At 35.9% G+C, this 72,089-nt stretch overlaps 5 protein-coding genes across 7 annotated transcripts; 2 read left to right on the forward strand and 3 right to left on the reverse strand.

Moving 5' to 3' along the window:
- The first annotated feature begins 6,173 nt into the window (after window positions 1–6,173).
- Window positions 6,174–6,778, forward strand: LOC145098437 (uncharacterized). Its single transcript, XM_079036075.1, has 2 exons — window positions 6,174–6,609; window positions 6,714–6,778. The coding sequence occupies exons 1-2, from the start codon at window positions 6,174–6,176 to the stop codon at window positions 6,776–6,778; spliced, it is 501 nt and encodes a 166-aa protein (XP_078892201.1).
- A 21,124-nt stretch (window positions 6,779–27,902) lies between these two features.
- On the reverse strand, window positions 27,903–30,269 carry LOC145101719 (putative casein kinase II subunit beta-4). Of its 2 annotated transcripts, none has more exons than XM_079038995.1 (5): window positions 29,689–30,269; window positions 28,976–29,194; window positions 28,696–28,805; window positions 28,432–28,597; window positions 27,903–28,336 (listed from the first exon to the last, which is right to left on the reverse strand). In XM_079038995.1, the coding sequence occupies exons 1-5, from the start codon at window positions 29,972–29,974 to the stop codon at window positions 28,206–28,208; spliced, it is 912 nt and encodes a 303-aa protein (XP_078895121.1). In that variant the 5' UTR covers window positions 29,975–30,269; the 3' UTR covers window positions 27,903–28,205. The 2 variants fall into 2 exon arrangements, with proteins under 2 accessions (XP_078895121.1, XP_078895120.1); XM_079038994.1 differs by having other exon boundaries at window positions 28,696–28,808.
- Window positions 30,270–31,199: 930 nt separating this feature from the next.
- LOC145101720 (rac-like GTP-binding protein RAC2) lies at window positions 31,200–34,254 on the forward strand. The gene is made up of 7 exons (XM_079038996.1): window positions 31,200–31,453; window positions 31,581–31,668; window positions 32,910–33,019; window positions 33,262–33,325; window positions 33,537–33,601; window positions 33,773–33,838; window positions 33,986–34,254. Exons 1-7 carry the CDS (start codon window positions 31,352–31,354, stop codon window positions 34,082–34,084), a joined length of 594 nt encoding a protein of 197 aa, XP_078895122.1. The 5' UTR covers window positions 31,200–31,351; the 3' UTR covers window positions 34,085–34,254.
- Window positions 34,255–36,077: 1,823 nt separating this feature from the next.
- LOC145101721 (uncharacterized) lies at window positions 36,078–38,641 on the reverse strand. Of its 2 annotated transcripts, none has more exons than XM_079038998.1 (7): window positions 38,485–38,641; window positions 37,417–37,562; window positions 37,231–37,313; window positions 36,966–37,121; window positions 36,757–36,867; window positions 36,578–36,644; window positions 36,078–36,501 (listed from the first exon to the last, which is right to left on the reverse strand). In XM_079038998.1, the coding sequence occupies exons 2-7, from the start codon at window positions 37,535–37,537 to the stop codon at window positions 36,215–36,217; spliced, it is 825 nt and encodes a 274-aa protein (XP_078895124.1). In that variant the 5' UTR covers window positions 37,538–37,562; window positions 38,485–38,641; the 3' UTR covers window positions 36,078–36,214. The 2 variants fall into 2 exon arrangements, with proteins under 2 accessions (XP_078895124.1, XP_078895125.1); XM_079038999.1 differs by having other exon boundaries at window positions 38,489–38,626.
- Window positions 38,642–39,694: 1,053 nt separating this feature from the next.
- Window positions 39,695–49,207, reverse strand: LOC145101723 (brefeldin A-inhibited guanine nucleotide-exchange protein 5-like). Its single transcript, XM_079039000.1, has 30 exons — window positions 48,875–49,207; window positions 48,073–48,151; window positions 47,078–47,318; window positions 46,879–47,000; window positions 46,732–46,790; window positions 46,584–46,641; window positions 46,415–46,499; window positions 46,195–46,329; window positions 46,045–46,103; window positions 45,880–45,949; window positions 45,610–45,801; window positions 45,476–45,529; window positions 45,214–45,399; window positions 45,018–45,116; window positions 44,758–44,946; window positions 44,556–44,666; window positions 44,293–44,477; window positions 43,161–44,196; window positions 42,704–43,067; window positions 42,483–42,631; window positions 42,065–42,418; window positions 41,810–41,976; window positions 41,605–41,723; window positions 41,481–41,537; window positions 41,047–41,207; window positions 40,834–40,953; window positions 40,613–40,749; window positions 40,278–40,539; window positions 40,104–40,199; window positions 39,695–40,020 (listed from the first exon to the last, which is right to left on the reverse strand). The coding sequence occupies exons 1-30, from the start codon at window positions 48,984–48,986 to the stop codon at window positions 39,958–39,960; spliced, it is 5,121 nt and encodes a 1,706-aa protein (XP_078895126.1). The 5' UTR covers window positions 48,987–49,207; the 3' UTR covers window positions 39,695–39,957.
- Between the last annotated feature and the right edge of the window lie 22,882 nt (window positions 49,208–72,089).

Genomic DNA, 72,089 nt, shown 5'->3' on the forward strand with positions numbered 1-72,089 from the left:
TTGCGTTTGTTTAATGCAAAGTAATCACCCTAAGAAAGACATGTGTAACATACACGTTTTGAAATCGTGTTTTAAGTAAATAATATTATGAAATATTAAGTGAATTTGAATGTTGAGTTCTAACAGATAGTTTTTACTAGAAATGAAGTAAAACTATGTTTAGAATCACTCATAAAATGTTGGAAGTCTTATGAGATTCCAATTAAAAACCAAATAGTAAAACATAGCGAAAATATAAAATATGGAATAAGTAAAATTTTATTATTGAAAGTTGTAGATAATCTCGTTAAAAATATTTAGGCGAAAACCTCATCGAAATCCGAGTTATACCGAATAAGTTATGGCCAAACGAAGATCCGTGATAAATCCGGAAAATACTTTGTCGCGTAAAAATTTAGTTTTCGATAAACTAATTTTTAGCCTTAGTGATGTAAATGAAAGTTGTAGAACTTGTGAAAATAATCAACTTTCATATAAAGACCGTTTGAATCTGACTTTGTATGAGGAAGTTATGATTTTTTTGAAGTTTCAGCTTAGCAGTAGACAGCTAAAAACTCAAATTTTAGATCGAGTGATTTTTAGCTGACACAACCTAAACGAGAATTGAAGGTCTCGTCATTAGTAGTGCAACGGTAAAAAGTCTGACGAAAACGGACGTCGGATGAAGAAGTTATGAATTTTTAACGGATTTTCCTGTCCCGGTCTGTTAAAAATAATAATATTAAAATTAAAGTCAAAATTAGCCGACGAAGTCTAAACGAAAGTTGTAGAGCATAATTTTAGCTTCGTGTGCATATAAAGAACGTGAAAAACGAAGCTTGTATGTGAAAGTTATGGATTTTACAAGATTTGACACATTTTTCGAGAAATTTCGCATGAATAGTGATTGCCACGTTAGCCCTCGCATGCAGCCTCCACGTGTCACCTTCTGATAGGACCGAGGTTGCTATGTCACCTTCTGATTGGACCAAGTCTGAGGTCCACTTAGCGAGGGACACCTTCGCAGGAGACACCCCCTGATCACCCTTGTGCCCTCCTCCCATTGGACCGAAGCTGGGTCCAATCTGAAGCTACCATTTGCGAGCCAGCTGTTCCGAGCCTCGCACCCGAAGCCTCGCCCTGCTGCCACCTAGTCCGAGCCTCGCATACACGTGCCTTCTTCCCTTTGCTTCGGATCCGAAGCTCGGCCCTATATAAGGGGTGCGAACCCTCTCGGCTAACTTTAGAAATTTCACACCTTTTCACCCCTAAACTTATATTTTAACTATTCCGACTACCCCCGAAGCCCCGGTACTGATTCCAAAGCCCGAAACACGCCCCAAGACTCCCGAGAAGCCCGAAAAATTTATCTTTTCGGTTTCGAAGCTCTACCTTCGCAGAGCCCGGTTTTCAACGACGAAAGTCATATTTAGAGCCGAAGTACTGCCCAAATTAATATTTTAGCCCCCGGTTATTTCACGGTGAGTTTAATATATAGAAGTAATTGTATGTTATGTGTTATATGTGCTACGTGCTTTTCAGTGTTATTATTTCGGGTCATTTTCCCGGGTTACTTTTAATTGCTATTTTTAATAGCAAAGAAATACCTTTGACCATGTGATCAGTGAAAGGACTTAGATTCATGTTGGTACTGGTATGTAGCCTCTGGCCATGTGGAACATGTCTCCGTAAGAGAATGAATTCTATTCTATGGTAGTGGCAGAAGGTTAGACAGGGCTATAAGCCTGAAATATATCGAAATGTTAATCCGAAGTTGTATATCTTATGTGTCGTTTGGGCCAAAGCTTTATTGATGTATATCAAGCATGGAAATTGTTATGTCTCATTGATTGTATATCTTTAAATCAAATCAATGATTGATATGGAATGTTTGTCACATGATTCACATATGCCCTTGTTGTTCCTTGTTCCTCTTTGCTTCTGCCCTATTAAAGTATATATATATATATATATATATATATATATATATATATATATATATATATATGACATAACGTTATATTGTATCTATTATTGAACTCACTAAACGTCACCGCTTACCCTCTCGATGTTTAACAAATTGCAGGAGATAAACATCCAGTATAGTTATATACTGGTAGAAGATTTTTGAATAGTTTGAAACTATTGTATCGATAGAAGCTTATGAATAGTTTGAAACTATTGTATTTTGCACTTCCATATGTCTAAAACTATAGAATCCTAGGAAGTTATGTAATATATAACACTTTAAAATAGTCGGTTTGTATCCAGTAGTTTGTAATCTCTTTATCAATGTAAAATATTGTTTTTATGAATATGCAAGTAACATGTTTTGGAGTAACTATATTGTTGAGTATGAAAGTTTGGGTCTTTCATAAATATGAAAGTTAGGGTTTTTCAACATGTTTCTGACATAGGGACATGGTTATCTTAAAGTGCTAAGACCTAATGGTTAAGGACTTTACTTTATCACTTAAGACTAGTTGCTTGCATTTTGTTCTTCCATTTTCATACATGCAAAATCGTAACCCTCTCTTTATATGCTCTCTTGAAGTGTTTTTGCTAAGCTAAAGGAGTTCTTACTTGTTTTTATGCTCTCTTAGATCAAATACTTGGATATTTGATTCTAAGCTTAATTGTTAACAAAAGGAACTAGCATTCTTATCAAGTTGATCTGTTTTTGGTATCTCAAAGTTCACCCATCATCTTCAACATCCAAGCCTCCCCTAGAGGACCCAAAGTTCATCAAAGTTTTTTGTTACTTCTTCCTTCTATGGTTGTTTTAACTTTTTCTACTACTTGCAAGATGATCCTTGGTGGGTGATAAAATGTTTATGTTATTTATAAAACTCAAGTCATCCATTTGCCATTATTTGTAGTTTTGAAACTAGGTTTTTAAATAAAACCCAACAATTGGTATCAGAGAGCCACCTTGCAAGTTTGGTCATGTAGAGTCTCCAGATGTTAGGGGTGGTGATGTTGGTAGTTCTAACGATGTTGTATTCTGTCCCTCCTAGTCTTTGAGAAATGATTCTCGCTTTTCCCTTTTTGAATCTACTATTTGATTTGCGAAGAATGCTCTTCCTCTAGGAACCCAGTCTGAAATGGCAAACTATTCTTTAGTTGACCTTGTTGGGTCTTTTCGCTTTGCTGCAACTCAGAGTGCTAGCTTTTTTGCTAAAGATCTCAACCGTCTTGAACGGTTTCTTTCTGTTGATGGTGATCTTGCTCGTTTGGTGAAGGAAAACCATGCTCTATGCTTAGAGAATGATGTATTGTAGAAGAAATTTGTTGATTTTAATGGAGATGTTTCGCGATTGGGTGTTCTCACTTCAGAGAAAAGGTGTTGGAGGATAACAGTATTAATCTTGAGCGTGATAAGCTCGCTTTGGGAGCTGCGGTGGGTCGTCTAAAGCAACATAATGAAGGTTTGAGCATTCAGTTGGACAGTTTGGAAAGGGACATGTATGAGAAAGAAAAACTGGTGGAGTGTAGGTATGTGGCCGTGGAGGGTTTTCTGCCTTCTAGGCTACTGTTGCGCGCTATAGGTTGAAACCTTTTTGTTAATGTTTGATCTTTCTTGCTAGGCCTTGGCCTTGTGGTTTTTGTCCTTTATTGGTGATAGGTTAAAGCTGGTGGCATTAGAATTATATGTTGCTTTAAACAGGTGTAGTTAAGGCATCTGCTTCTATATCCCAAGCGATTTGAATCCGAGGATTTGGGGTTTGTTTTCCATTATATGGGTAAGTCGAGGCATTTGGCCTTCTAGCCTGAGGTACGTCAAAGTCAGGGGATTTGGAACTGTTTGCCGTTAAAAGGAGTAGGTCGAGGCATTTGGACTTCAGATATGAGGCAAGTCAAAGTAAGGGGCTTTGGAACCGTTTGTCGTTATAGGGAGTAGGTCAAGGCATTTGGCCTCCAGACCTGAGGCAGGTTAAAGCTAGGGGTTTCGAAACTGTTTGCTGTTATAGAGAATAGTTCGAGGCATTTAGCCTCTAGACCCGAGGCAGGTAAAAACCAAGGGCTTTGGAATCGTTTTTCGTTTATTTGTCACATGTGAATTTATAAGTGTACACTTTAGTATTAAGAAATTCATTAATGATTGTATATCGAGAGGAGAGGGTGATCAACCATTCCTTCTTTACATACTTTTGAAAGGAAGACATCATGATAAATGAAAGGAAAGGAAGAAAAAGAAACAAAGTGGGAGATGGAAGGGGAATTTTCTTGCCTTCATGCGTCATGTGCCCTTATGCTTGCTGCATGTTTTTCAACAGTGGAAACGTCTCAAGTTTTTGACATTCCAAGTCCTTGGAATGGGTCTTACTTCCATTGTCTCTAGGACATACAAACCTTTCCTATGTGCTTCCACAACCTTTTATATTTATAGCGACTATTTATGAGCGACATTGTTTTATAAATGTTAAACAATACTTTTCAACCATTTGTAAAGACAGGGGGCACACATGAAACACCGAAGGGCAGGACCATTTGGCATTATAGCACTTCTGAAATCCAACAACCCTATGTGGCCCTTCAAACCAGAATCTTCATACCACGAGTAGTTAAAAGATATTATAATAACACTTTGTAAATTATATTTTATAATATATATATATATATATATATATATATATATATATATATATATATATATATATATAGTTTATAAGTTCATAATAACGATATTGAACTTAAACATAAGCTATACTTAAACTAAGGTAAGCATAGCTCACATACTAGGAGGTTTGGCTAGGAACCAGGCTCTGTGGGGGCAGAACTTCCGAGCCGAAAGCTCTTCTTCTCGGAGACTTCTGGTGCTCCGGGACTTGCCTCTAACACTTAGGAAGTGCTAGGGAAAGGAATATAGGGTTTGGGGTGTTTGGGAGAGAAGGGTTGAAAGAGGTGTGAGAAATGAGGTGATTTGAGCCTCTATTTATAGCCTGGAATTTGGCCCAAATCGGCGAGGTCTGAGCCTCCAACTCGTCGAGTTGAGTGTCAAGTGTCACCATCTGGGGGCAAGGCGTGGAGAGGAAGCAATGGTCAAGATTGTGCCACGTGTCACTCACATATTACTCCAAAAACTAATTATCTTATAAAATTTGTAACTCTTGCATACAAGCTCTGTTTTCTATATTCCTTATATCCACGCGTAGGCAGCAACATGATCTACAACTTTCGTTTAGACTCTGTCGGCTAATTTTTACTTTATTTTTAAAGTTATATTTTAACAGTCCTAGAAAGATAAAGTTCATTACAAATTCATAACTTTGTCATCCTACGTCCGTTTTTGTCTGTCTTTATATCGTTGGTCTCCTATTAATGAAATCTTCATTTTTCATTTAGGTTGTATCGGCTAGAAATCGATCAATCTAAAATTTGAATTCCAGGTTGTGCACTTTTATGCTAAATCTTAGAAAAATCATAACTTCCTCATATGAAATCAGATTGGGACGTTCTTTTTATGCACGTTCTCGGTTTAACGTATACTACACCATTCATTTAGATTTCTAAGGCTAAAAAGTATTTTATCGCAAACTCGCTTTTTATGATTCCCGGTGTCGTGTCGGTTTTACCATAAAACTTCGACGAGTTATAACTTCTTCATTATAACTCGGATTTTAACATTCTTTATATGTACGAAACCCTTCTGACATATACTATAACTTGGATAAGATTATTCATTCTAAATAATATTCCATCAAAAGATCATTTTTGATACTTATTGTCTCTAAATTGAGTAGCCCGAATCTACGGGTGTTATAGATGCCACATTCTATTTATCAAATGAATGTGTTGAATCCTTTTAGTTATTGAAAGAAAACTTAACCAATACCACGATTATGATCACCCCGAATAGGAACCTCCCATTTGAGCTCATTTGCGATGCTAGTGATTTTGCAGTAGGAGCGGTCCTTGGACAAAGGGTTGATAAGCATTTTCAACCTATTTATTATGCAAGCAAGACACTAAACCCGACCCAAGAAAATTATACTACCACCACAAAAGAACCCCTGGTTGTTGTTTATGCTTTTGAAGAATTCCGCCCTTACTTAGCTTTATCCAAAACTATTGTCTTTACTAAACATTTTGCTCTTAAGTATCTATCTTCTAAGCAAGATGCTAAGCCAAGATTGATCTGATGGGTGCTATTCTTGCAAGAATTTAACATCAAGATTAGGGATAAAAAGGGTATGGAAAATGTGGTGGCCGATCACCTCTCAAGATTGGAAAACCCGAAAATGGAAAATTTGGAAGAACACAAGATTGGAGATGACATTCCTAAAGAATATATAATGGTGATATTTGGAGAGGTGCCATGGTATGCTGATATAGCCAACTATTTGGGTGATGATTATCTTTCAAAAGGATTGACTCATCAACAAAAGAAGAAATTATTTTTAGAAGTCAAGTACTACTTTTGGGATGAACCATATCTCTTCAGGAGCAGTGTGGATGGTATGATAAGAAGATGTATATTCGGGAAGGAAAGTTTGGAAAATTTGAAGCATTGTCATGACGAACCCACTGGAGGATATCACGGAGCACATTACATGGAAAAGAAAGTATTTGATTCAGGATTCTATTGGCCTACAGTTTTCAAGGATTCCACCAAATTTGTTAAAGAATGTAATTCGTGCTAACGATCGGACAACATTTCTTCTTGAAGCGAGATGCCCCAAAATAGCATCCAATTTTGTGAAGTATTTGATGTTTGGGGTATCGATTTTAAGGGATCATTTCGGTTTCTCGAGGGAATAAGTACATACTAGTGGCGGTTGACTATGTCTCAAAATAGGCGGAAGCACAAGCCTTACCAACAAATGATGCTTGTGTGGTAGTAAGATTCCTAAAAATATTGTTTTCACATTTGGGTGTACCAAAGGCTCTAATAAGCGGTTGGGGAACTCACTTTGAAAATTAACAACTAGACAAAGTGTTACAAAAATATGGTGTACACCACAGATTTTCAACACCCTACCATCCGCAAACAAGTGGGCAAACCAAAGCTACAATCAGGCATTAAAAATGATTCTTGAACGATCGATTGGTAGCAACAAGAAAGAGTGGTCGGAAAAACTAGATGAGGTGTTGTGGGCATTTCGAACCAACTTTAAAACAAGTATTCATACTACACCATATAGGTTGGTATTTGTAAAAAAAATGCCATTTGCCGGTTGAAATTGAACACAATGCATATTGGGCTTTGAAAACTTGCAATTTTGAGTTGCCCAGATTATGAACCAATCGTCTAATGCAAATGAATTCCCTAGAGGAATTGATAAATGAAGCATACAAAATCTCTTTGATATATAAAGAAAAAACAAAGAAATGGAACGATGTTAGGTTTAGAGGACTTAAGGATTTTCAGGAAGGGTAAAAGGTTCTCCTTTTCAACTCAAGAATGAGGCTTTTTCCCAAGAAATTACAGATACAATGGGACGAACTACTTATTGTGAAGCAAGAATTTCAACACGGGGCTATAGAGTTAATCGCAAGAGATGGCACTCTTTTCAAGGTTAATGGACATCAGGTAAAGTATTATGAAGAAAGAATTCCAATTGAGGAAAATGAAGGAGAAATCGTGAAATTGGCAGTAGTCGCATCGATGTAGAATGGGGAGGAGTCCGACTCACGACTCCCCAAAAAGAAGCGCTTGAAGGAGGCAACATGTGATTTAGAGTTTGCATTTTGCTTTCATTTTCTTTTATTTGCTTTATTTTGCTTTGTTTTGTTGATTTTTCACTCCTCTGAATTTCTTTGAGGCTTTTGTTGAGAGGACAAGCATTGAATGAGTGTGGGGTGGAAGTTTTTATGAAAAATTTTCCCAAAATAAATTATTTTATTTAACACAACGTGGTGGAATACATTACGGCGTGGTGACTTTACAGAACACAACAGAAAAAATTTCAAAAAAACACCATGACGTGGTGACTGTTCAATCGTAGACGATTTTTAGGGTTTTTAACCTAAAAAGGTGAACTTTTCTTTTTACATTCATCCTCACTCACGTCATGCCTGCGCTCCCATGAGTTCATCCTTCGATTTTTCTTCCAATTCTGACTTTCTCAAAGGAAAAGGTATGAATTTTAAACATTTTAACAGTTAATAATTAAGTATTACTGCATCTATGGCACATATTCACTGCTATGAACCTTTATTTAGGGTATTTTGTTAGTTAGGGTTCCGAAATTTGATTTAATTTGGGGTTGATTTTGATTGTTTTTGCCATGAAGCATGTGTGGAAACTTGTATTTAGTTGGTCTTAGTAAACCCCTGGATTTGATTTGATTTAAACTGGTCTGAATTCATTCGATTTCAATGATTTTTATTCGACCAGTCGTCGACCTCAACGACATGTCGTGGTCCTCTTCGTGTTCACTGTTATTTCGGCAGATATTGACTGTTTTTCTTCATAATTCTAAATTGGTTGTTTGGAATAGTGTTATATGTTTCTTGTGCAGATCATCCAGGGTAGGGGTCGCCGAAATCAACCACAAGGAGTTCTTCCCGATTTCCCGTGGTACTCTTTCCCAAATGTGGTAGCTCCTGAGATTATGGTTCAATGGAACGAGAAGCTAGCTTATTTTAAAGAAAGGAAAGTGTATATTCCTGTGAAAATTAACTGGCGTTGGATGGAAGAGGTTTGCTTGTCAGAGGCACTTGAACCTTATCTAACAAAATCTTTTGGCGGGGTACAAGGCCGGGTTGTTTGTATGGATTGGAGATGTCTTTTCCGAATTCAAGAACTTGTGTACAAAGAATTATGTGTGGAATTTTTGGCTATTATGTATTTCCGCAAGAAAAAAGGCGTTCATGAAAAAAAACATCACTTTTTGTTTGGGAGGAGAAAGAAGAGAATTGAGTTTAGCGGACTTTGTTATGAGGAAAGAGATCTATTTACCGTCTAAAGTACACACTAAATCATACATTGAGTTTATTGTTCAATGTCTCACTTCAAATGACGAGTTGAAGGAAGCCAACTATTGGCCCAATATCGCCAATGGGGTGTCAATCAAGAACAAACCAGGAAAGTGATATCTGGTCTCCTCTTTATCGCCTCTTGCACCAATAATTACAAACACTATCAACCAAAGGCAGGAGGGGGACAAAGTCCTGAGTTTGGATGTCTTTTATCTGTGGAGCCTCATTTCTTCGGGGGTGCTTATTGATGTTCCTTGGCATGTGGCTGATTTTCTAGCAAACCGAGTAGGAAAGGATCGTCGAGGGTCACCTTTGTATGGTGGCATGTTGATCATGATATTTGATAATTCATTTGGAGTTCTCCAAAAACGGGAAGCCTTTATGCTAATTATGGAAAATAGTAAACCTTTTAGTCCACGTCTTTACAAACAGGCCAAAATTGTAGTTGACAATGGGATTGGAAACTTTTCAATTCCGAATGACAATCTAAGAGACCGAGCAGGGAGGAGAGTGAGACAAAGGCATGGCGATGCGGAAGAAGAACCCTCCGTGATTCCTACCGAGTATGAGTTACTGATGGGTCCTTATAATGTTGCCTTGTGACGTTATCAAGACAACTTGGGAAGAGGTGTTAATTACACCAATATGCACCTAGATCTCATAATGCAACACATGAACATCCAACACTCGAGTGAGTATATGATTTCATACCTGTACATCCCAACATGGGACAAACTTCGGGCAAAACAATATGGAGGATCCGGCGGAAGTAGAGGAGGAAATGATGACGAGTGAATTATCCTTTTTATTTGTTTGAGTTAATTTAAGACAATGTTATTTGTATTTGTTTGTGTTTAGTTTGTTTTATTTTCTATTTTCTAGGATGATGGTAATTTTAGGATTTAAGTGTTTTGTTTTATTTGTTTCCTTCGTATTATCGTTTGTTGTCTCTAGATTTCCCAGAAGTTCGATTTTGATGAGAGGAATATATTTCAAGTGACTTTGATGAATTTAAATGAGGGATTAGGAATGCAGCGAGAGAGACGAATTTGAGCATATAGGGCGTTTATTTGATCACACGATTTGATGAGTCACACTTTCAGAAGTTCATATCATCATTAGTGACCATATTTTGAAGAAATTTGTTGTTGGAATTCCTTATTTTCACATTCTTACATACACCACGTCGTGGTCACAATAACCACGACGTGGTGTCGTTACATAATACACAAATTTATTTGTCACCCACATAACATGACGTATCCCCGTACCACGACTTGGTGACTGTCTAAAGTTCAATTTTCAAGTTTTTTATTCCTACACCTAACGAAGTACAAAATATCCAAGTCCTCAAGATAAGTTCCATAGAAGTCAACCACTTCCATATTTACACATATTGGCGAGCTATTATACACACACGCAACACGATCGACCTTGCAACTTCTATGCCAGGGGAGTCTATTCCTTTTTCTCCCTCTTTACTTTTAGAGGTGGCAATCGTGTCGTGTCGTGTCAGTTCGTGTCATGTCGAAACACTATACGATTTGAAAGTGCATGACCCTAACCCGACCCATTTAATTAACGTGTCATTTCGTGTCAACTTGTTTATTTTCATGCCGAGTTTTTGTCGGGTTTAGTGTTAGGGGTATACCTTGAAATATGTCGTGTCATGTGAGGTTAAAAGATTGAGAATGTTGAAAGCGTAGGAGTTAATAGGCGGAATGGAAAAACTAATACTTTAGAGGCGTAATAAATGAAGTCATATCAAGTTCAGCTGACAAATTGAAAGAGTGGGAGTTGGGGATGCAGAAGACAAGGTCACGAGGATGAGAGAGTGGTCAAATGGATTGTGTAGTTTAGGAGAGACTGGAAAAACTGAATATGAAGTCTTGATCTTGACGGCTAAGTCATTTCAACATTACAAAATGACTTAATTCAAATATTTCTTTTACTTATGGCTTTGGTTTTGTATCTTTCTAGTTTATTTAAATAATTCAAAAACTTGCATATAAATAAAGGATCATTTTCGAGTCATATTCGAGTTGAAATTCTCAACCTGACCTTACCCGTTTAACTTTCGTGTTATTTCGTGACTACCCTTTTATTTAAACGGGTTAGAATATCTTGCCCAAACCCATTTATTTCGTTTCGAGTTCGTGTCGGGTTTCATGTCATGTTAATTTTTGCCACCTCTATTTACTTTTATGTTCGTGTCGGGTTTCATGTCAAGCATTTGATTTTTGACAAAAATTGCATTATCATAAAACTGCTAGTTTTTAAAATATGCATTCATAAAAGCTTGAAATAATAAAAAAAATACAGAAAAAAATTGCTAGTATTGTGTGGGATGATCCGATGAGAGCCCAAACGTTTACCTAAGCCAACACATGTTATAGTGTATTTGTGGCTTCTCTTTCTTAGTGAAAAGTCATGAGATATGAAAGATAATCTGCTAGTTTGTATGATGTAATAAGTTTTGCAGCATGTACCTTAAATCCAACCATGAGAGCTTATGTAGTCATTGCACTTAGATTAATACCTCTAATCAATAAAGGTTGAAGTTAAGCTCCTTGTCTAAGCATGTAGGATTTGAGTGAAAAAAGGGAGTGATCAAAAAAAGGAAATTACAAAAAGTTGAAAGAAATTTGGAGATGACAAAGTATGGAAATCAAAAGATCAAAAATTCCGAAGATTCATAAAGTGAAGATACCAAAAATCACACAAGAAGGTGGTGAATTCAAAAAAATTGAAAAGCAAATATCAAAGAAGAGATGAATTCAAAGAGCTCCATTGTTGTATCAAAGTTGTAATTCTTTCTAGAATTTATGTCTGCTTGGTAGTTTAACCAAAAATACATTAAGGTTAAGAAAGATTTCTTAGGATGGATTCGGAGGGTTACAAAAATGAGTGTCGTATAAACTAAGGGGTGAAGGTTCATAAGGATTGTGAGTATTTAGTAATGGGAAGATTTTAGGAATTATAGATGTAATGACCCAAAAATCAAGGGTAAAAAAAATTCATTTTTCAATACAATCAAAACACATATATCTTTTAAATCCAAGCTTTCCAAAAACATTGCTAATTAAAAAGCATTATAAGAGTTCATCTCAAAATCAAATATTGCGGAAAATACGGGTGTGTGCGTTGCAATCAAGTCGGGCCCTTCCCTTCCAAACCGATGATACCCGCAACCATAAACAAAATTGTAAGCACGAAGCTTAATGAGTTCCCCATAGCATAACCCACATAGTCCACATAATCACATAAACCATATCAATCACATAAGCCATGCATATAAACATATAAGGAAGCCATGGAAACCCTCAAAGGTCTTACACACATAATCAAGTAAACAATATCAACTACACAAGTTCTACAGATAAACATATAGGGATGCCCTGGAAACCCTCCAGGGTCTTACTCCGGGTGTCATGGGAACCCCCACATGGTCTTAGCCCAATGCCATATAAATCATACATACAAACATATAAGGATGCCCTGGAAACCCTCCAGGGTCTAACTCCAGGTGCCATGGGAACCCCCACATGGTCTTAGCCCAATGTCATGGGAACCCCCACATGGTCTTAACTAAGGATGTCATGGAAACCCTCCAAGGTCTTACACCCTATTACCACGGTGCTTGGTCGAGTGTGTGCTCGACTTTGTGTGCGTTTCGAATTGATAAATTAGGGGTAAGTCATTGGGCTGCGGTTGTGCTAGGGCGAAAGTGTTGTAAGACTACGAGGGAGCTGTAGCATTCCCTAATGCCCAGTTAGGTTGAAAGTGTTGTAAGACTACGTGAAAACTGTAGCATTCACTAATGGCTAGTTAGGGTGAAAGTGTTGAAAGACTATGGGAGAGTCGTAGCATTCACTAATGGCCAGTTGGGGTGAAGGTGTTGTAAGACTACGGGGGAGCCATAGCATTCACTAGTAGACAGATAGTGTGGAAAGTGTTGTAAGACTGCGAGGGAGCCGTAGCATTCACTAGTAGTCAGATAGTGTGGAAAGCGTCTTAAAACTGCGGGGGAGTCGTAGCATTCACAATCGGCCAGATAGTATGGAAGATGCAGAAAGACTGCAGGGTAGTCATGGCATTCACATATTCATTCAGATGACTTAGGCCAGGGTGGGCCAGTTCACCAGGTTGTGAGTAGGTCACAACATAACTGGAATTAGGAACCGGTAGGTCGAAGGAGACTGGACATGATGTAAGACTATAGTTATTCAAGTAGCATTCCCCTTTTGCGTCAGATTCAGTGGCGATAGGTTGTCAACCTATCACGATCGGAGGGATCAAAAAGATTGAAGGATCCATGAGTGGCGGTACAGATACGGCAGTTATTGTTAGACGAGGCCTTCAGAGGTCGCGTGGGGCAAATGCAAGATTGCTTGTTCGCTCAGTAACCAGGCAGGAATCCGATATTCCAGATGTAGGCGTTCTGCATCTGGTTATGGTAATAAAATCCATTCAATTGGTAACGCTGAGATAATCAGGACTGGAGGTGTTTTTCGGTTAGTCATTCCTGGAAGAAATTGATGGTATTGTTTTAACGCGGGCGGTCTGCCAAAGAGTCAGACCAATGTGAGGTCTCAGGATCTGGGGATGCAGGAGTAGTTTCCTGTAGGAGACGAAGGATTTACCCCTCGTCGGGATTAGAGAGAGTCTAGTTATGTTGGGATCTGTTGCCTTGGGAAGGACATTGGAAGCTCAGGATGACATTGTGTCCCTCAGGATGTCGGGTGCCGGTATTCGTTGGGTTCCGAACGGGTTGTCAAGGTCGAAGTGCTCTCAAGGATCCACCTTTAAGAGCAACACCCCGATTCGGGAAGTAGGGCTGAAGGCACGGTATAGTGATTCTGTCAGGATCTGGCCCAGATGGGCAAGGTGACACATTATGTAGGTTTATGATGGAATTTCTGACTGATTCATAATGCTTACTATGTCTTAGGCACGTAAGTATTTGCACAACGATTCCGTGTGGTGCCTTGGTCGATATCCAGGATAAAGAACGCCTGAATCATGAAAGGAAGTAGTGGCAGATATCTAGCAGAAAATGAGGATCTTGAATACATAAGGTAGCAGGGTTAGTGAAGGTACAGTGGGAAACATCAATCGGAGTAGTAAGTGTATAAAGGAAGTCGGGGGCGTGACACGTGAGTAGTATCCGAAGAAGGTGATTGTAGCAGACTTTGAGGACGAAGTCTAGTTTAAGTGGGGGAGAGTTGTAACACCCGGAATGTAGTAGCTTAATTAAGGAAAGATATGTGCCAATTAAGAAGTCAACTCGTCGAGTTGGAGGGGGCAACTCGACGAGTAGGATTATGTTGGCACGCAGGGATTTGAAAACCAACTCGACGAGTTAGGGAGGACCAACTCGACGAGTTGGATTGGGTTTGGGAAACCCTAATTCTGGGATTTTGTGCCCTATTTAAGCAACTTAAACCTCAGGAGTTAGCTTCATTTCCAGCCTCCACTCTTCTAAACCCTAACCTCGAAACCCTAAGGCACTCTTGAGTGATTGTGAGCCATTTCGAGGGTGTTGTGTGTGTGTGTTTGAATCCACTTGGAAGGAAAGAAAGCTTGGGAATACAAGAAGGAGCTACTAGATCCAAAAACTCTTCACCAATGGCGGAATCTTTGTGGTATAAAGTTGTCACCTTGACTTGTAGTTTAGTAGATCTCATTTCTTGTAGTTCGGGTTTGGTTTTTGGACTTTGTCTTGTGTATCCAAAGAAGAGAAGTTTCCAGGGGTTAAGGATGTAGATCTGGCCCCTACATGACCTTTAGAGGATTACAGTTGCAAACTTTAATAGCCTCCATGTTCCATTCATGAAGTATGTCCATTATGAAGCCAAAAATGGACCTTAGAGAGTGTTAGAAGCATGCATGGATGTAAAGTTGGAAACTTTACATGATTAAAACACCTTAGGACCTCAGATATGTGTTTTGGGACGTTGTAGTGGGAATTTAAGGGCTTAATGGGTTAAGACCCTCTTTAAGGAACCTAGGGTTTGAGTTTGAAGCTTAATAAGTGATTCTTGAGGGTAAAGTTGGAAACTTTACCCTTCTGTACATCAATGTGGAAGAGATATGAGGTTTGGAGTCCTTGGATTCAAGAGAAAAACTTAATGCATTAGGTGGTTTTGGCAGACTGGAGAACTCGACGAGTTCATTAGTGAACTCAATGAGTTGGTATGTGATTATCCCGATTCTAATGAAAATAGGGCAACTCGTCGAGTAGTAGCGAAACTCGACAAGTTGGGTCAAGACATCGCGATTATGTCCTTAAGGGGAACTCGACGAGTTAAGGTACAACTCGACGATTTGGGTCAACTCAGAGCATTGACTTTGACTTTGACTTTGACCGAGTGTTGACTGGTGGTTGTCGAGGCCAACAAAATTAATAAACCTAATTATTACACACTAAAATAGTGTATAGCGGTAAAGGGATCGAATCCACGGAGATTGGTTCAATTTGATAACTCTATGAAAAATCTCTTTGTAAAAATACTTGGAATATGACAATAAAAATAAAATGGGGGGATTTGGTGTATTGAAATACTTGAAACAAACTACAATTAACTATGAATTAAATAGACAATTTCAACAAAAATAAGGATTTGATGTAAAATCAATAAGGGAGAGATGGTTGACTTAAAGTTTCCTCACTTTGACTTTTGATGAACATATCGTTAGAATCCAATGGTGCAATACTTTGATTTAAATCCTTAATTTGGCTATAGTAATCCAAGAAGCTTGAGATTACCTAGACTTTTCTTAGTTGTTAAAATGGTTAGAGAAGCTCATAATAATTTCCTTAGTCAAAGTCACAATTTCCATTAAGCATGTAATTAGTGAAAGTCAACTAGCATTAAGAACCAAAAAGTCACCAAATCCAAGAGGGGTCAAATGCTTTCACCACCATATTGGAGGAAATGTTTTTAAGATTGTGTGAAGCAAAAACAACACAAAAATCATTTGTTGCTTGCTAATTTGAGGATCCTTTACTTAATCAAGAAATTAGCCAACTAATCACCACAAACACATTTAAACTCATGAATAAAAACCTACTAATAGTGATAATATGATAAAAACACAAAACATTTCCATAAAGATTTAAGAACAAGTTCATAGATTCTTCAACATTCAACAAAAGTTCAAAGGATTCAACAAAAAGTCAACCAAGATTAGTTTAGCCAAGCATGGCTAAACTCAAAGAAACAAAGTTAGATGAGATTGTACCAAACATTTTACAATAATCAAGAGGTGAAATCAAGATGTTCTTGAGGTGTTCTTGGCCTTCAAAAGCACTCCAAACTCCAGAGAGAACAAGCCAAACTCGGGCCTTCAAGATTAGGCTAAAGAGGCACACCCACCTTTCCAATATAGAGCTCTTAGCAAAATCCCGAAATTGCCCTTGTTAGGAATCCACGCGGGTTGCGGGGAATCTTACGCGGGTCGCGGGCTCTGATGGGTATTTTGGGCGTCTTCAAGTCTTGGGCCCCCACAGCTAATCTATTGGCCCAGTTCAAGTCTAATCAGCTTCTAGCTCATTTTTTTCAATATTTCTTCAATTTGAGCCCAATTTGTCTTCCCACATCACTCAAAACTTCCGCAAACTCCTAAACATCGATCTTGCACACTCAAGAATTTTCCCGTGCCTTTTAAATTTAAAGTTCAACACTTCCACACCTTCAAGCAATTGACAAGTCCACTCCATGAACCACCTCCATAGCCATCAAGCACGAAATCCCCATTTCCCTTCAAGCCCAATCGCCTCCCAAGAGTCCCGCTCAGCTAGTCTCCAAGAAAATCTGCAATAATGCTCAAGAAACTAGAAAGTACCCGAAATGGCCATAAAAATAACAAAAGGGAAAATATGCATGGAAATTAACTAAAATGCGAATGGAATGTGCTAAAAAAACTATAAAAAGAAGTAAATAAAATGAAGCTATCATTGACTCGGGTTGATCATTCAGTACTTCAGGCCTTTTTAAATATTGGGCCTTCTTAGGTTGGGTATATGATGGATTGTGCCTTATTGGGCTTTGTGGGCTATTTCGGGTTTGGGATGTTATTTGGAGGGCTTTGTGGGCTAGTCAAGACCTCGGGGGGTCCCCAAGGCATTGGGCTAAGACCATGCGGGGGTACATATGGCACCCAGTGTAAGACCCTGGAGGGTTTCTAGGGCATCCTTATATGTTTGTATACATGATTTATATGACAGTGGGCTAAGACCCTGGAGGGTTTCCAAAGCACCCGGAGTAAAGACCCTGGAGGGTTTCCAGGGCATCCCTATTTATTTATATGCAAGACTTGTATAGTTGATACGGATTAGGTGATTATGTGTGTAAGACCTTGAAGGGTTTCTATGGCATCCTTATATGTAGCTTATATGGCTTATGTTATTGATATGGTTTATGCGGTTTATGTGGATTATGTGGGGTATGCTCTGGGGAACTCACTAAGCTTCGTTCTTACAGTTTTGTTTATGGTTTCAGGTATCATCGATTTGGAAAGAAAGGGCCCGGCTTGATCACAACGCACACACCCATGTTTTCCGCAATATATGTTTTTGGGAAGAACTCTGATAAATGTTTTTAATTAGAAATGTTTTAGGAAGCTTAGATTTAAAAGATATATGTGTTTTGACTGTATTGAAAAATGAAATTTTTACCCTTGATTTTTGGTTCGTTACAATTAGGGTTTCACTAAATCGGGCACCACCCACTGCCACCTCGGGCGGTGGTGGTCGACGGCGGCTCACGACGGCAGCCACCACCTCGTGGTGGTGGTGGTGGTTATGATTCTAAATCAAAACACATCAAAACAACCCAAAATGCAATCCAATCACCCACAAGAGCACACGGCCACCCAAGGTGGCGGTTGGGTGGCGGCGTGAGGTGGAAGCCACCACCTCATGGTGGAAGTGACGGGTTTTTCCGGCCCAACGACATACATAAAACATAATACCACCAGCACACACCTAAATACACAGTAAAACACGCACACAGACACCTTCCACGCCGCTGGTGGTGACGGGAGATGGCAGCAGGCGGCGGCCACCATGGCTAGCGGCCATGGTGGTTCTTTTCCTCGGTTTTCGGCCAGTAACACTCGTACAACACATCTCGGGTTCAATAGCAACATATAACCATACACAACACGATACTACAGCTCCCAACCACCAACTAGGCGGCTGTGACGCTGGAACAAGCTGAAATGGCGACCGAAAGCCATTTCTGGAGGCAACGACGGGCCTGACGTCTAACTCATAGGGAAGAATGAAGGAGTGAGGTGATGCTGGCATACCGAGAGCCTTCTGATCACTCACGGCCCGCGCGGCGACATCCTCAGCTTCAATCTTTGGTGTTCGGCAGCTCCTCCGGCTGCACACAACGTCACCGACATCAGGGGTTGTTGGGGTGGCGTCCGACGGTGAGGTTGCAGGTGGAGGAATAGTTGTCGGACTCGACACTGCGGCGGCAACTGGGATTGCTTCTCATGGTGGCGACTGAAGAAGAGATTAGGTTTAGGGTTTTAAGTGATGCCACTAGAGGGAAGGATGGCATCGGGTTTAATTAATTTCGTTTCCATTCAAACTTTTGCACATTTTACAAGTTTGGCCCCTCCCCATTAGGATCTTTTTTCAAATTAAGCCTGCAATTTACAAAGGAGCCCCCAACATCCAAGATTCATAACAATTCAAGTCCAATGTTTCAATATAGCTCCCCAAAACTCCAAAAATTATTTCATTTAACTTCTCGTGGCTAGCACTAATGAAATATCATGGATTTAGGACTATTATTCAATTATTAATTTTTATCTATTTGTTTATTTTAAACGGAATGTTACAATAGACACAAATACATGCATTGGGCTCTTGGGATAATGGTTGGGTTTTAAATAGATTATTTTATGCAATACTGGTAAGTTAAAAATCAGTTTGCTTGGGGGCAAGCAAAGATTAAGTGTTAGATATTTTTATATGTGGATATTATATATATATATATATATATATATATATATATATATATATATATATTACATCATATCTTAATGTTTTTAGCCATTTTTATGCTCATTATTGAACAAAAGATACTTAATCTATTGTATGTTGTGTTGTAGTAGTAAAAGGCATCCACAGAGAAGATGGAAGCTGGAAGCTGGAAGTTGGAAACTAGGAACTTGGATCAATTCTAGAATGAAGAAAATCCTCGTTCCTACGTCTTGGTGACATTCCCACGTCATGGTGTTTTGAATTTTTCCCGTCGATCCTGGAAGACTTGCGGATTACGTGATAAATCTGAAGATCATCTCCTGGGGGACTTGCCACGACATGGTGGACTGACTTTGAGAAAAATATAAATATATGGCACATTCCTCTAAAACCTAGACTTTTGCTGGAGCTTTTGTTGACTTTTGACGGCCAAGAAAGTACCTTGAAGCTTGGAGTTGCAGAAGATCGATTAGAAGCTTGGATTTGAGATATTTGAGGCAAAACATCTTACTAATACTTTTTCTTCTTGTGCTTAATCATGAATAACAAGTTGAACTTCATTTTATGAGTTTACTTGCTAAAGTCATGGGCTAAAAACCCCTGACTTTCATTTAGATTAGGCTACTTATCTTTTTATGGTTTGATTTATGGATTGGATTATGTTTAGTTGGTTATTTGTTACTTTAGCTTATTAAAAAACCTTTTATACTTATGAGAACTACTTTTCTATTTATTGTTGAGTTTAATTTAGTTTGCATGACCATCATTCCTGATTAAACTTGAATCTTATTCCTGATTAAACATGAATCTTATGATCTTTGTGAATTGCAAAATAATAGGACTAGTGTTTTGACCAAAACCTAGGGTTAAATAGAAAAGTGGGTAAGTAATTATGGGAGCTAATATATGACAATCAATCATATATTGAATTGATTTAATGAACAAAATTGATCAATCCATTATAAGTCTAATTTAACTCGAACCAAACACTAATAAATTTGTTAGTTTATCCGTTTGATCACCGTATGAATGAACTTATTTACTAAAGGATTAGGTTAGTAAACATCAAACTTTTTGACTAGCATGTAGCTTTTCAGGTAATACGTCAAGTCGTCAACAATCAACATAACCTTAAATATTGATTATGGTTTACGAAATTCCTTTCCTTTTATCCCGTTGGATGGCAAAATGATTGGTTATGTTTGACAAAATAGTTGAATAGTTAGCTGATAAGCTAGTATATAAACAATAATGTTTGGTAAAAGTAGCTAATAAACTAGGTGAAATATGCAAAATGAGATTAAAAAAAGCATGTATAAGCAGTGGGGAACGCAGAACATTTTCGTAGGGGTGACACTAAAAAAAATTCCAAATAAATCTATATTAGTAGTGTCACTCGTGTTTTAAGTCGGTACACCCAATAGACTGACTAAACATTAAAAAAAAAAAAATTAAACTACGTGCCGGCGTCGGAGCCGTGGCCCGGGACCTCTGGGGCACCACTAAGGTCTGCCACTTTGTATAAGTTTGAGTTTTTATAATTAATAAACGATATATTTGGAAAAATTATAAAAACCTCAATAAATTTAATAAGACGTTAGTCTGAGTAGCTTTTTAACAAACGAGTTTATAAGCTACTTTTTGATTTGTCAAACATGGTAACCGAAAAAAATCAAAAAATAAGCACGTGATAACCTAAATCATTTAAATGTTTGCATTTTCTATACAGTTTGATTGATATTATTTAGTTTTATTTTTTTTGAATGGAAAATCGAATCTAATTATCAGGACCAATCCTAAGGAATTAAATTTTTCAAAGGCCTGGGACAAACTAGAAAAAATAGCTCTTATTGTTATTATAAGTTTTTATTTCTAAATAAAAATGTATAGAATATATAATAAAAAAATTGGGCCCTATGCAGCTGCGCATCCCCTCCCCCTGCTAATCATAAACTATGTTTGTATTCGTTTATGTCCCAAATAAGATTTAAACCCTCGACATGAAGGAGAAAACACAAACATCTGATACAGTTTGATGGCTAGAAGCCTTTGGTATTATCAATGTAATTTTTATATTTAATTTCTTAAGAAATAACAAATAAAACATACATTTCTTTGTGGCAGAACAACGTTAAAGACCCAAACCATTACTTAAGACAAGAAAACAATCCTAAGGTGTGATTTAAAGAGAATCTATTTAAATATAAACAGTGGATCATTTTTCCCACCAACTCAATTCCCAAAAGAGCAACTCATTTATTTCAACATTAAATTTTGTTTGACCATATATTTGGTCAAATGTTAATGAGAACTTCATACAATATAAAATTGTGGTATGTATTAAATGGTGAAATAATGAAACTGATCGAACGAAATGTTCAATCATTACGAAGCCTTTTGCCTCATTGGGGTGCACAGTGCCCTAAAACAATAATCGGTCAACAATGACTTGTTCCCTTGAATGTGTTGTCAAGGAGGGTGGTTAAAAACAATGTTAACCGAATAATGTTTAAGTTCTATATTTGTTGACATGGCTCAACACGTTACTAATATGGATATAATGCGTGATAAGAATTATTGTAACAATTTCATTAAATGAAAATCTAACTTTTGCTTTTATACCAACAAAGAAAAAATAAACAAACATAACTAAATTGCCCGTTTATTTATTTATTTTTCTATTTGATCGTCAGAGATATTTATAAAAAAGAAAAAGGTCTAACAAGACATTCGGAAAAAAAATACATTAAATTTGTGATGGTAGTTATGTTTTGAAGTCAACCAATTATCACGGTGTTGTTTGTTTTTAAAAGAAGAAACTGTAAGATAAAAACATACCACATCTACAGTAGAAGAGTTGTGCCAAAAGTGAACAATTTGCAAAAAAAATATTGTTTATTTTTTAAATATACAAACTACTAAAATAAATTGATTTATAACAATTCCAAATTACATACCATAGGGACTTCAAATTACATTAATATAAGTTTCAAATTACAAATTTACGTACTATACCATCAAATTACATAAATAATGACTTGCAAAATTGTTGTCATGGTTGCATTTCTTTAATAGCATGCAATGTTTATAGTTGCCTCTTCAAGAATGCGAGATCTAAAAGATCCTTAAAAAAAAATTCTTTAGGTTAAATTGTAAAAATTTTAGATTTAGATGATCGAGATCTTTCATACCATGGAAACAACAAATTTAAAAATATGTTCTTCAAACTCTTTTGAAAAGTCATCATGTGAAATCTAGAGAGATTCGGATAGAGTTTATGTCATTTGATAGTTTTCATTTCGCACCAGAGCTTTGTTTGGTCTTGTAGGAGACTATAATCAGGATAAACGAAAACAAAATAGAAATTGACGAAAGTTGAGACTTGTTTTTGACATAATTTCCTTAAAACAAATTTGAACCACACTGGGTGTTTATTTCCCAGGATACAACAACAAAAAAGGTTCTTCAAGACCGCCGAACTCAACAAGATTCGGATATTACCTTGTTAGGTGCTAGAAAACACAACCTTAAAATTGAAAAAGAGGGAAGAGTTTTTGGTTCTTTTTACCATATACAAGAATACTTAATTTATAGTGTAAATTTGTAACTATTACCGTAATTATAATTTATGGTAAACAAAACCAACAACTTAATTGCAAAATCAAATCAATATAAAACACAAAAAATGTAAGTTATTTATTTTAATTTAATTTAAATAAAATTTAACAAAATTAGAATTTTGCTTAATTTAATTGTTTAAACATTTAACCACTCAATCAACCATTCAAACACCCACTTTGGTGATAAGTTTCTCATTCATTTTTTTCAACAAATCTTGCAATTATTTTTTTTATGTACACTCTATCTTGTCCCATACTTTTAATACTAATACCTATGATGATAAAACCTTTTAATGATGAACGTAATACAAGGTACAAGAAATCATCAAATATTATAGCAACACTTTTAGATTGCGAGAACGATATCAAAAAATCATCAAGAGTCACCACCTTATCCTTAATAATTTTATCAAACACTTGTAACATTTGGTACTTAACTCATAAGAAAAAAATACACAAAACCAACAAACTTTACCAAAAAGTATGATGGATCAAACAAAACAATGCAGAAAACCAACAAACCTCGCCATAAATTTATTAATCCTTCACATAGAAAACAAGAACATCAAAATTTTACAATAATCGCAATGCACAAAGATGATTAATGGGTTGTCGTTGGTTGTTGTTGTCGATGGAAGAGTGTAAAAAAAATGTTTTTTAAATCATGTGCGCGACGCACGTAGACGCGTATATATAAACCCGCATTGTTCCTAGTAGAGGACGAGCATACCTTTTTTAGGTATGCGGTTTACTAAAAAACAAATGATCTCTAAGGTAAAATGTTTGCTCGTTGTTTACACGATGTACACAAAAGTAGTCAAGAAGCTCTTTTTGAAAAAACAAACACCACCTAAAATTATTACTACTATTGCATTACTATTAACTGACAAAAAAATGATTGTATCACTATAAAATCAAAAGTAATGGTTTTTCTTGGTTTATAAAAAAAAACAATTATTTTATTTTTTTTATTGATGCAATTGCCCATTTGTATACGACTTTGTTTCATGATGTGAACTCTGCGAAAAGTGGCTTAGGTAAATGTTCTTTGTTTTTCTATGTTCGTTTTTTTTTGTCATGTCGACCTTGGTTGAGCAACTTATCAAACCTCAAATTATTAATTGAACGACCTAAGAATTGCCGAAAATCACAACCAATTAGTTGATGATAATAACCTATTGTATTTATTGTTTCTATCTAACGAGTTTACAAGATAACCCAAGTCGTTGAACTTATAAAGGTGCTACCACATGATAGTTCCATTTAGATGAAGATATAGTGTGTGATGTTTGCAAGGAAGAGATTCAGATATTTATCTTTAACAAAAGCTTAGAGTTATATATTTCTAAACCAATATATGTGTGATCTAGAAGTAGTATCGTTTTGATTAGATAAAAGTCTTTTTAATGATAATAAAACAAGATTCAACGCATGATTATATGTGATGGTGGCGTGGTTGAACTATTTTAAATTGGTTGCACTCCCACACTCTCACATATTTGGTATTACCAAACCATGAAAAGCCCGACATATTTGTTTTACTACAGTTTCACTTGTATTTTGCAATAAATATTTTACTCATATTTGAATTTAAATCAATGCATTCCTTTTTGAATTTAAGAACTCATTTTTCGGAGCTTAAATTCAAAAAGAAATGAATGGATTAAGTTCCATAAGTTATTAATAGGAGTAGTTTGGAATGTTTCCTTGAAGCTTATATGAAAAAGTGAATTTTGGAGAAGTTCAAAAATCACTAAGTAGCCTAATTTGGAGCTTTATAACTCAAGGTCTAAAGTCGATATGTGATTGGACTGATAGTGTTCTAAATGAAAACTGTAGTCGACGTGATAAGGAATCTATAGTTAAAAGATTCTATTAAATCTGAGTTTATATGAAAAAGTTGTAGGAGTTTGAAGTTAAGAAAAAAAATCCATTAACTGTGAAAAAATAAGAAAAAATTGTCTTGGAAATTTCCTATATCAATAGAAAGCCCTTGCCACAAAGAACATAAAAAAGATGAATCGGGTTAATCTGAGTTTCTATAAAAATATATGAGGGTTCGAATTTAGAAAAAAAAATGAACATTAGACAAATACAAAATTGCAACCAATTAGCTGAAATTGTGGTCCATGAAGGTCCAACTATGATTTTGATGATTATATGGGTTATTTTTTAATTGTGTGTCTATTTCTTGGAAAGAAACTAATGAATTGAGCTAAACTTGTCTTTTTTTTTCTCAAATTATAATCTAAGTGGTAACACTTATCTAAACAAATCTTTAATTATATAAGTGGACAAATTATATATTTTATAATAACAAAAATTGGTCATTTTATAAATTATTGCCTTTTGTTATTTATTTATTTATTATTATTTGTTTTTTATTGTTTTTGGTTAGCATCGTTATGCCTTTTGTGGAACCAAAAATTGAGAAAGTGCACCTTATGATTCTAGTTAAAAGACTACTTTTCTAAGTGCAGTCCACCGTCTCCTTTTGTAACTAGATAGAGAGATACTTGAGTGATTGTATCTTCACTTTAAAAATATTGTATCTTCTATATGAGGATATGAATTCGTTTGTAAACTTATTAACATAGTTTTTATTGGTGATTTTTATACATGATTTAATTTGGAAATCTGATTGCAGCTGAATCGAATGCCTCAACTCCCATGTATTGTTATATTAAAGCTACACAGTCTAACACATATAATACAGTATATAATGTGAAATCAAGACATATACACATCCTTAACACAGTTTCGTGAACATAAAACTGGTGCTATAAATCTTGGTTAAGCTGCTTACCAAACCTCAAATGGAAAACTTAACAAGTGAACAATAAAAAATTAGTTGGTGATCGTGATGATAGCTTATTGTGTTTAGAGTTCCTATGTGGCAAGTTTAACATATAATGCAAGCTGTTAAACTAAGAACGTGCTATCACATGTTATATATAGTCTCATGTGCAGGGTCAGCTCAAGGCAAGTTCAGAAGGTGTCCATAAACAGGACTCATCCTTCACCAGGACCCAATTTTTTAGTCTAATGTAGTAGTACATTCATTGGGGCACTTCTCTCCTTCACCGAAAACCAAAACACGTTTTCTTACAAATCAAAGAGAATCAAAACTGAAAGCGGGATCATGATTAAAATCAAGTTTTCAGTCGCACTCGTGAAGATAAAGCAATTGATGGTGAGAAACGATTCAATTCTAGGTAACGATCTCATAATCCCTAGGATATCTCCGGATTTAAAATATCGCATCCTTCAAGGCTTCAGCAATACAGCAACAATATCTGCATCTTGGATCTCATAAAAAATCGTAGTCTTCAACACTCTTCCTGTTCTTGAATTGCAGCCTTTAACCATGACACACCCTTATGTTAAAAAATCATTGTTTTCAAACTTAATCTCACTTCTTCTTTTTAAACCACAAGACAACAGCATTGTTCTAAACTTATTCTCTTCTTTCTTGACATTTTATAAGTTGTAAGTAATTGAGTAATAGTATATCATTATATCTTTTATTTTTATTTTTTTTACATTTTAGAGATTTTTTTTTATTTAGATTTAACAGGTTTTTAGAGTAATGCATTTGGATTATCAAGAGTCTATGAGTTTTTTATTCCTTTATTTCTAAATAATATGGTGTATTATACGTTTTTTTATCATTCATCCTTTCTGATTTTCATTTTTAAGAGATAGATGTTGTATTTAATTGTGATTTTAACATCTCTTCTAATTTTGATTTTCACAAAATTTTAGTTTTAATAGGACAGTCATCCAGAATCTAGTTTTATATGTTTTTTAATATGTAAACTACAAATAAAATTACCAGTTTTAGATTCTATAGATTTTGATTATATCAGAGCATCACTTTTGAATTTTAAATTTTAGTCATCCCAGATTTTATTTTTCTTTCTTTCTGATTCAGATTTTCACATTTCACTTTTTGTGAATTTGATTTGATTTTTCTAAGAGCACGAAAAGAGAATTACAAATGAGGTGTTATGCTAATACATTTCCTTCCGTCCCAATATTATTGTCCACAGACAAAAAACACACACATTAAAAAAATCATTAATTGTCACTAACTTTATATAATAAAATAATAGTTTTGTCCTTACTTTGTATTTAATGTTCCATTAAATGCTTAGTTGGTTAAGTAATAATGAGAGGGTATTTTGGTAAAAATGTTGTTTATTTTTAGAAATGAACTATTATTTTGGTACAAACCAAAGAGGAAAGATGGACTATAATTTTGAGATGGAGGGAATAACAATTTATAAGTAGAAAGGAGTTTATTATTTCTTTTTTTGTGCCAATGTACCATCTGAAATGAAATTTTGTCTTTTATATATACCACAAGTTTAAATGGCAGATTAGAATTTTTATTGTTTATTTTTTTAGAATTTTCAAGATTTAAAGACTTTTTAACTAAAATTCCACAGGTCCTCTAAATTGTGGGCCGCCTTGCTCATGTGTGATGAAGGTAGCATGTGATATTACCAATAAAGAGATTTAGATCTTTCATATTTCTCTTACCTTGGTCTTCGGTTATAGCGACTGGACGTTCTTAACCTTCTTTTAGAAAAATTATAAAATTCACTAGAATCATATTGATATTTATTTAGAGGAGTTGAAATGATCCAAAAAAAAAAAAAGCAAGTCCCTATGGTTTAGGGTAATTTGCATGTTTGATCTCTAACTTATTTTTTTACTTCGGAAGGTCCCTATTGTTTGTTTTTGTTACGCACTTGGTCCGTGTCTTTACCTAAAGAACCTATTTTGCCATTGAATTTTTAATTTATTTAAATAAACACACCATCAACCTCATCCCCTCACCTTACTTTACATACTCCACCATTTTTTTCTATTTAAATAATAATAATCTTTCAGGTAAGACCAAACGCATAACAAAAACAAATAGTATGAACCAATGACGTAACAAAAACAAATAGTAAGGACTTTCCAAGTTAAAAAACAAGTTAGAGACCAAACACACATATTATCCCAAACCATAGGGACCATTCATGTAATTTACTCAAAATAAAGCTATTGTTATCGTCTCAAAGCCTTTTTTTTGTCCATGATTGGGTCTTTAGACAATTTTTTTTTAAGTTCTTATGACAGTAGGTTTACTTTTATATATTCTTATGTTCCATTTTGGTCATTAAACCTTCTGTGTACGCCTAAAAATATTTTTTGTACCATTTTATGTGCTTTTGTTACCATTAACATATCATTGGAATTTTAACATTTATTATTATTTCCTATTAAATTGTAGTATCGTAGCTAGGATGTAATCAACTCTTATGACTAAAGCAAGCTACTTAGTATGTGGAGGAAACAAAACAAGTATACAACAATCAAAATTCAAAACAAAACAAAACAAAGAGGAATACAATGAAACTACCTTGGCTTGTACAGACCAGACCAGAACATCACATTACATTAATTCTACCAACACAGAAAGATAAACCATTTTTTCCATATAACTTCTTAGACCTCATAAAATTTAATTAAAAAAAAAACACAGAACAGACTTGCAACAGCCACAATGAAACACCTACTAATTTAAATTTTTTTTTTCTTTCTTTTGATATAATAATCTTAAGACCATTTTCTGGACATACATACCCGTCCGTGTAAAGGTTAAGCATTGTACGTGAAAAAAGTCATGGTTTGTGGAGTTTGAAGCCGAATACTCTTGGGGTGTAGCTTTGTATGGCCTTTTGTGGCTTCAGGTGACCATAACTCATCAAGAACAAGTGAGGGAAAGTCGTTCCAAAATAAGCTCCATCAATATCTATTATGCAACCAAAGTCAAGGAACACAAACATACAAAAATTTAAAAAAAAAAAAAAAAAAAAAAAAAAAAAAATAGATTTTAATAAAGGATACTGCCTTGGTATTTGGATCGAGGGTAGTAGATATCTTCACATTTAGGACAGTAAATTTTCACAGTGCTGGATCGAGGTATGTCGGATTGGCCAACAGGAAGACAGGGTTGTCCACAGCAGTAAACTCTTGGGCACCTTCCAAAGTCGTAATTTTTGTACTTTTCCAACTATATATTATATAATGTTTTGAACACTACAAATCTCAATATGTATATTTTATAAAATTATATTATGAACAAACATGAAAAAGAGATTAGAGCTGTACCATTGCAGACATTCCACGGGTGGTCAATATGTATCGCACATGAATCAGGCCATACAACATCTCAGCTGCTGACTCAACCAGTTCATTCTGTTCTTCAGTGAACATATCCCCTGCTTATTTACATAACAAATCACCATCACTTTAATCAAACCAAATATATACTATATATTAAATTCTAACAAACAATACAACATATATGAACATTGTTTAAAGGGATATACCAGTTGAATATCCAAGATTGAGAAAAAGTATGAGAATAGAGGGAGAGTATAGAGCTTACCATGAGAAGATTCTGCATCTAAGATTAGATCAAGTGCATAATCAAAATAAGGAACTTGACTGCTTAACCCACAGAGGTTGAAATCATCTTGAATGTACTCATCATCAACTTCACAGAAAAATTCATTTCCACGCAAATTGCAAAACCATGAAATCCAAGATGTATCATCCTCATCTGAACCACTAACATCAGACTCCTCGCTGTCTGTTTCAGATTCATCTGCAATTACAATCAAAAATAAATGTCATTATGTATTGTAAGAGATAAAACACCAAGTTTAGGTGCATTCATCTTGTTATACATTCAAACATGCCATTAAATGGGTAATTCATCTATCCAAACCACAAGACAGAATCTGATCAAACAGGTTAATATTTGCATAAACACAATAGTAACCCAGGCATCCATTCATGCAGGATAAGCACTTAGAATATCATTTCCAATATTCTTGAAAATATGAATGTAGTGTGTGTATGATTAAATTTGACTCATAACAAAGACTCTGATTAACATATTCACAGCAATAAAAAAAAGGCAGGTAATGATACGGTGTAGATATGCATAATCCCAAGCGATATCTTTTTCACACGAATAGATGCCATAAATGATTGAATCTAACAGATTTAAGCAATGCAAAGAGCTCATCCACAATTATTCTTCTATCAGCATACCATAACGTTCGGAAAGTACAGATTTTTCAGAAGAAAACAAACCATCGGAGCCCTTGTTTTTGGGGTTGGCAAGAGTAGAGGAGGAACGGTTGTCACGATGGTGGTCCATGTGATGGGATTTTCCACCGCCACCTGCTGCAGAAGTTGACGGCATAGACAATTTTTCTTTCTCCTTGCTATTATTATTCAAAACCCTGGAGGTCGAAGATGACGTCTTTTCTAAGTGCTTGTCCAAGGCATCATTGATTCGTTTCCGATCCAACGGTCCACCACCTCCTCCTCCAACCATTTCCGACTTCGCCGAAGATCCACCTCGATCCCTGTACATAAATATTGGTATATTCGTACGTATAGGTAGATATCTCTCTAAGTTTCCGAAGAAACTATAGATCTGATTCAAGATTTCGTTTAACCTAATTGAATAAAAGAAAGAAAAATAAAGAAAAGAAGATCAAGGTTCTGAGGGACGAAAAGGGGTGCATCCACGAAGATTGAACAAAGGGAGATGGGAAAAATTAGGGTTCGTGAACATCGGAAGAGAGAGCTAAAGCTCTTATTTTCTCTCTCTCCTCTTTCTTCGTTTCCTATTCTTGATTTTTTAGTGGGAAAATAATTTTTTTATTCCGATAAATGTATTTGCTTAAACATATTTTTCTTAAATACTTGAAAGAATTTTATCGACATAATCATAAAATAATTGTCCATTAGGCTATAATTCAATAACAATTATTTTAACATTAATAAAAAAAACTAATGATCAACATGATATTTTTAATCAAACTTAATCGGTGATTCTTTATTAATAGCGAATCATCGCTAGAAACACTTCGAAAAAAATGACATAAATGCAACAATTTACTAACTTTTGACGATTTTTCCCCAAATCAGCTTTATGTCTATCAAGACCTCGGATCAATGTGTTGGTATATCTACATATGTTAGCTTTTTTCTTTTTATTCGTATATTTATTCTTGAAACCTTAAATACATTTCGTGATATTTTACCTTCATGTTTTTTGAAATGATACATGGATTATTTAACGTGTTGGGTCAATTAGACAATATATCTAAATAGCCACTCTGCTATTTTTCTATGTGTTTACAGATATAACTATTCGCAAAACCATTAACACACTTACGCAATGTCATTTTATATATATATTTTTTTTACTTATGTGGAGGTTATTTAAGATATTAGGTTAATATGGTACAATATATATTTACATAATATCCACCTCTACATTACTTCTTATCTTATCCTTGGTATGTTGCAAGTTGTAAGTTATAAATAATACTATAATAATAGTACACTCATGGAGTCAAGTCAACCAAAATCCCTCGTAACTAATGGGCTAAACCCATGTATACTAGCGACTTTCCTAGGCTCAAGAGTTAACAACTCCAAGCCCGTATTGTAGTATTTCAAATTAACTAAACTTTAGTTTCCATTTTGGGCCAGTCCTTATGATACTGGACTTTGACTTCTCACATTACAAAAAGTCAAGATTACAAATTTGACTTTTCACTTTTCCTTTTCTCTCATCTTTCCTCTTTTTAGGCACCTCACTTTTCCCCCAATAAAACCCATCATGTTCTCTTGATAAATTCTCCTCCTTCTTCTTCATAACCAAAGTCTTTCCTCAATCAACCAGGGTTTAAATTCCTACAAGTTCTTTAAGGTCAAAATCAAGTAAGTCAAAGTCAAAATGAGTACAACCACAAAGTTTATAAAATGTGTTACAGTTGGAGATGGAGCAGTTGGAAAGACTTGTCTTCTTATTTCCTACACCAGCAACACTTTCCCCACTGTAAGACTATTCTTCTGTTCTTCTACTCACTATGTGTGTGTGTGTGTGATCTTGTTGAAGGTTTGACTTTTGACTTTTCTTGGAAATTTATGTTCTTCGTCAAACATATATATTTTTGTTTTTGCAGGATTATGTTCCAACGGTTTTTGATAATTTTAGTGCAAGTGTTACTGTTGATGGCCAAGTTGTGAATTTGGGTCTGTGGGATACTGCTGGTACACTCCTTTTTTACATTTTATATGCATTTTTCATCTTTTTTTATTCATATATCATCATGAAAATGAGAAAGTTTTTTGTTTTGAATGTGTGTGTATTATAATTAAAATCAATAAGATATGTATTTTTAAATGTAAGTGTGTAGTATACTAGTATCATTAATATTTTCAAAAGTTTTCACCTTTGTTACTTACAAAATGTTCATCACTTCTATAAAATATAGTTTAATGAAAACGTACAAAAGTATATGAATTTTAATTATATTCATCAAATTAATTTACTTGCTGTAAAGCATACTTTGCAAACGGTATAATTATTACATAAGTTTGCATGGGTGTATTAGTATTACTCACATACGTACAATAATTACTAATAATCTTAAATATCTAAGAATAAAAATTTGGATTATTTTCTATATTGAATAAACGGCAAAAACAAAATCAATATATAGATAAGGACGTTAAAGCATATATATATATATATATATATATATATATATATATATATATATATATATATATATATATATATATATATATACATTGCATATGAAGGGTGGTATTCTCTATGTCATGTTATATAGTTATTATCAAGTAGTATAAATTATTGTGAAATGCCGTTCTTTGTCCTCTCGAAACATAATAAACCAAAATACTGTTTTATTTCTTTATACTTTTTACTATTTAATATTTATATAAAAAAATAACATAGTAAAATCCTTACTTTATGACACAATAAGAAAAAAAAAATTCGATGTGCAAATGGACAACATGCATTTAGTAAATCCACTATTGTACTATGTCTATGCTTCTTATTTAGTGAATGATAAAAAAAAGAAAAACACCCTCCCTTGGTTATTAACTGGAATCTATTATAATTTGTTATATAAAATCATATAGTACAAAGAGCATTATGTTATATAGTGGACCAAACGATAATGATTGGGATGAAAGCCCCAATATGAAATTGGCTCAAATTTTGCATAGGGATAAAAAGTACTTTTTGGAGGCTTGCCTTGCCTTGGTGTTATAATTATAACAAATAAGTAATCATGTGACATTGCCTCCAATGTGATATGTCATTCCCATATCATATATTTGATATTGTCGGGTGATAAATTAGTTGGGGTTTGACAATCTGTTTGTACAAGTAGAAAAACGATCCTTGATTGACGATTGTTACATACAATTAATTATGTTGAATGTATTATATTGAAAACAAAAAAAAATGTAAAAAACAGGTCAAGAAGACTACAATAGGTTAAGGCCACTGAGCTACAGAGGAGCTGATGTTTTCATCCTTGCTTTTTCATTGATAAGTAGACCTAGCTTCGAGAACATTTCCAAAAAGGTATGTATTTTCAATTATATCATATTCTTTTTCTTATCATATATAATAGAATAGACATGTATGTGTATTATCACATCAATCTTTTCTTCTCAGTTCTCATGTATGACACATGAAGTTTTGTCCTAGTTTTTTGCCATATATATATTATGAAAATATGCTACTTTATTTGTGTATGCGATTGATTGAGATGATGTGTAGCATTAACAATAGTGATTTCTTTTGTTTTGGTTGAAATAAAAAAGTGGATCCCAGAGTTGCGGCATTACGCACCCTCGGTGCCTATTGTTCTTGTGGGGACAAAGCTAGGTTGGTTTTTTTTTTCTTTTTCTCGTTATTAATATTTACGCTTAAAGATGAGAAAACGACTTTATAGACTAAATACTTACAATTTGCACCCTTAGTTATAAGCATAAGCATTATGGAAGCCACTTTCTTAAAATTTACATGATTACATATTTACATCTCCTCCTTTAGTTTGTTTCATACTTGTGTAAGTAAATCATGGTTGGATAAACAGATTTGAGAGAAGACAAGAAGTTTCTAATGGACTATCCAGGGGCTTCTACTATATCCACATCACAGGTACAACTTATTTGTGGTTTTTAAGGAGTTTGCATGACATCAGGGACTATAAATGTAAAACTGGAAAAGTAAAGGGATTCTGAGAATCACAAACTGTTGGTAATATAAGTTTTAGTCCCTCAAGAATCATAATTTGAAGATTTCCTTTTTCAATAATTAATTCGAATCCAGGGTGAAGAACTAAAGAAGCAAATAGGGGCAGTGGGCTATGTGGAATGCAGCTCCAAGACACAACAGGTTTTGTGACTTTGTTCCAACCATCATATTCATATTCATATATAATACATGTTACTAGCTATTTCATGTTTTTTATATTATGAAAATATGCATTTACAAATTACAAGTAGTAGTGCTGATGTCATGTGTGATGTGTGATGCATGCAGAGTGTGAAGACGGTATTTGACGTGGCAATCAAGGCAGTCCTTCAACCTTCAAAACCAAGCAAACAAAAGAAACGACGTCTAGGATGTCTTGTACTGTGAAAAGATTTTTATAAAACAAGTTACAAATTCTGAAAATCATCACAACTCATATTTCCTAGCTTTATGATTATCCAATTGGGAATGCTTGTGCTGTTCATAAATATAATGATGATTCCCTGAAACTAAAGTATCTTTTATGTTTTATTCATTCTTTTCCTTTTGACTTTTAAGGTGGGGTCTTGTTCTTTTTCTTTTTTCTTTTTGGTGATGCAAAAAAGTTATTTGGATGGCATGTTAATGTGAGTACGGTGATTGGTGATCATGTATCGAGTTGTGTAAAACACACTCAATGTATAAAGCAAGATTAATGAATAAATAATATTTCAACTACTAAGAAAAAAAGATAATGACTTGAAAAGGCAATGGACTTTTGATTTTGTTCATATTTAGTCACTGAACTATTGAAAAATGTTCACATTTTATCCTTATAACGGCAGCCGGTCATAAGGGTAAAAATGTGAACAGTTTCAATAGTTCAATGGCAAATAGATAATAAAAAAAAAGTTCATGGACTAAATGTGAATAAAGTTGAAAGTTCGTTTCCCTCTCAAATTATCCTAATATTATACCCCGAAAAAGGTAACGAAAAACGAAACCAATATGCTATGTTTAACTTTTATGTTATAAAAAAATGCAACATTATATGTATAAAAATTATCCTAATATTATATGTATGAATTTTATGTTATAAAATTATGGACAGATATTAAACCATATATGTTATTTATAAAATAATACATATATACATTGATACATTATATATTTTGTTATATTCCATGTATTGACATACATCATATTAATATATTTACTATTAAAAAAGATATTTAAATTTTCATATTACACACAACATACATTTAGAAGTATTTTTAATATTGTTATTATTTTTTATTTGTCTTATGTAACTTGTGTTAACATATATATATATATATATATATATATATATATATATATATATATATATATATATATATATATATATATATATAGTTGAAAACATAGATACGATCAAATATATAAATACATAAATAGTTCATATTATATCACAGTTTCAAAAGTAGTCTCGTATGTAAAAAGTTATTATAAGAATTCTCCATTGTTAGTTATAAATTTTTTATTTTAATTTTTTTCATTTTTAACGATTGTACTTTAAAAATAAAATGGCATAGTATTAATTTGTCTGTGAGTTTAAAGCATCTTATTTTCATTAAAAAAGAAAAAACAATAAATAACAATATGATATTTTTACTTTAAACATACATAAAATAGCTTTTCTTGACCAGTTTTATACAGGAAACATACAGAGTCAAATATAAACTAAAACTGACCAACAACGTGTGAGAGAGGAAAAGAAGTTGATTCTTTAATGAAACTAAACAGCAACATCAATTTTAAATCTATTATCAACAATTATTGGATTTACATTAAAATTTTATCTATTATCAATAACTATTGGATTTACATTAAGGATGTCGGCTTCATAAAGATTTCAAACTAACTTGCATTAGCTCAAACATGAAGTTGAACATCGATAGAATCAAAACACCCTATTGGTAGCCAATAATGTTAGATTAGGTGTCTGAGGTCAAAACTAAATTGATATAACTTTATGAACTAAAAACAAAATACTTTTTTATAGCCCTTAATAACTAGAAATAGTCAGGAACAACTTAAGGAGCGTGATAAAATAATTCGTTTTTTATACCTTTTTCGGGGTATAATATTAGGATAATTTGAGAAGGAAACGAACTTTCAACTTTATTCATATTTAGTCACTAAACTTTTTTTAATTATCTATATTGTCACTGAACTATTGAAACTGTTCACATTTTACCCTTACCGATCATAAGGGTAAAATGTGAACGGTTTCAATAGTTCAGTGGCAAATAAATTATGAAAAAATGTTTAGTAACTAAATATGAAGAAAGCCAAAAATGCATTACCCTTTCAAGTCATTATCCCTAAAAAAAAGAAAGCACTCACATACACATAGACATAGTCTCAAGATTCCTAATTATTCAAAATCAACCCCTGAGGTTTCCCATCATTCAAATTCAACCCCATAGTTTGACCACAAACAACATTATGTTTTTACAATGTCCATGAAAACAAAAGTAAAGAAGTGTAGGAATTTCATGCAGCCATGGCAGGAGATTGTTCTTGGTGATTTCTAGGGTTACCTTTGCGATTCCAGATGGGGGTTGTCTCAATAAGCTTATGTGGCACGAGGCGCCTCTCTCGCTTGGTGAGTTTTGTGAAATTGTGGACTTTTAGCCTGGCAATTTCGGCTTCTTCTTCAGGGGTTATTTCCCTTAGAACAACTGTTAGTCTACACTCGGGTCTCACTCTTACTCCACTTCTACCTTTCGCATGATATGACACCCTTTTCTTGAAAAATCCCTTCCCAACAAATGCTTCCGCTGTTTATACAACATTTATAAAATTATCATTGAATTGAATAAACTATTATATTGTTATTATTATTATTATTATTACCAACGATAAGGCGATCTGCATCGAATGCATGATTGTGTGTGGCATTAGCTCTGGCTGAGTGGATCACCTGCACAAATCAATCATCAAAATATATATATTAAGTGGTTGTGTTTCTTTCTATTACAATTTTTACAAAATTAACATTTTTTTTATTTGAATGTATTAGAGAGTGTTGTGACCTGGTAGACAGTTTTTGAAGCACGTTTTACTGTCAACTGTAACTGTAATAGAGCATCCTCAACACGCATCCCACGAACCAATGCAGCAACCAAGTTCACCTTCTTTGGGCTCTGAAACCATTAACAAATATTAAAATTAAATAATACGAAACTAGCATCTTTATGTTTTAGAGTAAGATTGTGATTAATAATGAATGAAAAAGATGCACCTGTTTTATGTCTTTGAGAACTGCTTGGACTTTTGAAGGTTTGGAAACAGCTTTCTCAGGTTCAGCTTTCCCACTGCCTATAGCCAATGTTGGTGTTAGAGGAGAAGGACCCGGGGTTGCTTCAGATGAAAGTAATCTTCTTGTACTAGTAAATCCCTACAATACATGGAAAAAAGAGAACTCAAAAACAAAACCTATAAATCATAGCTTCCAATTTAAACAAAGATGAGAAATAAACTGATTCAAATGAACTCCAAAGCGTTACCAACTGGTGGAAATAGTGATATAAAGGTCTTGACACGTTTATTGAAGGTGGAACTCGAAGGAGCTGCATATGAGGTGGCACACCTGAAAAAAAAAACAATAATGTTAAGATAAGGAAATCATGTTTTTCTTCACAAGTTCATATTACCAAGCTTCAAATCTAAAAGATATTGTATAATGTTTTAACCTTGAATTTGAGATAACTTCAATGGAGAAATGGAAAAGTTTGCATAGGTGTGATAGCTGCTTTCCACTCTTTTCCCAACCTTTTGGAACAAAGAATGCACATGTCGATGCCAGCCCACCATGACTTATTCTTAAAGGCAGTCTTCACTGAAAGTTCCCAGAAAAATATGATTTTATATGAGCTATTTGTAAACGAAACAAAAAGAACATATGATGATGTGGAATAGGGACAACATCTTAGGTACATGATAAACAGCACAAATATTTAATATCCAGAAATATGAAACCTTGTCATGGTATCACAGTACAACGTATAAAAAAGTTGGAATGTGAAAAGAAGCTTTGGAGGGAGATAGCTTAAAAAACATATGCATGATAATTGACAAGTTGATATCCATCCAATGCTCTACTAACAAGAACTCTTATTGACAGATTTAAAATCAAAATCAGACAGTCTCCATCTGTTTTTATCTTAAAAGAACAAACTGTGTATCCTACTTTTATAATCTTCTTTCCATAGCAAAGATAGCTTCTTGATACATAAGCATAGCAAAACTCCACCTCCTCACCTTGTATGGAACTCATACACAAATGGGTTAGAAGATTGCAACTACTAATCTACTACACCCTATGCCAAAAACAAGTCATCCGTTCATGTAGACACTTATACTTGATTGGTGTGAGGAAAATGAAATTGGAAGTTTCAGAAACAACTCAACAATCACTAACCGCGTTCTTCAGTATTTCGAAGTTTTCAGTGACCCATTTACAAAAATGTCAGAAGTCACTACACTCAGAATGGTAAACCGCAAATATCTAGGTCAGGCATTTCATCAAACACTTCATATGCACTTGCGTCGTCACAAAATTTACCTAAAACTCCCAGCCCCACCACATTTTCTGTCAGACATACTTCTACTTAAGTTTTGCTAAGCACGTACAAGGAAAGCTACTGCTATTCTGATTCAGTGATTATATCATATAATGTCTCTAAACATAAATCTAACAATCAGATTTATACACAAAAATAGGAGTTAATGGGATCAGGAAAAATACAAAGAATGCCCACCTACAAAGAAATATGCGTCACCGGAGATGAATATCGGCGGATGAAAATGGTGGCGGTGTTTCTATAAGCGGCGTGCTTCTGCTTTTGCCTGCTGTGGAGTTTCTCAGAGAAAGAACATTACATCCCTACACTTCAAATGAAGTTTGAAAAATATTAACATGAAGCCCTTTGTCTTTTGCTTTGCATAGTTTACATCACTTTAAACTTAAAATTTTCAAAAACGCCTCCAAATCAAATATGTTTACATATTTGATCCGTAGTTTAAGCTAAATACATAGTTTAATAAAAATATTTTGTTCATCATATATCTAAAATATCTCTTAGTAAATTTAAATAGCTGTTCAAATTGAAACTAAAACCAATAATACATTAAATTTGCAACTGCAACTCAAACATACATTTCGTACTATAACAATAAAAGTTTTTTTTTAAATATTCATACTATAATTGGAAAGTATCGATGGTTGGAAGTATAAATAATAAAATGGACTAGCCGGATAACTTAGTTGATGGTCAAAACTGGTATTATGTAATATGACTAAAATACATTCAGAGTCATGTTTGGTTGCTCTAATGATTTGAAAAAAACGATTCGAAAAGTTCTATAAATTAAAATCGAATAATTGATGGTTGACTAATTTTATTTTTAAGTAATATTAAGAAATCAACGAATTGAATTTTGCTAGAGATCACAAAATCAACCATTAACCAAGAATCGTCCAAGTATATTGGATATCATTATATACATCGGTGTAAACATTATTAACTTGTCATCAATATAATAAGATTTCACAACAAACAATTATCCAAAATGTTTATTTGAGATTTTAATTCTCTTAGACATAACTATCAAACTATTCTTTGTTCCAACACTATGAAAATTATGAGTTGAATTGTGTGTGGAGGGTAAACCATGACCGTGGACCTTGCTTATGGAAAAATCTTTTGAAGATAGAAACAACCAAATTAGAAATACAACTAAAAAAAATAATCAACTCGACATAACTTTAGTTTAATTAACTATTTTGTTTGAAACTAACTACAACATTATTTCATTAGATACCATTGCCACGACACGGCATAACTTTAGTTTAGTCACACACCTAGTGTAGTAGGTGCCTATCATTCGTGTCACACATTGCTATAAAACGTAAATAAATAAATAAATAAAAACATGTAATGTAGTTTATGTTTATATAGAGAATTGTGATTTGCAATGCAAGATAATATCTGAATCTTTTAAGGCATTGAATCGGCTAATGGTTAGACAAACATGTTGTACAAGAAGCAATTAAAAGAAAAATAAAGTTGATGCAATTTGATGTATCTATCTATGCAAAAATATACAACGAAACAGCAACTTGTCAGCATTCAAAAGAATAGTTTACTACTAGACAAAATACAGACACAAAAATGATGTTTCACAGGCCGTGTTCTTGCTTCTAAAGCGCTCATAATTCATTCAAACATTCCCTATTGCAAAAGTCCATTTAGTTGCATACTGAAAAGCTCCGCAAGTGCACCACGAATGTCCATCTGAACCACAGCCACACAATTTCATATTCAGATTTAAAGATAGATACAAAAATTTAAATCAAAAAAAAAAAATTAAGATTTACCTGCTCACAGCATACAAGCTTGGTAATTAAAGGGTAGAAGCTTCTCAAGTGTTTCTTGAATATCTGGTTGTCCATTACACACATCCCCTTGAGAACCTGTTTTACATCAACATTTTTACTTACAAAAATATGTTTTCAAGTATTGTTTTTATCAAATGTCTAAAACGCCCTTACCTTAACGATGATGGGGGAACGTAATCCAAGAACTTGATGAACCTCCATGTTGTTGTTTGTACCTTCTCCAATACTTGATTGGAAATCAGATGCTTCCTTCAGCACCTGCCCACAAAATGACACAAGCTTCTCTTCAGCATCACTCTTCACTGCCACGTCATCATCAACCTCTCCCTTCTCAACCCCACAGGTCGTCTTCTGTAACGCATCCAAATAAATACAAGTTCCCGCTAACTCCTGACGTAGAAGGTTCAATGGCGGCCTGACCGACCAATCACAGTTTGCCACGTGTCAGAAAACAAACATCCACAAATTAAGTGTGAAACTAAACTCACCTTTCGGAAGGAAGGTGTTGCATGCGTAGTCTGAGGTTTGTGTAAGAGTTATATGATGCAGCAAACTCTAACATGGAGAATAAGATCTCCAATATTGTCATCTTCTGATACGCCTTCAACTTGCTCCAGTATTTTTTCTGCATCCATATTCTATTATTTTTTCACCAATTCTTTTGAAAAAGGAAAATTTCCCATATTTTTAAAGAAAAGTAGCAACATACCTGGATGCTATCAAGGGCTCCCAATAGTAGCAACTGTGTTATGCATTTTCCCCTTACAGTTCCCATGAATGGACTCTCACTCAAATCTTCACTCTCATGCCCCCCCACAACATCCACAGACTTTATACCATCAAAAATCAAAAGATCAAACTTTTTTTTTACAGATTTTAATCTGTTTAATAATTAAAAAGATCAGAATCAACAACACTATACCTGGGATGGAGTAGCTTGTACCACGATATCTGAAGCTGGATTCTTGGGCTTTGAAGTGAAACTTCTCATGAAGATGTTGTCCATCAGCCGTTGACCAATCGTTTGACTTCTTTGCAAATCTGCTGCAGCTTCAGAACCATTCTGGACCTTTCCTGGTGAAACTGTTTTTTTTCAAGTGTCAGAACCTTATACAACATATATATATATATATATATATATATATATATATATATATATATATATATATATATATATATAATACAATATCAAAAATGATTCTACTCAATATGCTATCTGTACTTGTTCAATACCAAGAACCATAAAATGAAAATGAGAGTTTGAAGGGGAAAAAAGTTTGGGCCCATTTGATGATGTAATAAAATATAATTGATGGTTTTAGATGTATAGAAATAACTTGTAGGGTAGGGCATAACCTTCAGATTCATGCAGATCCATTGATGGTCTTCCTTCTTGATTCTCTTGCACTTGACCTATCACACAAAAATTAATCAATCTTTCTATGGGGCAAATCAAATACATAACAAAGTGGCTTCTTACCATTATCATTTATGTGAACCTCCAAATCTCTAGCCACAACTGACCTACTCTTAGTCATACCACTTTCAATACCCAAAGCATTCAGTAGCTCAAGGGGTTGAGTCGTGTATGAAGCATCTCTGCAAACCCACAAGTATAAACTAAGAGTAAACATACATGAATACAAAATCAAAATATAATAAGAGAGGTGAGATGGGACCCACACCTTATGCTTTTCAACAAGGTATCCCAATCACTATCACTAAACTGATGTCCTCCAACTTCTATAAGATGGACCAATGCAGCAAGGGAAATCGAGGCCACTGACTGATCTGTCTTCTTCGCACAATCTAACAGCAGATTTAACAGTGGGGGTAGCATAAAACATACCTCCTGAAACAGTAAGTAACACACATATTTTATAAATAAATAAAAAAAAAAGTATAAAGTTTTATGAAATTAAAGTAAATAAAAAACATACCTTGTAAAAAGTATTGAAAAGGTTGCATAACAACTGCAATGAATGAACACTAGTTTCACGGACCCACTCATCTCCATACAATGTAGTCTCTTTTCCAGCATGGCGCACGTGATCAAAAATAGGAAATAAAACACGATGGAAAATACTTTCCCAAAAATTAGCTGAAAATTTACTTCCTCTTTCATTCAACAAGTCAAACAACACCTCTAGTGCACAGTTACTAACTTCAGCTCTCGGATCAGATGTCAAATCAGACAAACCAGCCAACATTGGGAACCAATAATGCTCAGTTATATCACTAGTTGCATCCGCATTATCATCAATCGGTTTCAAGCTGCCACCTGGCACCAGACCCTGAACAATAATTTCAGTTAGTGGATGATTAAACTAATTCCAAAAAAAAAACAAACAAACAAACCTCTGCAAGTCTGTCTTCACATATGCGGAGAAGTGCAATGGCTTTCAAACTGATGCGATGAGAAGTTTTATTGTTGGCAAATCCAATTAGACAATTGACACAATCCATAAAACAGTCACCAACAACTTGATCAAAGTGTTCCAGTATAACTGCAAATTTGTTTGTTTTTTTCTGTTAGATATATGTGAAAACTGACTCTTTTTTTTTTTAAATCAATATACCTTGTTCTACATTCTCAAAAGCACTTTCGACAATTGGTTCCAGGTCATCATCTGCAGCAGCTGTGAAAATCATGAAAACGCTTCTCCAACCAGATTTAATGCTTCCAACTTTTGACTTTATCATCTGAACGATGCAATCCACGATTAATCTTCGGATTATTTCACTGCGGCTATTTCGCATCAAAACAACAAACGGTTTCAAGATGTCATTCTGGAATGTGAAATTAGCAAGCTCTGCACGTTCCAGATACTTCATCCCAAGTTGCCTTAGAGAATCTATAGCATACATTGCTATCTTCTCATCATGATGACTTCCAGCAGCAATAAAATGATTAGCCAAAACAGACCATATTCTCGCCCATACCTGAAAAAAAATATATACAGTAATATTTTCCAATCATTAAAAACTGAAAATAAAATCTAAAATTTGAATAGATGAAGTATGTTTACTATTTACCATACGGATACGGGCCATGTTGTAGTAACTGATCTCAACAAGCTTCTGCAAGCTATAAACACGAGCTGGATTCTGCTTCAATTCTTCAGCTGAGACATTACATAAAGCAGTAAAGAACTCCACCACTGACTCACTTGGGAGTTTAACACTGTTCACAAAAACTTGCTCAGATGGTTTTCCTGCTAATTCCCTAAGAGATTGAAGAACTGCATCTTTTGAAATCTGGTTGGATCCAAACATGACTGTAGCAGCCATGGCAGGGGTAGAAACGGTATATTCTAGACGAGAAGTACACTCCAAAACTGCATTCCAAGTGTCCTGAAGTGCATCAGGCTCTGTGCCACTTATATCCAACAATGTCCTTAGTGCTTCAACATTCTTACTTCTCATATCTTTTGGTGCATGTAGGAAAGTATATCTGATGAGTGATGTCAGAAAAGCATAACGCATGGTATCCATGCCAAGCACATGTGTAATGTGAATTCCTGCTTTGAACCCTTCCATACATAAAAACACTCTAGCTTTGTTTTCTTTCTCTTCCATACTTACTGCAAATGTAGCAAGAAGTGGCCATCCAACAGTTTCAACCATTGGTCTCACCAGCTCGATTTTATATGATGTATAAAATGTTCCCCTTTTTGCCCCTTGGTTCCTAAAAATTGCTTGTGTTTGTCTGATAATGGCTTCACTTTCAGACTGTGTGTCGCTTTGATTTTTCTGTTTTGGGAGAGCCAAATTCAGAATACCGATTATGCCCCCTCTTTCCTCAGCTTCTGGCTTTTTGCTGCTTTTCCCGAGGTTATCAGCTTTCATTTTTATTTCTTCTTGAACAATGGAATCATAAATTTCTTCCAGAAGATCTGTTGGTGCAGATTCTTCAGGGTCATTTGTGGCATTCATTCGCACAAACTCGGCTTTTGTCATTTTAGGAAACACCATTGGATTATGAGCATCAGTGTTTAACATTATAACTGCATATGCAAGAATGTAAGCAGTGTCTGCATTCTTGAAAAGACCTGGATTATCTGCACAGTAACTGCAAAGACAATAAAACATACAAAGAAATAAGAGTCAGGTTTAAGCATAAAAGTGACTATTGGTAGTTTCTTTTTGGGGCTAAATGAATGCATACCGTTCTGCAAATTTTTCCATTATACGATCTATCTTTTGTGCTTCGCCAGGAAGACGAAAACCTCTAAGAAATTCACGGATTGCAGTATGAAATTTCATTTCAGAGAAGCTCATAGAGTCAACATAAGCATGCATTACAGCTAGAGGAAACTCCTCATGTTGACCTAAGTAGTCACCGATCATTGCCTGAAAGTCCAGACACAAGATGGTGAAAAAAGGGTAATTTTGGAAAGGCATTAAACTATTGTAGATCAAATATTGTACCTTGTCTAAGCTAGGGGTATTTCTGAGAAACTGAGCAATTGAAACTGGTGTATTCTCCACCAAACTATTTGATTTCAGAAATTCAATGCCCTTTACAGGATGACGGTTGAACTGCAATTTATTGATAACTTAAATCACCTTTGAACTAGAAAAACAGTCCTTTGCCCTCAAATGTCAAACCATAAGAGAGAGTATCAAGTACCTCAGATATTGCAGCTTCCATGGTGGATTTATGAGCTTTGACTTTCTCAAAGTTATTTGCCACATCACTTCCGACTTGAGACTCTGCAGCTGAAGAATCTTCCTCAATAGATTTTTGGTCTTCACTCTGCTTTGACTCTCTTCGCAACTTCTCCCAGTCAACTAGGGATTTCAGCACACTCACAAGACACTGAAAGATGAAAGACAAAATATTATCAGTGCCCTAAAAAAAGAGAATCTTTCTACAAGGAAATACAAAACCTGAAGTGAAGACCCTTTGATCGATCCAATCTGAGTGGCATTGACTGAGTTAGGATCCACACTTTGAGTCCCTTGAGCAATTCTTGATAGGGTTGTCAACTATATGTCAAGAAAATTACCAGAATCATCAATCATGTACCTGTTTAAGAACTAAGAAAATATATGGTAAAGTCCATGGGCATAAATGACAAATTACCATTCTTTCAAACGAATTTGGAGCATCAAGATCACAATCATAGTTCACATATAGATCAACAAGCATCTGTGGATCCTTGCAAACTTTCTCCAGCATCCGGAGAACACTTAATTTGAGGTTGAGTGGGTACTCTGACCCTTCCAAAGATCTCAAAACAATCAAGGGGAAAAAGATACCAATTTCAACCTGAAAAAAAAATGAATTTCAAGTATATCACATTTACAAAAACAAATAGAAAGGCACTATAGAAACTTGTGGGTACCTTAAGGCTTTCCCTAAAACGCAACAATAGCACAGAAAAAATTCCAGTTGCATACTGCAAAATAAAGCAAAATAATGTTATAAATCATTTGCAAAAAGGAACAAAAAAAACATTAATGAAAGCATCCAACTTACTTGAAAGATAGCTGGGGATTGTGAAACTGATGCCCGTAATAACACGTATGATAGGTAAGCTTTGACTGAGTCAATGATAGTGAAGTTCTTAGTGAAGGAGTGACTGACCCCTTCCAACAACCCCTGAAGAAGTTCAAGAGACAGAATACGAGTCTTTGTAGTAACTTCATCATTATCTTCCTTCATACCCATCTGCAATTACCTAAAATTAAACCAAAAGTTCCAAACTTTTTGTAGTCAAAAGTCAAAACTGAAAAAAAAAATGTGAACCTTGCAAAGGGTGCGGAAAAGAAGCAAAGCATCACGTTGTCCAATGCTCATGTTCTCCTGATCAATCCCACTTAAAAACAATATAAAAGACAAATTATCAGGCATAAATTATACAATAAATTTCAAGCCAACTTTTTTTATGGAAGACTATATATAGTTATATACCGAGGGGTCTTCCCACCATCTTCAAGTTTCACAGCCTTGTCAAGAACTGCCTCCAGACCCTGTATAATAAAAGGTCAAACATCTTAATCTTGACTGATATATTACCATTACAAATGACAGAAGCATATAGGAAAATGAAATTGATTATACCTTAATGTCAGTCCCACCAGCAAGATTATGAAGCTCATCAAGAGATTCAATAGGAGTTGACTTTTGACCATTTTCATCACCTGAAAAACTTTCTTCAACCTTTGTGGATGAGCCACTTTTTTTATGTGAAGACGCCTGAATTGCAATGCAAGAGAGCCAAAATCAAAATTTAGAAGAGTATAAGAGCAATAATATGAATGAATAGCTGTAGATTACAAACCAGATCTGTTTCCATTCGCCTGAAGACTATGCTGATCATTTGGGTTAACATAGCCTTGGATGTAGCTTGGTTGATAGGACTCTTACTGAGCATTCAAAAGAGATTTTTGGTTGATGAATTCACTTCACGAAAAGTGAAAATAAACTAAGGAATAAAAACTAAGAGTTACCTATTAAGAGCAATGTTGTAACACACTCTGATTACCCCTAGTAATGCTTCCCCATGAACTGCATATAAGAAAGCACAATGTCAGCATTTCAATTCACACCACATAACAAGAAGAAATATCAAATATCCCTTAAAAGCATTAAGATTACCTCTAAACTTGGCGGATGCAACAGCAGTGAGTAGCACTTTCAAGACTTGAAGAGTAGTACTGCATGAATTTCCATTATCATAAAAATGACATTTTTGGAGCAAAAAAAAAAAGAAGAAAGAAAGAAAGAATATGAAAAACAATGTACCTATCTGGTGAGGAATTATCCACACAACTGCAGACCATATTCAGAATGTCTGTAAACAGAGGACCATTTTTGCCATTTTCTAGACCAGGGTCACCCTCTAAATGATCATATGCAATGAGTTTCTGCACTTACAAAGTTTTAACATGAATAATGTTATAAACATAAAGCCACTACAAACAAAGTATACTAATTGACATACATGAAGACAATCCAATGCAAGCTCAATGATTTTGGGACTCTTGGTCTCAAATGCAAGGCGTAATGGATTAAGAACAAGTTCCGACTCAGCTCCTTCCAAACTATGCCCAGCACTAGCCAAGGTTGTCTTCACACTTCCACCTGATGCCACGTTTTCTGCCACCTCAGCATCATTTGAAGCTGAAGGTGCCACATCACCCTCCGCTTCAGTTCTTGTGGTTCCATTATCGGTTTCAGGCACACTGCAACAACAATGTTAAAAATGATCCAGAGTGTAAGTATTGGTATAACCGTATGGAAAAACTGTGTTCCTAATTGAATAATCTGTAGAATTGTGGATGAAATCACAAATCACTGGTTGAGTTTGCATCCTGATCCACTTAAATTACCTTATCTTAAAATAGTCATTATATCATGTTATAAAATGAACTATTGCATATTTCTACTCTCTCGCAGCTTAGGCAGTTAAAAACTAGATATGAGATATGTTGTAAACCTTCAGAGAACATGCAAACACTGGATTCACAATATTCATAACAATACTAATGCCCTCAAGTTTTATGTTCAAGAGATCTGTCTATTTTGGGAAAGGAAGGAGTATCTCATAAATCCCAACTCATGTATACATCTTTTTCCAATTTCCAATACACTCGATTTATATTGCTAGCATCGAGTTTTGTGTAGAGGCATTTCTCTATTGTTTCTTAATCTGAAATCATATGATGCATTTATCTACATCTCTCTTTCTCTTTTACTGATACATCCACTGGTTTGATTCTGTGTTACTCTTTCCAGACACATATTCGAATTACATCTAAAGTTTGAATCTTATATACACGCACAGACAATGAAGTGAAAACTTGGTTAGCAAGAAAGAAATTAAGTAAAGAGAGAAAATGATCAGAAGAAAGCAATTGTAGCCGAATTTTGGCAACTAAAAAGTTGCAAATGATAATGGCACATGCATCCTCTTATAACAATATATATTGTAAGCACCTTGTGTCTCCTCCCTCTGAAGATGTCACTTTGCTGGCATCACTTGATTTCACCTCTTTATTGATATCTTTGGAATTTTCTGGAAATGCAAGACGAACTGGGAATTAGTGAATGCTGAAATCATCAACCATATAAAGAAACAAAGCATGGAAGAGCATCAAAATCCTTTAGTTACAAGGATTACGGAAAGAACAGTTATGTAAAAGCCTCAAATTCTGAATGGACCAAGATGAACTAAAATAACAAATACTGAACTAGCTACATATGTAATGGCAAGATAACCAAAACTATCCCTTCATTCCCAAAAAATGAATTGAACTTTACCTATAACACAATAACTGAAACTAACAAATAGAACAATGTTGATGCCAAATTAGTACACACGAAATTAGAAAAATGTTGATGTTAAATGAACAATCCTGCCACTGCTTCCGGGAAATTGCGTTTTTGCCACACTTTCATTCCCTCAGGTATTAGGATTGGTATACTTTTCCCACTCCTATAAATATAACAATTCAGGTTCGCTTATACTTTATGCATTAAAGGATGTACTGTGTTGCCTATCCCCAAAACACACACACCCCTTTGCATCAGAGAAATACTAGGGTCCATGTCAAAAATCTTGCGCAGATCCTTTTCTTGCGGAACCGATGCAGAAATTGGTGATTGAAAGAGGAAATCAATTGACTCAACAACAGGCAAAAATTATTAAGTACTTCAAAATATAGATATGTAAACACGCATTGAAATTCAAACTGAAGATCTGGGATTTGAAGGAAACCAGAGAGATCAAACATCAAACCTAGATAAGATTGGATTGCAGTCTGCAGAGAGGTATACTTCTTCCCAGAACACTCTTTGAGCATGGATTCCAATGCTCGAGTAACAAAACCTCCAGCAGCACCTCCGGCCATCTTCGATTTAAATTTCTTTTGATTCCAATTCTCAATCGATCTTCTTGTTTGATTGAGGTTAAGCCAGAGATCTCGGTGTTGAGTTGGAACAGAAGAGTAAATGAGTTGAATTTTAGTTGATTGAGTTCACGAGTGAGAGAGATCAAACTCTCGCGCTCTGAGATCTTGTTGTCGATGGTGGATCAAGTTTTACTAAAAACGAAGGCACCAGTTAACAAAAAGGTGGAAATGAAGTTATTGATTTATCTATGTTGATGGCAAATTGCATAAAGATACTATTTTTTTTTTTTATAAAACTTCAATCGACATAGTATGATGGGAAAATGAGTTAAGGGGTAATTTTTTTTTTTTTTTTTTTTTACATAATAAAGCAACTAATTTGTTTTAACTGTTTAAATTACACCAATATTATCAGCTAATACATGTTTTAACCGGTAACTCAAAGGGAAAATGACTTAGAAGGGTAACTACCTCTTATCCGTGTTCACATATTGGCAACTTCTTATTTTTTGTACATAAAAAAGCAACTAACTTGTTTTAACTGTGTAGCATCCCAAAAATCATGACCAAAAATTTCACTTTTAATTTAATACTAAAACCATAATTGTCAAACCATTAATTTAATACTCCGGCTTCGGGCCCCGCCGGGCATCAGGCCCCGTCTGGCATCGAGCCCCGCTCGGTATACAGATATGTCTCTCTTAGGCCCCGCCTGTCTCCGGGCCCGTCCGCTAAACACATACAATCATATAACATGCTAACACATAAAGAAACATACTTTATTGTATCTATGTCCTAAGAAACATACTCTGCTAATAATAAGATACGGAACATCGTTTGTACTCAGCTAGTGATGAGATACGGGACCTCGCCCACACTTACCTATTTACCAGACACATACAAGTATCACACAGACAACAAGTATAATCTAACATGCAAACATTCCTTGGGCACCCGCCCGACATCAAACCAAGGTCTGGAATAACATACTAGCATACAATGCCTAGGGCTAACCCCCGGGTCTTCCTACTCATAGACTACATGGGCTGGCATTATGGCCTTAGACCCATTCACATAGTGAGGAGACTCACCTTGCACTGCTGAAGCCCTGGCTGGAACTAGCTGAGTACGGACGAAGTTCCGTATCTCATTATTAGCAGAGTATGTTTCTTAGGACAGGGATACAATAGAATACGTTTTTTATGTGTTAGCATGTTATATGATTGTATGTGTTTAGCAGGCGGGGCCTGGAGACAAGCGGGGCCTAAGAGAGACAAATTGGTATACCGAGCGGGGCTCGATGCCAGGCAGGGCCTGATGCCGGAGTATTAAATTAATGGTTTGACAATTATGGTTTTAGTATTAAATTAAAAACGAAATTTTTGGTCATGATTTTTGGGATGTTACATAGTTAAAACAAGTTAGTTGCTTTCTTATGTACAAAAAATAAGAATTTGCCAATATGTGAACACGGATAAGAGGTAGTTACCCTCCTAAGTCATTTCCCTTTGAGTTACCGGTTAAAAAAGGTATTAGCCGGTAATATTGGTGTAATTTAATCAGTTAAAACAAGTTAGTTGCTTTATTATGTACAAAAAAGAAGAAGTTGCCAATATGTGAACACGGATAATAAATAGTTACCATCCTAAGTCATTTTCCCTACTATGATTTTCTTTTAGGCAAAACTACATAAATACCCCTTGGTTTATCGATTTTTTTGGGTTAGTTCCAAAAACGTTTAAGTTGTGGTTGGTCCTTGTTTCTAACTGTAGCTAGAGGCATGTCGTTTTCTTCCCCACGTGTCCCGCATACGAGGACATTTTCATCTTTTCATTTATGGGGGCAATGCTTATCTATTATTGTGTATATAACGATATCTAAACAATTTCACCTTCTTCCTCGTTCAACTGTCATTACATTGCTAACCCTAAATCAATGATTTCAACCCAAATCCTTTCCTGATTTGAGTTGTCAGATGGCTTGAAGAAGAAACAACGGTGCTTTCACTGTGGACGATACAACCTACAACCATGGAGTTTAATGTATTGGCTTTGTATGGTGAGTATTAATATAGCTAGCTTTGTATGGTGAGTATTACTATAGCTTTTGAAACTTAATTTTTTTTGAATTTTCAACAATATGATAACTATATTTTGTATTATTTTGTTTGGGAAAGATGATCATCCCACTTTGTTCACGATTGAACTTCACCATGGTGGGAAGTTCACACATTTTCCAAAAATAAGATATGTGCACTCGGAGGTTAGATATATTGATTTAGTTGATATAGATGAGTTTCCAGTGCATGAGTTCAATGTTATGATGCTAAAACTAGGATATATGGTCCCCCCCCCCCCCCCCCCGGAGTAATATACTATCATTTCATAATTCCCAGCCAAGACTTGCTTTTGGGCTTAGGGCTCTTAGTAATGATCAAGATGTATGTGACATGGCTAAATACATTGGATCTAATAAGGTGATCCATGTGTATATTAAGCATGGCACAACCAATTTGGTTACATACTTCATGTCACCAAATCAAAGGAATGATGTCATTATTGAGGAGCTAAATGAAGAAAATAAAGTTGGAATTGAACCAAAAAAAGGAAAACAAAAATTACTTGATGAACCTCAACATGAAAATAGCAATTCATTATTGTCAGTTGGTAGTTCATCATTACCATTTGTGGTTAATGAAGATGCATCAAAATCACTTTCACCAAAAATAAGAAGAACAAGAAATTGAAAACCAAGCTAAGGTATTGGCTCATGTTTTAAAAGGTTAAACATTGACATTAAAACATGGGATAATAAAAGAGGAAGAAGTACCAATAAGTGAAACAGGGGATAAGTAAGAGAAGAAAGTACCAGCAAGTGAAACAGGGGATAATTAAGAGAAGAAAGTACCAACAAGTGAACCATGGGATAATTAGGAGAAGGAATTACTAGAAGAACATGAGATTGATGCAGAGATAGGTATGTACCAATAGATGTTCCTAAATTGTTGAATAAACATGTAGATGAGATTAGTCTCCAAGTACCAATATATGAAGACTATGATCCATTTTATGGGTTGTATGATATTGAAAAAACACAACAATGCACTGTGATCAAGATGATGGGAGCTTATTTGATGGTCAATCAGAATAGTTAAATTTAGAAGATGGTCAAGATGATGATAGTGTGTAACGCCCGGTTTTCACGTAAAATTCTTAAATTCTAAAGTGGTTATTTATTTTGCATATTGATCTATTATGTTGGGTGTAACCAAGGTACATTGGGCGTACCTTAGCGAATCATGGACATTTGGTTTTCCCCTGGTACGCTGGGCGTACCTAGCGTACGTTGGGCATACTCGAGTCATGGGCAAACCTTTAAATTTAGGGTTTTGACCCTATTTAAGCACTTTATAACCTCAAGACATATTTTATCATCAGCCTCCTTCGTCCCAAAATAGTTCCCACGAAACCCTGATCCTTTTTTAGAGAAGATTGAGCCTTATATGTGTTTTGGTGTGTGTTTGGTGCATTTTGAAGGAAGAAGAACCCCTTTGGAGAAGCTCTTGCTGATTTGAAGCTTGTGGATCCAGATTATATTCACCTTCATCATCTTCCAGAAGGTATAAAGTCTTAACACTGGTGATTTTTTGTTTATATCTAAGCTAGTTAGGGTTTTTGGCATATTTTGGTCCTGTGGGTTGATCAATGTGAGTATCAGTTACTCTAGAAGCTTTGGATAGTAGATTTTGATGTTTTTGAGATCCCTTGTTCATAAAAATGGCATCTTGATGGATTTAACTAAACCATGCAAGAGCTGATGGTCACTCTATGAGGTTAGAGTGCTAGAAATGATGTTGGGCCTTGTTGAGCCATGCAAAGGCATCAAGTTGATGACTTTATCATTTAAGACATTTTACTTTAAGTAAGATATGTGATTTGGACATTTGGACTTAAGCTACTAAGTGCTTAATGTGAGTTTGGCCATCAGGAGAGTACAATGGGAGTATATATACGTACGCTCAGAGTAATGCATTCGGTCCCCGTTTTCCCTCGTTGTATAAGCTTCTACGCTGGGTGTAATAAGATGGTACGCTTAGTGTACTCACCAAAAGACTTTTGGACCATTTATTAGGCCGTAGGTTTTGGGCCATTTCTTGGGCCGCGAGTCTTTTGGGCCATTGTTGGGCTTTACGTCTTTTGGGATTGGACCATGGTTTGAGGGGGTCATTAAAGGAAGGGTAAAATGGTCTTTTACCCTCAGCATGCAGATGATAATCTGGGACATTTTTTATGGGTTATTACCCTAATAATTTATTAGGGTTAATATGGATATGTTCAGTGTGAAGAGTCGTGGTAACAACATCCCGAGAGTGTGATTTGTCTATCTTCAGATTGAGGTGAGTTTCCTCACTATACTTGTGGTTCGAATGCACCAATTTTGGCCCATTGGATTATGTTGTAGAATAACACTGATCTTTACTGATATGTTTGTATGTGTTTGTTGTCTTTGTAACTCTTGCTAGTATGACTGTAAGCTTAGTTGTAGGGGTGAAACATACCCGTACCGGTTGAAAGATACCGAAAGAGTTAGAAGGGACTCAGATATCTAAGCAATGAACTTGTAACACCCATAAAATTCGAGCCAATTTAAAGCTTTTAAAATCATTTAAAACCATTCAATTATTACAACTAGTTTTCAAAATAGTTTAAACATCAGAGTTCCCAGAAATCATAATCATCGATCGAGGAAGTGTACGGCCACGCCTTCGCCTTCCCGCGACCATCCGCTGAACCTGAAACAATAAAATGAAATTGTAAGCCCGAAAGCTTAGTGAGTTACACCCAAAATACCAACGCCATACATATAACCATATCATATAAACATATAAACAACAGAACAGTCATGCATCTCGAGTCTACAGGGTGATTGGTCCGCCCACACCGGGACTTCAATTCACCTGGCCCACTCTCCGAGTCTACAGTATGACTAGACCGCCCTCACTGGTCCTTCAGTCTATATGGCCCACTCTTCGAGCCTTGGCACGTCTGGACCTTCATCCTATCCGAACCGCTCGTTGGGCCTTCGGCCGGACTATGTGCCCTCCTGTGCCTACAATCTATCTGGCCCACCCTGGGTATATTGACCTACATCACGAAGCAGGACCCGCCTCAACCCAACCCCCATACCAATCAAACAATCATGTGCACATAAATATCATACGCTAGCATGTATATAACAGGTAATCATACCGATCTAATAGATCGCTAACACAACAACCATTCTATATCCAGGATACCGACCTAACCGGTCGCTAACATAACATCATCCTATATACTAGGATACCAACCTAAACCAAGTCACTAACATAGTACCATCCTAACTACCAGGATGCATATCTAGCAGATCAATAAACATATCAAGCAAATACCCAGATACAACTCCGATAAAGGGTCAGCATTGGTGCCTTAGACCCATGTTGATATAGTGAGGATAACTCACCTTGCAACTAACGAACTGAACCACGAAATCACGCTCCGGAAGCATTGCCCCAAACCCCAACACCTAACCATCAATGATCCATTTTGATAAATACCTGATTACCAATTACCCTCAAAAGTCAAAGTCAAAGTCAACGGTCAAGGTCAAGAGTCCATGTTGACCTCAACTCCTAGAGTACCCTTAGTTACTTTCCAAGTTCCTTGCATAACTCGCCAACTCGCCAAGTTAATAGAGTGACTCGTCGGGTTCCTAAGGTTTGTGATCGTAAACTCCTTGGTCGACTCGTCAAGCATCCTTTGCAAGTTGCCTAGCTCATACATGTCTAAAGGTTAGGAAAACCCTAGCCTACTCGCCGAGTTACTCATCAGACTCACCGATCCCACGACAATCTTCATCAGACTCGCCGAGTTGACCATGTGACTCATCGATTCCCTTCAGTCCTTCATCCATATAGAGGCTTTTTAAGCCATGCTAAGGCTCCAAATCGTAGATCTAGGCTCCTAGGGTGTTGTTATCATGTAAAGTTGCTAACTTTACGTGCATGCAAGGCTCTATGGAACTAAAACACTCATAACTAGCATTAGGAGAAGGTTTTGGACATGAAGGAGGGCCAAAGCTTGAGGCTTTCTGTCCACAAGGCCTAGGGGAGTCAAGATCTGAAACTTTGCCCTTGTGACAAACTCAAACCCCAGAATGACTCTATCTTGCCCTATAAATGACCATTTTCTTTCACAAAGGGGGGATCTAAACAACGAAGGGTAAATGTGGTAGCTTTATACCTCAACCTTGATGCCACAACACTAGAAAGGCTGGATCAACAGGCTCTTCCTTGCTCTAAGCTCTTAACTCCTCAAGAAATGCTCCACTACACTCTCTTTTGGTCTCACACACTCAAGCATAGAGACTAGCTAGCTATTAGAGTTTCTATGGATGCGAAGGTGATAAGTGTTGGATTAGTGTCTAAGTCCATAACTATTTTGGTATATACTTGACCCGATTGAGAGCATGGTCCTTTTGGGTTGCCTTCACCAAAGCAACTTGATAGGATGATTTATGGAGAGAGAGAGATTAATTATGATTTATTAATATATTATATGAATAATATATTAAAGGAGAAATCATATTGTTTAATTAATATTAGTCAATAATTAATTAGGAAATTAATTTTGTGACTAAAAGACATTAATTAAATAAAGGGGATTGGAACTATCAATTGTGTGATAGTTGAATATTGGGCTAATGGACTCCATATAGGATGGAGTGGACGAATTCTATGGGGAAACCCATTAGAAATCGTCCAAGGCCTCTAAGGAGGGAGTCCATAGGCTGCTTAGGGCTTAAGCAGTCAGATTATGGTTTCCTAGTTCAAAACCCTAATAGCCTCACATATTTAAGGACCCCTAGGGCACCAAAAATGTGGCTATCTGATTCCTTAGGGTTTCTAGACGTTTTTTTGGGTGCCTCTTCTCTTCTCCTAAGTCATCCTCTTGCTCTTGGTGTTTGTGAGCCATTAGATGTGTGACACTTGTGACACTAAGCTTTCAGAAGTCAATTACAAGGAGGAATTGAGATTTTTATTGCTACATAACAATCAAGGTAAGATCTAAACCCTAATTCATATGTTAATTCGATTATTGTATGATAGATCTAGGGTTTGTAAGTCTTGGAAGTTTATTGCATGTTCAAAGTATAAAAACTAGATCCAAGCAATTAGGGTTGCATGATGTAACGCCTGTGTTTCCGGGCTTGCCATTTTTAGCAATGTAATAGTCTAGGTTAACTTTTGTAACCCGTTTTGAAATAATAGAAGTATATTATTTGAGTATTATGTGTTTTGTGCCTAATTGCTTAATTATGTGGTTTGATTAATTAAGAATAAAAATAAGCGTCAAAAGTAAAGTATGAGATAAGTCCGATATCTTTACATAAAGTTGTAGTGGTCGAAATGAGGTTTCCGAATATATAAAGAATGCCAAAATCCGAGTTATAACGAAGAAGTTATGACCTGTCGAAGTTTCGCGACAGAACCGGCACGACCCAGTGCGACCCAGCGCGACGTAAATAGTGAATTTAAGGTAGATAGATATCTATCCTTAGTGATCCAAATGAGAATTGAAGATCTCATTGATAGTAGTGCAAAGACGGAAAGACGGACGGAAACGGAGTTCAGATGAAGGAGTTATGAATTTCGAACGGAGTTTTCCTGTCCTGGCCTACTAAAGATAATATATAAGTAATATACTTATATTATATTAAAAATAAAGTCAAAATTAGCCAATGGAGTCTAAACAAGAGTTGTAGAGCATAATCTCACCTTCGCGGCGATATAAAGAACGTCGAAAACGGAGTTCGTATGCGAAAGTTATAAATTTCTGAAGTTCGGGGCGCGAAACCCCAAAACTGTCAGATGCCACTACGTGGCAAGCAGTGCCACGACGTGGCAAATCTCCTGTCACCTCCAGAAGGCCCCCAGATGCAACTTGGGATGACGCATGCAGTGACGACCAAGCCCACGACGTGGAAAAAGGTTGCCACGACGTGGCAAGGGCCAAATTTGCCCTATAAATAGATTTGAAGGGCCAACCGTTTAGGGTTGCTATTTTCTCTCTTCTCTCTCCCGTTTACCTCGATTTGCGTGCCAGAAATACCCCGAAGCCCCGGTATTATTCTCGAGCCCCGAAGCAAGTCCCGAGATCCCGAAGATCCCGAGAAGTGCGGTTCCCGAGCCGAAGCTCTGCCCGCGAGAAGTTCGATTTTTGTAGAGATCTTCCAGATCTGCTGAGGATTACTACTTCTACAAGCCGTAGTGCTGTCTGATCATCTTCTGATCAAGTGAGTGTATACTACCTTTCATAAACACGATAATAATACAAGTATGGTTTGAGTGTATTAAGTATATTGTTGTTTATGTGTATAATTTTGTTGTTATATGTGTGAATGTATATTCATTCTCTTCTATCTCATAGATCTGATTTAGTCTCTATGAAATACGTGTTATGTGGGTGTGCCTCATCTGTTATGTGGAATATGTATTAAATGAAAATGATATACAGGTTTTAAACTATGTATGAAAATATATATTTTTATCTACTAATATGTTGGGTAGAACATGGGTAGATAGTTGGTGTGTAATAAACAGATGAGAGGCCTCGATGTTGTTGTTGTTGTTGTTGATCTAGTTATTCAGCGGAGTATGGATAACGACCACGGACTCTTTCTAGACAGTCCAGTGGAACGCTAGCAGGTTCATAACCTGTAGGTGTTGTGAACGATGTGTTCACCGGTGTACTCTATCCCCCTCATGGTTGCCTTTAGGATATCTATTGTTGAGGAAACCCCTTAGCAGTGATGTCCGTCCCGATGAAAATCCTAGATTAGGTCCCTTGAGATAGATGTTATTTTAGGGACGTAAAGTGAGGATAACGGGAATGGGTAATCGGGATAGTGATTGGTTGGTGAAATTAAATATAATTTATTTATTGTGGGTTGAAAACCCTATATGCTCACCAGGCTCCCAAGCCTGACCCACTCAGTTTTATTTGTATTACAGGAAGTGGCGCAAGGGCGTAAGATGGATGAATCATCGAGTTGTTTTGTTTACAAGTCTGTATATGTATATATTTGTTGAATGACTTGTAATGTTATCGTTTATGCTTTATGGTCTGTATCGGAACATGACATCCCAAGTTTTGATTATATAATGAAAATGCATCTCTTGATGAAATGCTTTGATAAATATTATTTTATCATGTTTTGTTTTGGGAACAAATTCCGCAACTCTTTTAAATCAAAAGGATTTACTCTGAAATTATTTAAAAAGCATAAATGAAATCGGTTTTTTCTGGCCGAGATTTTGGGGATGTCACACATGAACACCATAGCATTGATGTTATGCTCATAACCCAACAGTGGTATCAAAGTTTATGTCGTTTTCTAGTGAATTGATGCAATGGTCAACTGCCAAAGATCAGGAAATCTAAAGTTTCTGCTGTCTGGAGCATAAACTCAACGAGTTCTATCTGAACTCGATGAGTTGGTCATGAACTCGATGAGTTATGGACTCAACTTGACGAGTTTATAGGTCTGTTGCCGGGATTTTCGATTTTTTGAGCAGATTTTGTTAAGGATAATTACCAAAACTCGTTTTTATTGCCTAAAATCGATTTTTTATGTTTGGAATGTTTATCCTTATCAAAATTGATGTATTTGGTTAAATATGTATAATATATGATTATTATCAAACAAATATTTTGATGGGTTTTTATCCAAAAGAACATCCTATGTGCTCATGCAAACCCTAATGCTTGGATCTAGGTTTCTCTATTGTACATGCAATGTATCCAAGACTTAAAATCTTAGATCTAACATATTATAAATTGAAATTAGGGTTTAAAGAATTACCATTGATTGTTATATAGCAATAACAATCTCAAATCCTCCTTGTAATGACTTTAGAAAGCTTAGAGTCACAAGTGTCACTCCTCTAATGGCTTACAAACACCAAGAGCAAGAGGATGAAGAATAAGGAGAGGGGAGGCTGCCCAAAACGTCCAGAAAGCCTAGTGGAACTCTTAGCCCCGTTTTGGGGGCTTAAGGGTACTATATATACATGTAGGCTATTAGGGTTTTCAACTAGGAAACCCTAATCTGACTGCTTAAGCCCTAAGCAGCCCATAGACCCTTTTAGAATATCCCTTGGACGATTTCTAATTGGTTTCCCCATAGAATTCGTCCAACCTATTATTCCAAGGTGATCCATAGCCCAAATGCAATTATCTTATAATTACAGTTCCAGTCCCTTAAGTTTAATTAATCTCTTTTAGCCACAAAATTAATTATCAATTAATTCTTGACTAATATTAATTAAACAATATGATTTATCCTTTAATATATTATTCTCATAATATATTAATAAATCATAATTAATCCTTTCTCTCCATAATTCATCCTATCAACTTGCTTTGGTGAAGGCAACCCAAAAGGACCATGCACCATCGGGTCAAGTATATACCAAAATAGTTATGGACTTAGACACTAGTCCAATAGTCTCCCACTTGGATAAGTCTAATAACTATTTTGCGTATGACTTCAGATCCTAGTCTGCTATCATAGCTTTCAAAAGTCGCTATCAACTCTGATCTTATCAGATACGCGTGTCCTTTAGATAAGGGATCATATATTCCTCCATTCTAGATATTGTATAAACGTGAGACATGAATTCAAATCATTCTCTCTATACTGTTTCCTGACTTCCGATTTATGACGATTGAGAACAGACTACAATTGAACACATCAAATTAGTCTCGGCTTGGCCAAGCGCTTATGTGCCATCACTAAATCATTGAGGGGCCCAAAGATATCGCTTTTATCCTACTTTGGATAAAAGGAATGGATAAACTTTGATTCAATGCTTGCTTGTACTCACTTACTGAATCACACACAACAATATGTTTTATAACACCAAGTTACCGGTGCGTTTACATATTATCAATATGTAACCGACTCGCAAGATACAACTCACACATCTCGGTTTCAAGAATATAAGATGTTATCGTCTCACCAATCATTCGTGATACAATTCATGAAATGATCCAAGTGAGCGTGGGTTTAATCCAATGATCAAATCATATTCATAAGCGCTCATGAACGTTGCAACAAACATTTGCTTATGTCTAATACACTTTAGACAATCCACACACCAATTCATGACAGTCTTCATTCATACCTACTTCCAACATATGAACGACTATGGTCCGTTCGAATAATTTGATTATTCTAAAATAATTAATTATTTAGGAAGTCAAAACATGCAAAGTGAAACACAAGAATAATACTAATCTCGTATGGCCCCAAACTCTGGGTATAAATAAAACATTTTATTTAATCACCATATTGATTACTCATTATTTGTTGTTTCGAGTAATCAACCTCTTACTTGAATTATTACTACACTATGTATCCTTGACTAAATTTATTAACATTCCATAACCTAAGCCTTTAGATTTGAAATGAAGCATAATATTCTCTCCCTTAATTATAGCAAAACAACTTTTCAACCCTTACGACTTTGCAAAGTATAACTCTTGTTTTCTATAATTAATATTGCTAACTTGCAATACTTGCCTTAATAATCATGCAAACACAACATTTATGCTCCTACTATCATGATGATTATTATCATATAAGCATAACACTTATGCTCCCACTAGCTTTGACATGTATTCAGAAACCAGCTTAACTTCCAGAAAAACAATACCTATTGAATTTCTTAAGTTCATATTTCTAATACCTAATGATTTGATAATCCTTTATCTAAGCTTCTCAAACTTATACACATTTGCATTAGATAGCTCATATGTGTGTCTAAACAATTCAGACTAATTTCCAAATCTCACAATTCGAATCATGGAAAGGGATACCGTAACCATAATCGAATTCGAGAATACAATTTTCACAATCACTATCTTCTTAAAATCTCTCTTAGTGAAAGCATTTCCTCACAATCATTTTCATGAAGGAGGGAATCTTATGACACTTAGATTTTAATGGTGTATGATAGCTTATTTTATTTCCTTATTTTTATTAGTTTATTTTAGATTTTTAGATCTTTTTATCATTAATGCATTGTATTTTATTTATATTTCTTTAGTATGGATCGTACCGGGTGCTTGTTATGTTGCATGAGATATTTTGTAGGTTTTTCGGTGCTTGTTGCGGTTGGTGGTTGATTGGAGACGGGCTTAGTGGGCTTCCGAGGCATTATTGGGCTTGGCGGAATTAAAGAGGAAGAATTGGGCTTTGAAAGTTATTGGCTTGGATTATTTGGGCTTGTGAAGATGGATCATAAAATTCTAATTTTTGGCCTGGAGTATCCATTTGATGGCTAAATGATGATTGGTGCATTTCAAATTACATGGACAAAGGAGGGGGGACCAAAGGAATCTTTAGTAGTGGAAGGGTGGAGTGGCTTGGTGGACCAATAGCATGACTGCAACATTTGCGTGGGTGGAATTTTCGTCGCGCGGGTACCCGCGCAACTGCCCAGTTTGGGCATTTTGGTCATTTGGCTTGCCATAACCTTTGGGGATCAGATCTAGAGGCTCATTCACGATTTTCCACCATTGGAGACCTGCAAGAGGCGATTTTGGGAGCTAGAAATCATTTCCTTTCATCTTTCCAAATCTTAGGTAGTTTCTTTATGCAATTAGATTATTGTTCTTGTTACTTTGTTTCCATGAGTGGCTAATACTCTTATTTGGTTGACTTTAGCTGAAAACCAATGAATGTTTGTGGGTTTTGAAGGATTTATGTTGATTATCAATTTATTCCATGTTTATGATTCTAGTTTGCAATTCTTATGCTTATTTGATGCTTTAATCATGAGCTTAGTATTTGATTGAGCAATGGTTGATTTATTTCATTGATTTTGCATTGGATCATTGAATTTATCTAGAACAAAGGCTTTATGATGGTAGAAATCATCTCTAGCTTATGAATCATATCTCCTTTATGGATGTGTAAGCATTTGACGTCCTCTAGGAATTGGGGATTCCTTCATTCTTAAGGCTAATTGATTTCTTGGGATTAATTGCTTCAATTGACCCTTGATCTTAATTAAGAAGGTGTGTTGTGGGCTTCCCCAACCTCCATACTACCTATGAGGAATCTTGTCATATCATGCTTCATGATTGCTATAACCAATTTGGGATGAAGGATAAGCTTTGTATTAGATCCTAATGATAAACACACAAATGTTTATTGTGTTGAATTACCTTAGTTAACCAATTATTTCCAACCTTTGAGCATCTCATCAACTTGCTTAATTGCAAGGTTTTTAGTTATTCAATTATTTTAGTTTTCAAGTAATCAAACAACCCCCCCCCCTTTAGTTTAATTGTAGTTAGTTAGTTTAAATTTCATTAGTTCTATTAGATTGCATTGGTGATTGAATACAACCATTTCCCCGAGGATCGATACCCCTTTTTACCATTATATTACGTTTATCTAGCAATCAAAGGGTGTAATTTGCTTGGCGGGCTCGACATCCCATTAGTGTATGTGTTCCTATCCATGTGAATTTGTCAAAATCAAAGTTTGCGACAAATCCAAACTCATATGGACCGAACTTTCTCAATCTTGATTTCTTTCCTTATGGTAACACGAGTGTCCACCATGTCTTCCAAGTAGTTAAGCATCTCACCCTTTCCTATCAATGTGCTTTCCATTGATCAGGGTGCTTGCCTTTTATGCGTTCAAATGAGAAATCATAGAACTCATATGCATAATTAACTCAATTGGAACGGCACAAAAACAAGATAGTGTCAACACGATAGGTTGTGAACCTCAAGTCGTGTGCTAGTGATGATCGGTAAGGTTTATTCTTGATTAGTTCTTGAAACCTTTTAAGACCATTAAGACTCCCACTGACTCCTTGACATATAGGATTCTCTTGTCAATAAACATTTCTTGACAAACAAATATTCAAGAGTTAGTGTAGTTTTTATCAAGACAAAACACTTCACAAAATTGGTCCTAGTTGGTCTTTGTCTTTTCCAAGACATCACAACTTTCCAATTTCAAATGTGCAGGAATAAGAAAACATTTTCAAATTCCACATTTGATGAATGTTATAAACCTTCTTAAGACTTGTCACTTAATGTCATAATCTTAACTCTAAGGCTTGTTTTGGAACGAAGTATGAATGACTTCTTGATTTAACCATTTCTTCAATTCTTGATTCCTCTTCTCAGACATACAATTGTACTAAGACTCACTTAGAGGATCAATTGAGATATGGTTCTTAATCATTAAGACCTATCATAAAACATAATAAAAGGTACTCTCCCTTCTTCTTAGAATAGAGAAACTTTTATCTTTCTGCCTACTTGATTCTTCTTATTCGTTTTGCTATTGATTTAAACTCTTTCAATCAATTCAGAATTACACTTAATCTTACAAGTATAATCATATTTACTAAACCTTTAGTAAATCATGATGAATATCTTTGTCACTCTTGTGGTGGACTTGATCAACACACAACTTTGTATACTCGATCTCCTAGTCCTTCACTTGACACTTTGTCAACGAATTAGTCTAATTTCCAAATATGAAATTTCTCATTCATCATTCAACCAAGTTGCATGATTCCAAGTTTCTGTCCAATTGAAACTTGGGCGATGAGAAACTCTCCCGATTTGGTAAATTCTCGACATTTCCACAAATAACATAATTAAGGATCAAATCCATTATTGCTAATAATAGAAACATTCAAACATCAATTTTTCATACACGCCATTGCAAGGATAAATAAATAATATAAAATCAAAATATGTTTTATTGCGGAAAAAATTGTCCTTACAATGCAATTCAATTGAAAACTATGTTAATACATATTTCTTAGCAATCTATTCTAACTCCAAGTAGTAGCTCAAGAATCCAATATTCAAGCAATGCGATCGAAATCCATTTCTTCACGATTAGATTCCGCTCACTTCTTCCCTTAAGCTTCCTCTTTTTTCTTTGATCCTACAAAACATCAAATGTAATCTTATCACATCATGTATTAAGAATCTAGAATAGGAACTTAAAAGGGTTAGTTAATGGATTTTACCTAAAGTAGAGCCATACATTTTGACTTTCCCATCTCTTAGATCTCTTAGGTAAATAGGGAAGCTTCGTCTCCAATGCCCCTTCTCTTGGCAATAAAAGCAAAATGACTCTTTTGGAACAGCACATGGAACTACTTCATTGCCATTGCCTATATCCATAGATGTCTGGAAGGCAGATTCACCAATCAACTTTGCTTTTCCAATGCGCCAAACCATTGCTGATTCAGCAGCAATGAGCATATAGGTGAGATCGATGAGGGTCACATCGTGGTTCATCATATAGTACTCTCTTACGAACTCACTATATGAGTTAGGAAGTGGCTGAAGAACCCAGTCAACAGCCAGCTCCTCACAGACAACGGATCCCAACATTCTTAACCTATAAATATGTGACTTCATCTCTAGGACGTGTGCACACACCGACTTTCCTTTTTCATGTTTACTTGCCAAAAGGGCTTGAGTGAGCTTGAACTTTTCAAGCCTTCGAACTTGTGGGTTAGGGAGAATAATTGGAGGAGGTGGAGGAAGTGAAGCATGATCTCTTGTTCCTTGATCGAATCATGGAATATCATCTTCATGTGGAAAGCTTATTCTACGAGATTTGGGAAGACCATAGTTGTCGTACTTTGAAATTTAAATAGTTAAACCTAATTGTTTTGAAATGTTTCAAAACATGCCCTCAAGTTTTGGAATTTAAATTGTTTGATTAAATAGTTTAATTTTTGAAATTTTAAATTCTAAAACCCTAATTTTTGAAAAAGTTCAAATTGTACCCTTATGGTTTTATTAAATTAATTAAGTGTATAATTAAAAGACAGTTAATAAATCCATAGTGATATGGTTTACATTTAATTAAATTAAAAGTGTAATTTATTAAATTAGATCACCTAGTATTTTAAAAGTGTAAAATACACCCTTTATACTATACATAACATTAAAAGTCTAATATTATATATGTATAACTTAAATGCTAGTCTTACCGTTAGTAGACATCATTCACGAAGCCGATCTATAAGGGGGGTATAAGGTTATGGCCTATAAAATGGCCGTTTAATGGGTTTCCACTCTCACCCACTGCTTCCTTGATTGGTAGAGGGTCGTTAGGCGAACGGGTAGGATAGGGAAAACCCTTTCCATTAAAAGTATAATGAAATATAAAGTAACTAAATGTTTTACAAAATTCTAAATCTTAATTACTTTAGGCAAAAGTGAATTTGATGCAATTCCATGAAATTACACTTTGTACCCTTGCGAAGACGTTAGTGGAGCGTGTGTGGTTAACCGGCACACTAAAGGGTTCTAAGCAAAGGTGGCAAAGGGTGACTCAATGTTTGTCATAGTTCGGTGGAGCGTGTGTGGTTAATCGGCACATCGAATAGGTGACTGTAACATTGGGGGCACCATGTAAGTTTGCATGGTTACTCACACCCTGTTTTGTGATCCTCGACATCCCAGTCACAAATCGAGGGGCATATCAAGATTTAACCATGTCATTGAAGAGTTCAATGAATCTCAAAGGATCTAGGAGTTTTTCAATACATTTAAAACTTAATCTCCTTTTCGTTTTTCATGGCGGAAAATTAGTGAATCGTCATTCACTTACCTTCAAATGTTCTGCAATTTGGGTTACAACATCCCTCTCCAAAGTTGTAGAATATTGTGTGGGGTCCTAGCCTTAATATCTCATTTGGATGTTTTATTAAGGACTCAATCAATCAACTAACTTGAATTTTCTCCCATTTTGTAGATGTCAAAGTATGACAACTATGGTCTTCCCAAATCCCATGGAACAAGCCTTCCATATGAAGATGATATTCCACGATTTGATCGAGGAACAAGAGATAGTGCTTCACTTCCTCCACCTCCTCCTATTGTTCTCCCTAACCCACAAGTTCAAAGGCTTGAAAAGTTCAAACTCACTCAATCTCTTTTGGCAAGTAAACATGAAGAAGGAAAGTCAGTGTGTGCACACGTCTTAGAGATGAAGTCACACATTGACAGGATAAGAATGTTGGGAGTCGTTGTCTGTGAGGAACTAGCTGTTGACTAGGTTCTTCAGTCACTTCCAGACTCATATAGTGAGTTTGTAAGAAAGTATTATGTGATAGACCACAACATCACCCTCATCGATCTCAACTATTTGCTTATTGCTGCTGAATCAACAATGATTTGGCACACTATAGAAGCAAAGTTGATTGGTATATCTGCCTTCCAAACCTCTATGAACGTAGGCAATGACAACGAAAGGCATGCCATGGTCGAAAAGTTTGACCATAAGAAAAAGACAAAGTCTAAGGTAGTTCCATGTGTTGTGCCAAAGAAGTCAATTTGTTTTTCATTGCCAATAGAAGGGGCATTGGAGACGAAGCTATCCTGTCAACCTGAGAGATCTAAGAAATAGGAGAGTCAAGAAGTATGGCTCTACTTCAGGAAATTAAAATCCACTATCTAACTCCATTAAGTTCCTATTCATTGATTCTTAATACATAATGTGATAAGATTACATTTGAATGTTTTGCAGGATCAGAGAAAAGAGAGGAAGCTTGATGGAAAAGCAAGATGAATCTGATCACGAAGAAATGGATTACGATCGCATGGATTCAAAGATCAAATTTTGAGCTTGGAAAGTTATGATAGATTTGTTAGGAATATTTAGTTACATAGTTTTTTAATTTGATTTTGCATTGTAAGGACTTGTTTTCCGTTGCTTTTATGAATAAAATGAATTTTGATTTGACTTATTTATATCCCTGCAATGAAATTGTTATGAAAAATTGATGTTTGTATATTTCTACGATAAATGGATGTGATTTTTAGTTATGTTATTTATGGAAGTGTAAAATTTCTCTAAATAAGGAAAGATTCTCATCGCCCAAGTTTCAGATGGACAGAAGCTTGGAATCATATGATTTGAATCATGTGATGTATGGAAATCTTAGTAGGAAATTAAGACTAATTCCTTGATCACACAAGTATGTGAGTCAAGTGAAGGACTAAAGGACTAGAACACAATGTTGTGCACTATTCAAGTCCACCACAAATAACAATAAGACTATTTGTCATAATTTACTAAAAGTCTAGTAAATGTGGTTATACTTAGAAGATTAAGTGTAATTCTGAATCATTGAAAAGTTTCAATGAATGGCAGAACAAATAAGAAGAATCAATTAGGCAGAAAGATAAAGGTTTCTCAAATCTAAGAAGAAGGGAGAGTACTTTTGCATCGGGTTTTATGATCATCTTAATGATTAAGAACCACATCGCAATTGATCCTCTCAGGACACCTTAGTGCACTAGTATGGCTAAGAAGAGGAATCGGAGATTTTTGAAATGGTTAAATAAAAAAAGGACTAGTCATACTTCGTTCCAAAATCAAGTCTTAGAGTCATGCTCCAAGATTGTGAATTGAGTGACACATCTTAAGAAGTTCTAACACATCCATCAAATGTGAAGTAGAATTTTTTTTTCTTACTCTTGTAGATTTGAATTTGGTATAGTGTGATGTCTTGGATAAGATAAAGACCAACTAATACCAATCGTGTGTTATGATTATCTTGATAAGAATCCACACTAACTCTTGAATATTTGTTTTTCAAGAAATGTTTTCTTGACAAGAGAGTGTTATATGTCAAAAGGTCAGTGGGAGTCTAAATGATCTTGAAAAGTGCAAGAACTAATCAAGAGTTAACCTATTAAAAACTAGCACACAACTTGAGGTTTGTAACCTATCGTGTTGACGTATTCTTGTTTTTGTGCCAATCCGGTTAATTTGATTATGCATATGAGTTCTACGAGTTCTCAATAGGTTGCATAAGGGCAAACACCTTGTTCATTGAAAGTACATTGACTGGCATAGGTGAGCTGCTAAATAACTTGGAAGAAATGGTGGGACCCTTGGTGGAAAGAAATTAAGAATGAACAAGTTCTGTCCATGAGAGTTTGAATTTGTCACAAACATTATCTTACGATTATGATTATGGCAATTCACATGGATAGGAACACATACACTATAAAATCTAAATGTCATAAGGTTTCGCTCCTTCATGAAAATGATTGTGAGGAAACGCTTTCACTAAGAGATATTTTAAGAAGATAGCGATTATGTAAATTGCATTCTCAAATTTGATTATGATTACAACATCCCTCTTCATAGTTCGAATTGTGAGATTTGGCAAATGGTCTGAACATTTGGGACTTAGTAATACGAGTTCTGAATTAGTTTAGACACACATGTGAGTTGTCTGAGGAAAGGTGTATGAGTTTGAGAAGCTTAGATAAAGGCTTATCGAAGCACATTGTATTGGAAAAATGAACTTTGGAAGTCAATAAGTATTGTCTTCCAGAAGTCCAACTGTTTTTGAATACGTGTCAAAGCTAGTGGGAGCGTAAATGTTATGCTGAAATGGATATAATCATCATGTTAGTGGGAGCATGATTATTATTTTAAGTATTGCAAGTTGGCAATATTAATTATAGAAAAACAAAAGTTTCACTTTGCAAAGTTATAGGGGTTGAAAAGTTGTTTTTGCTATAAGTAAGGGAGAGAATGTTATACTTCGTTTCTAACCTAAAAGCTTAGATTGAGAAACTTTTAATTAAATTTAGTCAATGATATATTTATTATTTGCATTTCCAAAGTTCGATTATGATTACGGCATCCCTCTTCATAGTTCGAATTTTGAGAACACGACAAATAAAAATATTGTGGCAATATTGTCGCAAGAAACTGATAAAGTATCATGTTTTTCATTATGAATCGTATTCCATACGCTTCGGGTATAGGATCGATTACATATGCTGTAATATTCTATTGTTCTTAAATTTTCTAGATGCATAGGGCATTTAGAGAGAAAAGGGAATAGAACCGGATTTGACTAAAATAATTAAACAACTGTTAAGGACAATCTAAGGTTCGCCAAGGATTGGTCGTGAAACAAACCAAAAATACGACCCAAAATTTTCGACTTTTATTATAACAAAACCATGGAACTAAGTATCACATAATAGAACCATATGTTGCATGTTTCAAAAACCACGATAAAATACTGTGAGGAAAATTGTATCACAATGTATCCAAACATAACAAGAAAACTGAATCAACTCCCAGGACAAAAACTAAAGCTGTGGTGTGTGCGATGCCATCATCCCGAGCTCTTCCCTTTGCTTGCGGAAGTACCTGAAACCAAAACTGAAACTGTAAGCACGAAGCTTAGTGAGCTCCCCCAAACTACCACATACCATGTAATAACATATAAAACACATACTGGACCTTGCCCCCTCCATCGAACTGAAGTCCGAAGCTGACTGACTGGGACCTTGTCCCCTACATCGGACCGAAGTCCGAAGCTGACTGACTGGGACCTTGTCCCCTACATCGGACCGAAGTCCGAAGCTGACTGACTGGGACCTTGTCCCCTACATCGGACCGAAGTCCGAAGCTGACTAACTGGGACCTTGTCCCCTACATCGGACTGAAGTCCGAAGCTGGCTGCCTGGGACCTTGTCCCCTACATCAGACCGAAGTCCGAAGCTGACTGACTGAACACAGCATAGCGTAACATATCAACTAGCATAAACACATAAATCCTGTCTGAGCCACGGAGGCGTCAAACATACTAACTACTGCATTGGACCGAAGTCCTGAAACTACAACTAACTGAACAGGCCGGCATTGAGGCCTTAGATCCGTTCCTACTGGAAGGAAACTCACCTCGTGAACTGGCTGCTGTGTGTATGGCTCTGGAAACTAATTGCTGCAGCTCCGGTATCTCCCCGGCTACAATTCCACAACACACTCAATCAGATGCTAATCACTGCATTGGGTAAAATGACTCTTTTACCCCTGGTCAAAGTCAACTCTCCCGGTCAAAGTCAATCTACAGTTGACCTGACTCGCCGAGTTGGGCCGCCAACTCGCCGAGTCCCTAGTCTTACTTCTCAACCCTACTCGTGGCTACTCGTCGAGCATGGCATCGAATCAACGAGTACCCTCTCGATTCAAAAACTCAGACAATCTGCATCCGACTCGCCGAGTCATATGAACAACTCGACGAGTTGTTCTTCGATCTAAGAAGATTGTCTTCGACTCGCTGAGTTGTATGAACAACTCGTCGAGTCCCACCATTACTGAGTCTACCCTTCGACTCACTGAGTCTACCCTACTGCTCACTGGCCTCCACTCGGAATCACTCAAAGGGTAAAGATCGGGGACTCGCGACCGGGCTCGCCGAGTCCGAAGAACGACTCGCGGAGTCACATGCATGTAGATCCTAAAAACTCGATTCTGATCAAAACCACCGCACACAATTTACAGATCTGAGTTTCTAAGGCTGATTTACCACGTAAAGTTTCCAACTTTACGTGTACATACTCATGAAAAGGGATATAAAGGCTAAAAAGGCACTTGGAAGAGTAGATATAGGGTTTTCATGCAAAATGGCTCCATAAAGGTGATAGATCTACAATTTTGGAACTGAAACATGGCTAGATCCGAAGGCTAATCAATCTAATGTGATCTCTCTACTAAGAACAAGCTAAGAAATGGCTAAAAGAGGCTAAATATGCTTGTTAAAGAGAAATCAATCATAGAAACAGAAGGGATTCGGTTAATACCTCAATAAACTCTGAAATGGGTGCAAGACTTTGGATCTTCTTCTTCTCCTTTGGATCTAGCCTCCTTCTTCTCTTCAAAACTTCAAGATTCACACAAGAAAAGCTCAATAAATCAAGGAAATGATTAGGGTTTGCTAAATGGTGCTCTGAGGGTGAAGGGGACGATTTTGGGGCTCATAAGGTGGTTTAAATAGGGTGCAAACCCGGGGATTTAGGGTTTCTACCTGGCAGGCAGACTCGCCGAGTCCCGAATATGGACTCGCCGAGTCGCCGGCTAACACATGCTCGAAACCTCGTCCCTACTCAGCGAGTCGGGCCATAGACTCGCCGAGTCCCTCCCGAAAACTTCTAAATAAATGCCACAGAAGCAACATACCAGAAATGGGGCGTTACAATTCTCCCCCACTTGTCTCAGACTTCGTCCTCGAAGTCTGCTACGGATGAATTTGCAAATAACTCCGGGTAGTGGTCTCTCATTTCCTCCTTAGCCTCCCACGTCCACTCAGACCCCTTCCGGTGCTGCTACTGCACCTTCACTAACTGAATTGCCTTGTTCCTCAGGGTCTTTGTCTTCCAGTCCAGAATCGCGACCGACCTCTCAATATAATTCAGGCTGCTATCAACCTAAATATCCTCTAGGGGAACAACTGCCGACTCATCCACCAAACACTTCCTCAATTGAGACACATGGAAAGTGTTGTGGATCTGGCTAAGCGCTACCGAAAGATCCAACCGATAAGCAACCCGACCCACTCGGGCCAAAACCCTGAAAGGACCAATGAACCTGGGGCCCAGCTTGCCCCTCTTACGAAACCTGATGACACCCTTCCAGGGTGAGACCTTTAGAAGGACCATATCGCCCACACAGAACTCCAAGTCTGAACGCCTCCTGTCGGCGTAGCTCTTCTGCCGACTCTGCGCAGTCTGCAGTCTACTACGGACCTGCCGAATCAACTCGGTCGTCTTGAGCACCACCTCAGTGCTCCCAACGACTCACTGACCGACCTCGCCCCAACAAATCAGGGTCCTACACTTCTTCCCATAAAGCATCTCAAAGGGAGGTCGATCAATGCTCACATGATAACTGTTGTTATATGAAAATTCCGCTAACGGAAGATACGTATCCCAACTACCACCGAAGTCTAAAACACATGCCCGGAGCATGTCCTCGAGAGTCTGAATCGTCCTCTCACTTTGTCCTTCCGTCTGAGGTTGGAAAGCGGTGCTGAAATGAAGACGAGTACCCATCTCGTCGTGAAACTGCTTCCAGAATCTAGATGTGAAACGGACATCTCGGTCTGACACCACCGATACCGGCACTCCATGACGTGCCACGATCTCACGCACATAGATATCGGCTAACTTTTCTGCCGATATACTCTCC

This window comes from Lactuca serriola, chromosome 4, assembly GCF_051521515.1.
Source record: "Lactuca serriola cultivar US96UC23 chromosome 4, Lser_US96UC23_V15, whole genome shotgun sequence".
In the NCBI taxonomy this organism is placed as follows: domain Eukaryota; kingdom Viridiplantae; phylum Streptophyta; class Magnoliopsida; order Asterales; family Asteraceae; genus Lactuca; species Lactuca serriola.

Excerpts from the sequence above, each read along its gene's own strand:
- LOC145098437 (XM_079036075.1), top strand. The coding sequence starts at position 6,174 with ATGGAAAATGTGGTGGCCGATCACCTCTCAAGATTGGAAAACCCGAAA. Across the intron at positions 6,610-6,713 it reads CACCAAATTTGTTAAAGAAT|GGATCATTTCGGTTTCTCGA; the intron begins GTAATTCGTGCT and ends ATCGATTTTAAG.
- LOC145101719 (XM_079038994.1), bottom strand. The coding sequence starts at position 29,974 with ATGTACAGGGATCGAGGTGGATCTTCGGCGAAGTCGGAAATGGTTGGA. Across the intron at positions 28,809-28,975 it reads AGATGCAGAATCTTCTCATG|CAGGGGATATGTTCACTGAA; the intron begins GTAAGCTCTATA and ends TATGTAAATAAG. Across the intron at positions 28,598-28,695 it reads CCCGTGGAATGTCTGCAATG|TTGGAAAAGTACAAAAATTA; the intron begins GTACAGCTCTAA and ends TATAATATATAG.
- LOC145101720 (XM_079038996.1), top strand. The coding sequence starts at position 31,352 with ATGAGTACAACCACAAAGTTTATAAAATGTGTTACAGTTGGAGATGGA. Across the intron at positions 31,454-31,580 it reads CCAGCAACACTTTCCCCACT|GATTATGTTCCAACGGTTTT; the intron begins GTAAGACTATTC and ends TTGTTTTTGCAG. Across the intron at positions 33,602-33,772 it reads CTACTATATCCACATCACAG|GGTGAAGAACTAAAGAAGCA; the intron begins GTACAACTTATT and ends ATTCGAATCCAG.
- LOC145101721 (XM_079038998.1), bottom strand. The coding sequence starts at position 37,537 with ATGGTGGGCTGGCATCGACATGTGCATTCTTTGTTCCAAAAGGTTGGG. Across the intron at positions 37,314-37,416 it reads GAAGTTATCTCAAATTCAAG|GTGTGCCACCTCATATGCAG; the intron begins GTTAAAACATTA and ends TTTTTTTTTCAG. Across the intron at positions 36,868-36,965 it reads TTCTCAAAGACATAAAACAG|AGCCCAAAGAAGGTGAACTT; the intron begins GTGCATCTTTTT and ends TAATGGTTTCAG.
- LOC145101723 (XM_079039000.1), bottom strand. The coding sequence starts at position 48,986 with ATGGCCGGAGGTGCTGCTGGAGGTTTTGTTACTCGAGCATTGGAATCC. Across the intron at positions 45,117-45,213 it reads CAAATTCGTTTGAAAGAATG|TTGACAACCCTATCAAGAAT; the intron begins GTAATTTGTCAT and ends CTTGACATATAG. Across the intron at positions 40,200-40,277 it reads GTTCCCCCATCATCGTTAAG|GTTCTCAAGGGGATGTGTGT; the intron begins GTAAGGGCGTTT and ends GATGTAAAACAG.